The sequence below is a fragment of the Bos indicus genome, chromosome 2, assembly GCF_029378745.1.
Source record: "Bos indicus isolate NIAB-ARS_2022 breed Sahiwal x Tharparkar chromosome 2, NIAB-ARS_B.indTharparkar_mat_pri_1.0, whole genome shotgun sequence".
NCBI classification, from domain to species: Eukaryota; Metazoa; Chordata; class Mammalia; order Artiodactyla; family Bovidae; genus Bos; species Bos indicus.
Genome location: NC_091761.1, coordinates 91,992,283 through 92,064,371, shown reverse-complemented (window position 1 = coordinate 92,064,371; position 72,089 = coordinate 91,992,283). Strand labels below are relative to the sequence as shown.

General features: G+C 41.7%; 1 protein-coding gene across 3 annotated transcripts; it reads right to left on the bottom strand.

Annotated features, from left to right (window-relative positions):
• Window positions 1-34,317: 34,317 nt before the first annotated feature.
• Window positions 34,318-40,978, bottom strand: CTLA4 (cytotoxic T-lymphocyte associated protein 4). Of its 3 annotated transcripts, none has more exons than XM_019975542.2 (4): window positions 40,711-40,978; window positions 37,641-37,988; window positions 36,763-36,872; window positions 34,318-35,521 (listed from the first exon to the last, which is right to left on the bottom strand). In XM_019975542.2, the coding sequence occupies exons 1-4, from the start codon at window positions 40,811-40,813 to the stop codon at window positions 35,417-35,419; spliced, it is 666 nt and encodes a 221-aa protein (XP_019831101.1). In that variant the 5' UTR covers window positions 40,814-40,978; the 3' UTR covers window positions 34,318-35,416. The 3 variants fall into 3 exon arrangements, with proteins under 3 accessions (XP_019831101.1, XP_070626540.1, XP_070626547.1); XM_070770439.1 differs by lacking the exon at window positions 40,711-40,978 and adding an exon at window positions 38,483-40,704; XM_070770446.1 differs by lacking the exon at window positions 40,711-40,978 and adding an exon at window positions 38,230-38,466.
• Between the last annotated feature and the right edge of the window lie 31,111 nt (window positions 40,979-72,089).

Genomic DNA, 72,089 nt, shown 5'->3' with positions numbered 1-72,089 from the left:
GAAGTCAGAACCCTAAAAACCTAGGACAAAAAATAAAACTGGCAATGTACTTCCACCTGATTTTCCCAGATTCTCAAATTTCACAAAGTAAATTTTCAAAATAAAAAGGGGAGGACCTTGTTTGCTTTTTACCTTTTCAAGTCATGGCATTTAGTAAATAAAATTTGAAAAACAATAAAGTTCCTAGTATAAACTGACATGACAAATTCATTGAAAGGACATACCTGAAACCAAAAAAACCGGGAAGTAAACAGTCTTCAGATAATGACAATTCTTTGAATGGAATCAAAAGTGTACTGTATCAATCACATTTTTCTCATTTTACTACAGACAAGTGAAAGTTTATCAAAGAAAAATACTCCTCCTACTAGGTCTGGCATCTGAAAACCTCCCAACTTCTCCATCATGAGAATGAAATTAAAAAGAAGAGCCCAAGATGCAGCAGGCAGGGGATGGTTTCACAGTGCTGCCGAGGGAACATCTGGCATGTGAAACTATACAGAGTTCTTAGTTTGAACCTCCATCAGAAAGTGATTGTATTATCCAAAAGAAGCAAACCACTAACCTTCACCATGCTTAAGATACAACTGTTGATCTTGCCTCCTGCAACCTTGCTGACTTTGTGTATTAGTGCTGAAAGTTTTTTGGTGAACTATTTAGGTTGTTCTATGTATATGATCATTTCATACACAAATGAGAGAGTTGTATTTCTTGTTTTCCAACCTGGGGGGTTCTATTTCTTTTTTGTGCTTAATTTCCCTAGCTAAAACCTCCACTACAGTGTTGATTAGAAGTGGTAAAAAGAGACAGCCCTGTCTTATTCCCCTTCTCAGAGGAAAAGCTTTCAGTTTTTCACTAGTAAGTATGATGTTAGCTGGGCTTCCCTGGTGGCTCAGAGGTAAAGAATCTGGCTTCAGGAGACATAGGAGAGCAGGTTCAATCCCTGGGTCAGGAGGACCCCTGGAGGAGGGAATGGCAACCCACTCCAGTATTCTTGCCTGGAGAATCCCATGGACAGAGGAGCCTGGCAGGCTACAGTCCATAGCGTTGCAAAAAATCAGACACTCACACAGAGAGATGCTAGTCAAAAAAGGACAAACTTCTAGTTATAAGATAAATAAATTCTGAGTTTCTAATATACAGTAGGGTGTTTATAGTTAATAATACTGTATTATAATACTTGAAAGATGCTAAAAGAACAGATCTTAAACACTCTTACCACAAAAAAAGAAATGGTGATTATACAACATGATGGTGGTAGATGCCAGATACAAGCTTATTTTCAGAAAATAAGATTCTTACACAATTGATAGATGCAAGATACAAGCTAAACAAGATACATTGTAGCACAAAAATGACCAGCATGACCTGATAGCTAATTCTTAAGGGGCAAAACTTAAGTTTAATATTAAATTATTCACTGATCATAATTATGATTGAGCTAACTGTACAGGAAAATAGCATTTATAAAGTTTCAGTCCATAACCACAGTTTGCTGCTGCTGCTAAGTCGCTTCAGTCATGTCCAACTCTGTGCGACCCCATAGACGGCAGCCCACCAGGCTCCCCAGTCCCTGGGATTCTCCAGGCAAGAATACTGGAGTGGGTTGCCATTTCCTTCTCCAGTGCATGAAAGTGAAAAGTTAAAGAAGTCGCTCAGTTGTGTCCGACTCCTAGAGACCCCATGGACTGCAGCCTACCAGGCTCCTCCATCCATGGGATTTTCCAGGCAAGAGTACTGGAGTGGGGTGCCATTGCCTTCTCCTAACCACAGTTTAGTTGTTTTCAATTAATCTTTGTGGCAGACATTGCTAATTGTCCCCCAGTATCTTGTCCTTTTTTCTTTTTTCATAATAGAAAATTTTAGCTGGATACATAACTCCACCACCAAAGCTGACATCTTTCAGCCACCTTTTCACCTAGATGTATCATGTGACCAGGTTTTGACCAAAAGGAAACGAGAGAAAGTGATGTGCAATTTATAGGTCATACCCTTAAAAATACAGGGACGTCTTCTTCCCCCTTCCTTATTCCTGTTCACTGGAATGTAAAAGTCATGGTGGAAGTTAGAGAATCCTTCACAGATCACAATATGGAAGTCATGAGTTGAGCACAACAGAGAATCCCCACCATCCCTTGGTCTTCTTGAATTGTTCCATTCAGACCATTAAGTAAGAGAGAAATGAATTTCCATCTTATTTGACCCACTGCTATTTTGGCCTTTGTTACAGAAGCCAAATTAGTATCCTAAGTCATACAATCTTTGCCTAAAATTTCAGGTTTAAAATAAAAAACCTCAAGATATTGCTAGACATATTTTTATCTAACTGGCTGCAGCTTTCAATTTTAATCACAATTTTGGTATTACAAAATAAATGAACAAAAAGACCAGATAAATAATATCCTTTACAGAACATTATCTTAATAGGGCTTCTCCTCAAGCCATTTGTTTCTTTCTTTTCACTCTCTCTTGAACACAATTCAGTTAAGTTCTTTCTCCTTCTCCTCCACCAAAATCACTTGGTGAGCGATTGGAATCAACAATGACCTCCACATAATGAAATTCTATGCTTAATTCTCAGCATCAGAATATCAGTACATATTTCCCTCTTTGAAAGACTTCACTGAGTTTACAGAACAGCTCACTCCCCTGGACTTCCCCCAACCTCACCAGCTGCTCTGTGTCAGTCTTATTTTCATTGCTCTTCAGTTCGGTTCAGTCGCTCAGTTGTGCCCGACTCTTTGCGGCCGCATGAATCACAGCATGCCAGGCCTCCCTATCCATCACCAACTCCCGGAGTTCACTCAGACTCACGTCCATGGAATCAGTGATGCCATCCAGCCATCTCATCCTCTGTCGTCCCCTTCTCCTCCTGCCCCCAATCCCGCCCAGCATCAGAGTCTTTTCCAATGAGTCAAGTCTTCCCATGAGATGGCCAAAGTACTGGAGTTTCAGCTTTAGCATCATTCCTTCCAAAGAAATCCCAGGGCTGATCTCCTTCAGAATGGACTGGTTGGATCTCCTTGCAGTCCAAGGGACTCTCAAGAGTCTTCTCCAACACCACAGTTCAAAAGCATCAATTCTTTGGCGCTCAGCTCTCTTCACAGTCCAACCCTCACCTCATATTATTAGAGTGCTCCTCAGTCCTCAGAAATCTCTTTTCTATCTACATTCACTTCCTTGGTGATCTTATCTAATCTCATAACTTTGTTGTTGTTCAGTAATTAAGTCATGTCTGACTCTTTGTAACCCCATGAACTGTAGCACACCAGGCTTCCCTGTCCTTCACTATCTCCTGGAGTTTGCTCAAACTCATGTCTGTTGAGTCAGTGATACCATCCAATCATGTCATCTTCTGTCATCCCCTTCTCCACTTGCCCTCAGTCTTTCCCAGCATCAGGGTCTTTTCCAATGAGTCAATTCTTTGCATCAGGTGGCCAAAGGACTGGAGCTTCAGCTTCAGTCCTTCCAATGACTATTCAGGGTTGATTTCCTTTAGAATGGACTAGTTTGATCTCTTTGTAGTTCAAGGGACTCTCAAGAGTCCTCCAACACCACAGTTGAAAAGCATCAATCCTTCAGTCCTCAGCCATCTTTATAGTCCAACTCTCACATCCATACATGACTACTGGAAAAACCACAGCTTTCACTATATGGACCTTTGCAGGCAAAATTATGTCTCTGCTCTTTAATACACTGTCTAGGTTTGTCATAGCTATTCTTCCAAGGAGCAAGTGTCTTTTAATTTCATGGCTGCAGTCACCATCCATAGTGATTTTGAAGCCCAAGAAAATGAAATTCCAGAGTTTCCACCTTTTCCCCATCTATTTGCCATGAAGTGATAGGACCAGATGCCATGATCTTAGCTTTTTGAATGCTGAGTTTTAAACCGTCTTTTTCACTCTCCTCTTTCACCTTAATCAAGAGGCTCTTTAGATCCACTTCACTTTCTGCCATTAAAGTGGTATCATCTGCATATCTGAGGTTATTTATATTTCACCTGGCAATCTTGATTCCAGCTAGTGCTTCAACCAGCCCAATAGTTCATGTGACGTACTCTGCATATAAGTTAAATAAGCGGGATGGCAATATACAACCTTGACATACTTCTTTCCCAGTTTTGAACCAATCCATTGTTCCATGTCAAGTTCTAACTGTTGCTTCTTGTCCTGCATACGGGTTTCTCAGGAGGCAGGTAATGTGATGTGGTAGTCCTGTTCCATTAAGTATATTCCACAGTTTGTTGTGATCCACACAGTCAAAGTTAAACTTATAACTTTAAAACCATATAGATATTGCAACTCCTAAACTCTCTTTCCAGCCTATAAGCCCTACGATGTCAGGAATTCTTGTCTGCTTCTTTCCTGGTGCCTCTTCAGAGCCTAGAACTGGACCAGGCTCATATCAGTGCACCAAATACATAGTTGTTGAGTGAATAAATAAATAACTGGAAGCTTCTTTGCTTTATCAAAGATCTCTTTAAAGCACTTACATTTATTTTCACATTGAAAGTCTTAGTAGAGGGCCAAGAAAACCCTACCCTAACTCATCATACTGAGCATATGCAGAATAAAGTTCAACTATGAATTTTCTGGTGGCACAGCCAGGCTCTTTCACCCTCACTGTTCTTGGCCAGCTATATAGAGGTTGTAATGACAGTGTCCTCAGTTGGCCCTAAGAATTTATAGCACTGCAGAACATGAGCTGATATGACAAAGTCAATAATAGGCTTAAAGAAAATGAGTGCTCATTAGTATTCAGCTCTTCATGTCTGTGAATGCTAGTCCCCAGTACAAACTCTTCTAGGGTCATAAACAATGCTCAAAGACCAGAACTTTCAAATGGTGCTTACAGGGTTCTCTTGGCTTCTGTGTATATTTAACAACCAATTACACTCAGTGGGATTCTTGGGCAATCAGAAAAGAGCACCCATGTCTAATTAGAAATATCAGTTATATACAGGCTCACTTAGTCCCAATATGACCTGTGTTTATCCAAAACTGAATTAGGAATTGCAATTAGCTTTCTCTTAAAAAAATCATCCTATCGGTGTTGCTGTTGTTCAATTCCTAAGTTGTGTCCAACTCTTTGTGACCCCATGAACTGCAGCATGCAAGGTTTCCCTGTCCTTCACCATCTCCTGGAGTTTGTTCAAACTCATGTTCACTGAGTTGGTGATGCCATCCAACCATCTCATCCCCTATTGCCTCCTTCTCTTCCTGCCTTCTATCTTTCCCAGCATCAGGGTCTTTTCCAATGAGTCATCTCTTCACATCAGGCGGCCAAAGTATTGGAGCTTGAGCCTCAGCACCAGTCCTTCCAATGAATATTCTAGGTTGATTTCCTTTCAGATTGACTGATTTGATCTCCTTGCTGTCCAAGGGACGCTCAAGAGTCTTCTCCAGCACCATAATTTGAAAGCATCAATTCTGTACATGTTTAACTTCCTGGATGTTTGTTGAATGTCCTCCAAGTGAGCATCTCAAGGTGGGTGTCTCTATGTATGTCTTTCTGTGTGTGAGTATGTATCTGAGACTACATGTCTGTCTATGGTCTGAAAATACTCTGTGCAGATCTCAGGAGGAAGAAGAAGAGCTGACTATTACCTGAAAATCAGTTGCTAAACAGAACATTCAGGAGAGAAAATACTTTCCATCTAGGAACCTAGATGGGCTTCCCTGATAGCTCATTTGGTAAAGAATCTGCCTGTAATGCAGGAGACCCTGGTTTGATTCCTGGGTTGGGAAAATCTCCTGGAGAAGGCATAGGCTACCCACTTCAGTATTCTGGCCCAGAGAATTCCATGGACTGTATAGTCCAGGGGTTGTAAAGAGTCAGACATGACTGAGTGACTTTCACTTAATTTCACTTCAAGAACCTAGATTGGAACCTAAATTCTCTTCAGAGAATTGAGCAAACTTTTATTATAAGAGCTAGGTAGTAAATATTTTAGGGGTTCAGCTACATAAATGTCTGTCACATAGTCTTTGGTTTTTGGTTTTGTTTTTTAAAACTCTTTACAAATGTAAAAACCTTTTTTTAGGTCATGCGTCATTCAAACATAGGCTGCAGGCTGGATTTGACTCATAGACTATAGTTTGCCAGCTCCTGTCTAGCCTGTCATAATAGCTTCATTCCCCTTGCCATTCACTGCTTTAGAAGAGGACGTGTGACCCAATTCTAGCCAATGAGATATATGGGAAAATCTGTTGAAGACTCTGGAGAGATGCCTCCTCATCTCTCTGGCTCCCCAGAAACTACTGCAGCCATTTTGCCATGTGGATCGACACAAAGAGGGAGCAGAGCCAGAAGGGTCACAGGGAAGTGAAACCAGACCCTTAATTACACCCTGCCTAAAGCCCATCGTGCCTCTGGACTTATTGCTATACATGATAACGACTTCCATCACCACTGAGCTCATCTGAATCAGTATTTTCAGCTACTATAACCCAAAGTCCAAATTCTAATTGATCCAGATGGTAATGCGTTCAGAGCAGATGATAGGAGGGAAAAGAATAGTTGGGAATATAAGATGGCAGAAGATGTTTTCTCAGTTCCCTGAATACCCTGTCCTTCCCTTGATCCTCTTCAACTCCCTCTCTGATTTCAAATATAAAGATGTCTGAATGAGTATTAAGAACTATTTCAGTTTTAAAAACCCTAGGATTTTAGAGAAAAAAGAGACATTAGGGATAATCTACCATAACTCCTTCATTCAGTGGATGAGAACATGGAGCTCAGAGAGAAGGAATTTGTCCCTAATTACACAGCTACTTGGCAGTAGGGATGGAATTAGACATGGGTCTCAAAACCAGGTCTACATACTGAAACAAGTAACCCAAAGTCTACACACCAGGATACAGGGTCTCCCAATGGTGCTTATCATGAAAACCCAGAAATCAAGATTTCCCTTTGAACATAAAGAAATTTTGTTATATCCAGGCATATAATCATTATATCTGTGTATTAGTCAGTGTTCTTCAGATAAATATAAGCAATAGGCTGAGAGAGAAAGATTCTGAGGCTGAAGCTCCAATCCCTTGGCCACCTGATGTATAGCCAATTCATTAGAAAAGACCCTGATGCTGGGAAAGACTGAAGGCAGGAGGAGAAGGGGATGACAGAGGATGAGATGGTTGGATGGCATCACCGACTCGATGGACATGAGTTTGAGCAAGCTCTGGGAGCTGATGAAGGACAGGGAAGCCTGGCATGCTGGAACCCATGGAGTCACAAAGGATCAGACACGACTGAGCGACTAAACAGCAACAATAGCACGGAGGCTGACGAGTCCCAAGGTCTGCCATCAGCAAGCTGTAGATGCATAAGAGTCAGTGTGTGATTCCAGCCCAAATATGGGCAGGCTCGAGACCCAGGAAGAACCAGTATTTCATTTCGAGTCTGAAGGTGGGAAAAAAGCCAACAATTGAGTTCAAAGACAATTAAGCGGAAGTAGTTACTCCTTCTTCATGGGAGGGTCAGCCTTTTATTAAAGTCTTCAATGATTGAATGAGGCCCATCCACATTAGAGAGGGAAATATGCTTTACTCAGATTACCAATTTCTTTTTTTTTTTTTTTTCCTCTTTCTCTTCTTTTTTCTTTTTTTTTCAGCCAAATCACATGGCATGTGAGATCTTAGTTCCCAAACCAGGGATTGAACCCCTGCTTCCTACATTGGAAGTGCAGAGTCTTAACCACTGGACCACCAGCGAAGTCCTGAGCCTACTAATTTAAAAGTTAGTTACTCCCAGAAACACCCTCACATACACCCAGAGTAATGTTTGACCAAATAACTGAGCACAGCAAGGCCCAGTCAAATTGACACAAAAATTAACCATCATGATCTGTAAGCACTGGATTTCTGGGTCTGGGTAAAAGGGAGGCAGAGTTGTACATACAGCCCCCAACACATCTATCTTTGACAAGTCCCTGGCTTCGAAGCTGTGGAGAACTGTGGTGCCAGGAGAAGAAGAGGTACCAAGGCCTCCTGTCTGAGCCCATTCTTTTGGATTTGCAGCAAAGAGTGGATAAACTACAGCTAAAATAACCCTATGTACACTAGAATTTGAAATGTCAATCCTGACATTTAAGAATAAAGTGGAAAAAAGAATAAAAGGTATGAGTATCTTAGAGAAATTTACTCAAATAGAGGGGATTTTGGAAAGGCAGAGAGTTTTATAAGAATAGCTTTGTCTCTGTGGTTTTTCTAGAAAGCCAGGGGTCCCCCAGTTTTGATAAGAAGATCCATTTATCATTCTTTCAGTCTTGTGCTCATGAGTGCAGTGTTGCAGGGAGGGAAAAAAGCCATAATAGAAAACACAGTAGAGGAAGGGGCTCTCCCTTACTGATTGGAATTTTGGTCAACTACAGAGCTCTCTGTAGTTGTTAATACAAAGATCTTGGGGCCCCATTAAGAAAAGATTAAAAGCTTCTGATTGGGGTTAATTAGCATTGACACCTAACACCCTGTAAATGTTCAAAAATCAAAATAACAGGAAGAAAAAATAAGAAGGCGCTCTATAGAAGCCACATAGAGTAATAAGTTTACAAAAAATTGGAAGCAATGTCAGCAGTTTCTAATGGGAAGTGAAAGACAGATGAAGAACTTAACTATTTAAAGAAATCAAGAGAGGCCCCATGAAAATGAAGATTCTATTCATGGCCTTCAGTAAAATTTCCTCTGAACCTTTTGAGTGATGAAAAGGAATTATTTTTAGGTAAAGTACATTTGCAGTTTCATTGCTTGGGCTGCATATTTGGTGGGTTTTCAGGCCATCAAATAGATTACACAGCATAGAGAGTCCAGAGGCAGGAAGGAGACTTGGCCATTGTTGAAGGATGTAATGCTATGGCTTGTGCCACAACTGGTGTTCGGGAGAACACCCAGTAAGACCACAAGTGCCACACAGCTGACAGCAATATCCTGTTTTTAAAAAATTAAAGAGAGGTTGGTTAATTACCATACTTTGGAGATCAAATCTGGTTATATCCTTCTAGACTGACAATCTTCTTCCTACCGAAATAAATGCACCTGGAAACTTCCCCAAAATGTGCTTGTAACCCTATCCCACCTGAAAATTTATCTCTTCATCTTCTAAGGGTATCTGATTTTCAAGGCCCTAGAAACGGCCTCTTTTTTCCCTGACCTCCTTCAGAACCATGGCAAAGGGTCAAAGATTGGAAGCAGCATATCTGGAACAGGGCTAGAAATGAAATGATCCTGAATATTCATTAGAAGGACTGAAGTTGAAACTCCAATACTTTGGCCACCTGATGCGAAAAGCTGAGTCATTGGAAAAGACCCTGATGCTGGGAAAGATTGAGGGCAAGAGAAGAAAGGCGACAGAGGATGAGATGGTTGGATGGCATCACTAACTCAATGGACATGAGTCTGAGCAAACTCTAGGACACAGTGAAGGGCAGGCTCCCCTGGCATGCTGCAGTCCATGGGGCAGCAAAGAGCCCAGCACAACATAGTGATGGAACAACAACAATACATTAAATGAAAGAGACAGAAGTAAAAATGTCCAGTGTCTGCTCACTGTCCAGGAACGGAGTTATTATCAGCTGAGCAGAGTTAACCTCTAAAGATTCCCTCCTCCGGAGCAATCTCACCAACACCTTGACTGGCACATTCCTCCTGAACCCACAGGAGTGGGCCACAGGCCCTAAGTAAAGAGAAGAGAATGGTGGGAGGCAGCACAGAAGAAATCGTGGCTGATGGTTTTTAATCCAGATTGTTCCATTAAAATAGACATACTATATATTTAACCTCAAGGAATAAGGAGGTTTTTTTTCCCTTTCTTTTTTTCAACAAGAATTAAATGCTGTGGTGTTTGGAGACATAATTGTATAAATTGTGAGGAAAGAAAAAATCTCTTGTTGTGTTCAAACTGCTTAAAATACTTTAAACTATGAACAAGGCCAAAGACATTACTACATGGAAACCTCAGACACAAAAAAAGTGAGACACAAAGAAATGAATCAAACTATGAAGCAGTAAGTTCGAGACCTGATTTGGAGGTAAGGTTGGCCTTCTGACTCCAGAGGATTCATCCCTTCCAGTTACCATGTCTTCAGAATTGAGACAGGGGACAGGAGTGGGAGAAAAGAATATAGGACACTTAAAGAGACACTTGTTTCTTTTCTTTTATTCCTACAGTTTTTTAAATCTCCTAGACACTAAGAAAGTGCCATTTTGGAAGATAATGTGCACATTTGTAAGCAATCTTGTGCTAATGATATCCTACATTTTTTTTTAAACCCTTAAAATAGCTGCTGATCTATCAAGCTTCCCCCCCCCCAAGATAAAAAGTACAGAGAAAATAAAGTCATAGTCCTCTTTGTTTTGCTAAAAAAGTGTTGGCCCCAAATCCCTGGGTTTTCACGGTAGCCTGGGAGAGACGGTCTGATGAGGAAAGATTCATAGAGGAGGCTGAGTCCGTAGCCCTTTGCAGGAAGGGCGTTATGTACTGTCCCTGCCTTGGACTGTCTATGTCCAGGATGTTCGGTTCCTGAGTCCACGCCAGTTCTGAAAGGGACAAGAGGAGGTGTCTGATTCTTGAGCAGCGAAGTTCAGATGACGGGTGACTGTATGGGGTTTTCTCTCAGAAGGGCAAACTAATGGTAATCAACAAGGGTGGCCAAGAGGATCTCGAGTCATAGGGTATTTGAAGGGATATGGGCAAAGACTGTTCAGGAAAAGGAAATCGAAGGTGGTTAAGTCCCTGTGTCCACATGAAACGGAGATGCGCACTTCCCACAGTCAACGTCCTCATGTCTCATGGTTCGGAACACAAAGCATTCTGGCCAGTAGGGAGAGTATAACCATTGCTCTCGGGCTTCTCCTCTTGGCAGATCACTCTCATTTTAGGGAACTTGCTTATACCAGAAAGATGGAGGCTTTCTGACCACATTCTTCAGAAATGGTTGCAAGAAGGGTGGATCACATCCTCAGCTAAGCTGGAGTCCTGAGCAGAAAAGAGGTGTCCTCTGGAGAGAAGAGACCAGAATGCAATATAAGAGTCCCCATCCTCAGTGACTCAGAGTAAAGACACAGGGGCTCAAAGGCTCACTTGGCTCCAAAGTGACTCACCGTGCCCATCCCCATTCTTGCTAAGTAATCTTCAAGCTCCTGAGTCTTCCTGATTCATAATCATCACCATTTCCCTGGCCAATATGCTTGCTTTCTTTGCCTGGATTTCCTCTGACTTCTAAGTGTTCATTCCTTTATTCTTAGCATCCCTTTCAGGATGACTCCTATTTATAAAGCCTATTAAACCAGAACTTAGGCTTCCCTGGTGGCTCAGAGGATAAAGCGTCTGTCTACAATGCAGGAGACCCGGGTTCGATCCCTGGGTTGGGAAGATCCCCTGGAGAAGGAAATGGCAACTCACTCCAGTATTCTTGCCTGGAGAATCCCATGGACAGAGGAGCCTGGCAGGTTACAGTCCACGGGGTCACAAAGAGTCAGACATGACTGAGCGACTTCACCCACCCACCCACATTAAACCAGAACAGTGGTGCTCCCACTTGATCCCATCACATCACAACAGACCTCTGGAAGAATTCTTTATGTTCAGAGTTTCTGGTGCCATGAAATGAGATTATTGTCTTCCTCAGACATCCAAGTTCACATTTGAAAATGAATTCCTTTAAGAGAAATTCTGGAAATAGGAGGGAAAAGCACAGAAGTATTTCCCTGCCCTAGCTCTAGTCCATCGGAGAAGGCGATGGCACCCCACTCCAGTACTCTTGCCTGGCAAATCCCATGGATGGAGGAGCCTGGTAGGCTGCAGTCCATGGGGTCGCTACGAGTCGGACGCGACTGAGCGACTTCACTTTCATGCATTGGAGAAGGAAATGGCAACCCACTCCAGTGTTCTTGCCTGGAGAATCCCAGGGATGGGGGAGCCTGGTGGGCTGCCATCTATGGGGTTGCACAGAGTCGGACACAACTGAAGCGACTTAGCAGCAGCAGCAGCTCTAGTCCATAATTGGCCATGATAAGTAACACTCAGTTGTATACAGTGACTTGTTCTGATTGATCTTCTTGTGGTTCGCAACCCTGGCTACACATTAAAATCACCTGGGGGGAGTTTTTAATCAACAAATGCCAGTGTCCCAGCCCTTGTGGTTCTGATTCAGATGGTCTGAGTTGGAACCCAGGCAACAGTAGTTTTTGATTCTTTGTAGAGTATTTTTAATTTCAGTAATTGTGTTGTTTGTCTCTGTATGTTTATTCTTTAATTCTTCTAGGCCTTTGTTATTCTCACATCTTCTCCATTTTGTTTTTGAGGTTTTTGATCATCTTTACTATCATTATTCTGTATTCTTTTTCAGGTAGTTTACCTCTTTCCTCTTCATTTATTGGACTTCTGTGTTTCTAGTTTGTTCCTTCATTTGTATAGTATTTCTCCGCCTTTTCACTATTGTTTTTAACCTATTGTGTTTGAGGTCTCTTTTTCCCAGGCTTCAGGGTTGAATTCCTTCTTCTTTTTGGCTTCTGCCCTCCTAAGGTTGGTCCAGTGGCTTATGTAATCTTCTTATAGGGTGAGATTTGTGCTGAGTTTTTGTTTGTTTGTTTGTTTGTTTTTCTGAGAAAACATGAAAAGAGGATGATTCTCTGATATGTTCACACACAATTATAGTCACTGTGACAACTCCTGATGAAATAAAACCTGTTTTTGATGGAATTTCTTAGGCTGGTGAAATATTGGTGAAAGTGATGTGTGTCATTCTCAGGCAGAAATGTCCAGAGTCAGCACATGGTTTGCCACATTCTCCGTTTTTCTTCTGCCACTAGATCAAGCAATGTTCCAGACAGAGGCTGTTCTGTTTGCCTAGCTGAGCTCCGGGCGCCAGAACTCCTCAACAGCCATTTTTAAAAGATCCCCTGAGATGATGATTACAATGAACAGCTCAAGCTGAGAACCACTGCTAACTTCATAAAGAGTGTCTGACTATATCCATTTTCTACAGGTCAGAATTCTATGTTCCTCTCAGAGGCAAGTGGCTCAGAGGAGATATTTCCTTGATTCATGAGTTGCTCTTGCCTGTCACGTACATTTTCTTCATAATTGACTTAGACATGCTATGACTCATTTCAAAAGTCAAAAAAGCCCAAATTCCATTTTAGGTAGGTCTGAACAACTGCAACAGTCTTCGTGCTCTCACATTTGAAAAGTGCATTCTACTCTACAGATCACTGTCTTGACGCAGTATCTCACTCCATCCTCACCACAGTCCTAGGGTAAAAAGGTCAGATGTTATTCTCCCATTTTAAAGAAGAGAAAACCAATACCTAAAGAGAGAGAGCGTGATTACCCCAGAATCACACCAAAGGAAAATGGAAGAATGGTGTCTAGAACAAGGTCTCATATCTCAATCTAGTCTTCTTCACATCCCTAAGTCTGCCTACAGTCTAATTTGCAACCCAAGCCTATTGGCCCCGTATTATGACCTGCCCTTATTTGTCACTTAAAGGGCTTCTCATTCCCAAGGTGCCTGCGAATCACCTGAGGATCTTGTTAAAAATGCAGAATCTGAGTCACTGGGTTCAGGGTGGGGACTAGGATTTTGTGTTTCTAATCTGCTCTTTGTGGGCACCAGTTCTGCTGGGGACCATACATACTTTGAGTAGCAAAGTCATCACAAAATCATGACAGACATCCCTTCAAATAATACTGAAGAAAAAAATTAAACTGAGCTTCACTCCTCTACTGGATGCTCATGAGACAAGACACATTTGTTGAAGCACATCATCCTGATCCTTGGCAGTTCTTTCTCTGGCTAGAATATGTCTTACTCTTTTGGCAGCCAAGTCAACATCGTGCTCATGTCTGGAACCAGATCAATAGCTGGAGTTACAGCAGCCATTGGCTATAATTTCTCCCCTCTCCCTGACTCTCCAACCCTGCTTCTAGTTCTCAGACCAGCAGGATAGGCCCACTGGGGCCAGAGAGCCATCTGGCCATGCAGCTGGCCTGGGCTTCTGAATCCGAGAACACAATGGTGATTCACTGTGTACAGTCTAAGTCCTCAGATGACATCTTCCGTTCCTGGAAATAAACTACCAGAAACAGTTAAGTTGACAAAGGGTTTTGTCTTGAAATCCATTCAAGTAATGTCATATTGGCATGTTCTTTTTCAGTGTGTTCTTATCTTTAAAATAACTTAATAGTTACATACCTTAGCGATATGTAAGAAGGTCCTGGAAAGCACAAAGAACAAGGACCCAGAGATGTAGGATTATTCCTGCCATGGACTTGGAGCAAATGTGATTAGCATTTCATTCTTTAGAAAATTAAATGATTTTTACATAAGCTCTCCAACAATCTTTCTTAGCCTTAATATTTTCTGAGACAGTGGTTCTATCTTCATGTAGTAGTACAAGAAAAGATTTTAGAGAAATTTTCTCTCTTCTTTCTACTTAGTCATTCCCCTCTCCCAAAGTTATCCTACACTTCAATTGCCACACAGGCCATTTGATTGTTGTCTGCTATACCATAGAGTCATCCCATATTAAACAATCATTATTAAGGACTACCCGTTGTATGTCATCCATACCATTGTGTATCATCCAGTTTTAAAAGGCATACATGGAGAGAGTAACATGGAAACCTACATTACCATATGTAAAATAGATAGCCAAAGGGAATTTGCTATATGACTCAGGGAACTCAAACAGGGGTGCTGTATCACCCTAGATGGGGTGGGATGGGGAGGGAAATAGAGGGAGGTTCAAGAGGTAGGGGGCAAATGTATACCTATAGCTCGTTGTTGATGATCTATACCTATAGATTCTTGTTGATGTTTGATAGGAAACAGCAAAATTCTGTAAAGCAACTGTTCTTCAATTAAAGAAATGAATAGATTTTTAAAAATTAAAATAAAAAACATTAAAAAAAAAGCACCATTGAGTGTGTGCAGCTATGTCTTAACACACAGATACCTCCCCTCAGTCCCCTGTGAGTTGGATTATTTTTTCCTAGCCCCCTTTGTCTCTCCTTTTAATCCCCTGCAATTTGATGATTGTAAATTTACATTCATAGAGTTGCTAAAGAATAGTATTTTGAAATAATAATCATTTATTCCCTTTTACTTCTCTCTACTCTCTCCATGCCCCACCCCCATGTTCTCAGAATTTACCTCTGCTCTTCTTGGCCTCAAGGAAAGAATGTGCTAAAGAAAAAGAGCTACTCCTATTGGTCTTTCTGCCTTTTCTTTAACAAAAGTCCCCAAGGTAAGCGAGGCTCTCAAAGAAGCTGAACTGAGGATTTCTCTCAGCCCCTAAAGAGACTCCACCAAAGTTCCTGGGGGCAGAGAGAGAGGTCAGGGAGCAGAGGGTACCTATGCCTCTCTCCCTGGTGACACCACCTGGTGTCAAGACATCAAGACCACAGAGAAAGAAGGGAATGGCTGTAGGGTACATATAGGCCAATGAGACCAGAGATAATGTCTCTCAAGAACCCCCTACCCAAACAGAGCATGGGTGTGGCTGAAACCTTCTGTACCTGAAGGATGAAAAAGACAAAAAGAAAAAAAAGGAAACTGGACAGGTGTGAGAAGACCTGATATCAGACTACCTCAATATCTTAAAATTGCACAAGATCCAGAAGTATGACACAATCCTGGGGAGAAATGGGGAAACCCCAGGAAGGACTGAGGTTAAGATATCTTTCCACTAGCCTAGCGGAATGAAGCTTGCAGTCAGAAATCAAAATCTGAAACTGAGTTACTAAAATGAAGACAATGAACTGAAATATACATTATCCCTTTCCTAAAATTCATAACTGCTCTCCATCCATAGGATGCTGTATTGCATTGCCTTGTGTGATCAACTCTGGTAGGAATCAACACTTCAGAATACTAGGGAATCCAAGATACTATTCATTAAGTATTTCTTGCTAGCTAAGCATCCTTGAAGTACCTGGATCAGATCAGATCAGTCGCTCAGTCGTGTCCGACTCTTTGCGACCCCATGAATCGCAGCATGCCAGGCCTCCCTATCCATCACCAACTCCCGGAGTTCACTCAGACTCACGTCCATCGAGTCAGTGATCCCACAACACATATATAGCAGTCTCCGTGAATACTGTTTGCTGGCTGACTGGTTGTCTGAGCAACCCACATATTTAATGAAACACTGAAATGACTCCCTTCCTTTATCTTAGCATGCCAGTTTGATACAGACAGAAAGCTATTTGAATTGGTAAAATGTCAGCAGAGACTGGGCCCTTAATAATAGCTTTTACCAGATTCATTTCCTCAGATTATTCCAAAGCTTTAGCCTGCAAGAATTCCATCCTTTTCACCAGGGAGCTGACCTTGGAAGGCAGACAGCTGCTGTAAGTGTTTTTACAAGAACTGTAAAGGCGTTAACAGTATTGAAGCTCCGGGAGCATTGTGAAATTTGGGATGCTATGTTCTGAAGTGTGACATTCACCTTTGGCAGCTGTGCTGTAACCAGACATAGCCAGGTTTTAACTGAAATTGAAAATAGCCTTTCAACAGTCCTAGGTCCTCATTATTTTTAACATCATTGTTCATGTTGCTAAAAATATTCCTAAATCTCTCCCTATGGATAATTTGGAAGGGGAGGTATTATATTAAGAAATAGATGGATAATAACCCCTCCCTACTGGAAGTTCAGAATAAACGCCAGTGAAGGCATCAAGATCCCTCTGAGGGGCGGCCATGTTGGATTCTGTCCGTTGCTGCAGAGGCTAAGACACACTTCAAACAACAGTTTCTGCATCTCTTCTCATCTGAAAGTGACAGGATTTCACATTTCACTTTAACAGTCACTGTTCAAAAGTACTAACTTACCACCCACGAATCCTGTTTTGTTGCTTTCTTTTCCTTAAAAAGATTTTTTTTTTTTTAAGTGGGGCTTAGTATTTAAGTATTTAAGCAAGGAAACAGGGAAGAGGTATGATTTTTAAAACCCCATCGCAAATGTCAGGGTTGTGATCCTGGGTCTTATTTCATTGTCAAACCTATGCCTGCTAAGAATGCTTTCTTTACTGACATTTTCAGTCATAGCTATGTTTAGTTCACTGTCCAAGTGATTTTACTGGGTATTCTAGACATTCAACCCAAAGCAAAAAGGATAAACAGGTAAGATTAATCTTCTACTATCCACACCTAGAAGAATGCCAAGGACTCTCTGCAGACACTACAAAACTGACAAGAATCTCTTGTCTCTAAGTTTTCAAGATAGCAGCTATAAAAGGAAAAGCCACGGACCCAAGATATTCTAAAAAGTTAGAAATCTGAAGTTAGGTTATAGACAAGGATAGAAACATTCTCAGCCTATCTAGCTGTAGAGGTACAGCAATTAGTCAAGATGGCAGTGGTCAAGCTCCCTCACCCCACATTCTGCAAACGATGACTTTGCATGGTTACGTAACAGCGGAGATAATTTATAGCAATGCACATGCTTTTCCATATGGCACCTTTGTTCTGTATACCTGTATAAGCACCACCTGAGACAGCCCTTGCGACTGCATCAGCCATGAGAAAATAAAGCATTTTTGCCTTGCTGCTGTATCAGCTACTGGGAATAAAGCATGTCTGCAGTTGCTACGGCTCCTCACATTTTCTTCCACCTTCTCTGCTTGTGCCTTGCCTACACTGTTCAGCGATCAGCGAGACACTACCCTAGATACTCTTCCACAAGTTTAGTTAGGTCACTTGAAATACTCCTCTTTCCCTGAACACCATACAGTCACGCATGTCTTCACTGTCTGTGTGATGTCTGCTCCCCAATTCTAATCTTACAGATGAATGTAATAATAATAATAGTTCCTAACTCATCTCAGGAAGAAAAACTAAATAATTCAATTTTAAGGGTTTAAAACAGAGTACATGGCCAGCACCACATATTTGTGATTATTACCCCTCAGGGTATGTGCATACACAGGTTTGTGTATGTAAATACACAAAGTTATCACTTATCAATGTTACAGAAATACTATTTTCAATGGATTTGTCATGATTATTCTAAAACCTGCAGGTTAATTACATATTCTTTGTTAGCGTCTTCCCTTACAGTGCTGAGTCCACAATCATTTTACCTGAAATTCCTTGGACAGGGCATCCTTTAGGATCACCCACCTCACTTAGAGTTTCCTTATCACACAATCAATATGACACTCAGAGGCATCTCAGTTAAATCAAAACTTAGCCCCATTGATTGACCCAGAAGCCATCCCTCCATTCTCTGTCTGAGAAAGTACTTTCTGCCAACCTACCAACAATGGGAGAGAATGTTGAGCCTGTAGCTGGACAAAGACAGCTCGAGGTTCTTCAACTATGTGCATAATCAAGGAGAAAGTGGCTGAACAAGATTTTTCAAGTGTGGCTCTGTTAGAGAAGCCACCCCACGGAATCTTAGAGCATGGCTATATCTCAACAACACTGACCAGCTAATCTCCTGTCCTTCGTCTTTGCCCTTTTCCCTAGTATGAGGGCTGAGACCAAACGGACTACCAAGGCTTATGACAGCAGTACATTTCTATAGCAAGGAGGCTATAATTCCCAGTCAAAAGTAGTTGTTAGGACAAATAGAAAATCTGTAAAGTTGAGGCGGATATCACAGCTCCAGAGTGGCTACAAAAGCAAGCTTGTCCCTCTTCAAAGATGGTGGCCAAGACATTGACAGGACCCCCTCATAGGTTCCCAATCCAGTTTTTCATAGGCTTCCAAGGGTTCCAACCAATGGGCAGCCCAATTCATTTCCAACAAATGTTCAATAGTATTCGTTTTGTGTAACATATCCCTCAGCCTTTCCTGATCTGGAAATGATAGCAGTTCACCTTATAGCTCTGGACTTGGACTAGATACACTACTACAGAGCTGAAAACACTTACTTAATTTTGACTTCTTAAATAGCCACAATTACCAAATGATCTCTTCCTGCTCACTCCCCTCAATAGTCCTCACCCACCAGCCCACATCTTCATTCTTTCTTCCATCTCACAAAATCTCAGGCCTCTATCTTTCCCAATCCCAAACCTGTCTTAACTTACTGGCTATGTGGAAATAAATGATCATATTCTGTGCAAGATTCTTAAGCAAGAGATGCTACCAAGAATATGTTTGTGCAATGTGTTCTTATTAAGCATGATTCATTCTTGCTCTAGTAACATTGCATAGGAGATGCAGCAGAAATTTAAGGCACAGACTTTATCTCAGGAAGCAGATAATTATTAACCTCTTCTAATGAACAACATCTCCCACTCTGCTAGACTCTAAGAAAATGGTTAGTAAATTCCATGTGTAGAAAATAATGTTATGGCATAATATAATGACAGTAAATGGATGCTAAATAAATTCCCCATTTTCTCAACCCCAGCCCAGCAAAAGCCTTAAATATCTCCAATAATAAGTGAGTCTTTGAATGAGAAAAGCCATCAAATCATGTGATGAAATCATCAAAGGCATGTGTATACACAAATGAATTAATGGCTTTTCTCTAAACAGTGAATCTGAAGTCATTTGCTAATTCTTGATAAAGTTGGCCAAGTTCAGGCTATGTGTTCTTTTTTAAAAACTCACATCTGTTTCTTGTAATTCATTAAGTGGCAAAACACCACTCTCCTGATTCTGTGCACCTATTGTTTAACTTGGCTCTGTTTCCAGTGGTCTGAATGGTGTTCTCCCAGGTGGACAATGTGTTTATTCATTTAGCTATAGCTGTTCTGTTATTATAAGTGTGTCTTTGAAACAGACTTATAATGTCTGGAAGGAAGAAAAACACCTAGAAGAAAGCAATCAAGTGTATCATTTTTTTTCTTAATGTTCTTTTCCCCCTACCTAAATATTAAGCACATCCTACTCCTCAGAACATCTTTCTGAAAGATGTAGTTACCTAAAAGGTAGTAGACTATCCTGACATTGAATCTAAGTAGATTAGCTTCTATTCCCTATTGTTCAAACATTAATAGGCCTTGTCAGGATGCCTTGGCCCTCATGAAAGTGCTTCTGCTTATTGTATGATTCTAAAAATGGCCCCAAAAACCCATCTAGCTCAAATAAAATGAATCTTTAGTATCATAATTTTTAGTAAAACAAATTACTCAAGGCACCATTTTGTGGTGCAGGGAGCCTAAGATTTTGAATGGCAGTATGAAAAGGATTTCCTGGTGGAATATGTCAACAAAAATGAAAAGAAAGACTATGGTATCCACTTGATAAGGGTTAAACATGCAAAAACTGAAAGCTTGCTCTTGGGAGAAGAGCCTTTATGACTTCTTGAGTCCCTCCAAGCTCTAGGGTTGAATGATTCCATAATAATAATGTGACTGCTTTGTAAAATATTGAGATAATGAGATTGGCCAAGGAGATAACCTGAAGGAAAATCTGAGTAAAGAGTGACGCCGTCTGTCAATCATAAAGGAATTCAATAGGTGAAACAGAAAGAGGTCTCTTGAGAAATGGTTGGCCACAGGGTGCAACACCTCATCACATTTCTTGCTGGTAAAACCCTCTTGCTTTGCTTAGAAGGGCTCATTTGCTGAGCTTTCACAAATGTAGAAATATGGACTCAGCAGTTTACAAAGCCAATTGGCAGTTTCAATCGTGTCACTTACAAGAAGAATTTGATAACCAATTCAGAAATGAATTGTGCTCCTTTCCTCTCTTGATTACCAAACCCATTCTGACTGTTCCAAGTATGTGGTCTCAAGTCTAATTTGTTGTGGGGCTTATGTACTGAGTTATTTCCAGAAAGCAAAGATCTGAGGTTTAGGGGAGGGTGGGGAGGGAGGAGAGAAGGATATCTATTAAAAAAATCACATGACTTTCTTTTCATTCAACAATAAATGTGTTCTAGCAAGAAGGAACTAGGAACACAGTCCATGTTGAATAAATTTTACCTGCTCATTTTAAAACTTATAGGACAATAACTATATTAACTTTATGTTCCTTATCACATACATCATAGAGTCAGTACCACAATAAAATAAAGCTGAAAATGATAGATCAAGTAAACACATCCTATAAGATCTTGGGTAATATGACCTTGTTTCTGAGTCAAGTTAATTAACAACCCTAAACTTTGACCTTCTCGTTTATGAGAAGCTTGGCACTGCCTACTTCTTAGGACAGTGGGGATGATCAAAGGAACTACCATTTCCTTTGACTACTTACATTTCAGCAATGTACATGAAAGTGCTTTTAAAACAGAAATATGTTCCTCAAATGAAATGTATTGAGAAAATTCAAGCCCAGAAAAGTTGTGTGCTGTGTGAAACTGGGAGTTAATTAGCTATGGGTCTGGGACACAGAGCTAGTTGTCTTTATTTACAATCCAGCAGTATTTCCTCGGGAGACTCTGTCATCTTTCCAATTTCTCCTTGCGAACCAACTTGGAGACCAAAATAACAATTTGAAAAGACATGCTTTAGAAATAAGCACTACACTGAGGCCTTTACCACCCAGAAGGAATGAAAAGAGTTTAACATCAAAATGTGGAACAGATCTATTTGAAAGGTCCTCTTTTAACTAAAATGACTCAATATTCTGCTTTGAAACTAACGCTTGGGAAACTTATGGATACAGTCCTAGGTGGTCCTTCTCTGGGTGACACACTCTTTCCCAAATCATCCACCAAGAAGGCATATGAATTTATACCTGCTACCAAGTTCTTCTCTGGCATTGACCACAAGCTAGGTCTGCTTCCAGCCACTAAAGGAACTCCATTAATGAAGTCTTATGCTTGAGATTTGTTCTGAAAATGTGCAGAATTCTAGATTACAACTTATCTTGTATCATTTCCTGGGGAGTAGGTTGCAGGTCTACATCCGGTAAGTAAAGGCCCTACAAGCCTTCGAGGTTTCTCCTTATGTTGTTCTTAATTTCATTCAACAGTGACCATAGCCCCTTTTTCATATTCAATCAGGCATTCATTCTACTCAACATGTTTACTGAAAACCTACTCTGTTCCAATCACTGCTCAGTGTCCAAGCCATTAAAGTGGAAAAAATGGGAAGAGGGAAAAGAATACATTTTCCAGACCCTGACACCATCAATGACAACATATCAATACCTATCCACTGTGTTTTATGTCCAGGATCACACTCATAACTGGCCAAGATTCAACTTACTCAACACGTCAAGTCCCTGTTCATTTCCAAGACACAGGAATATGAGATGTCCCTTCCTACAAATGAGGACTGCTCCTTGATTCTAGCTCCAAGCTCTTAACAAAGGGAGGAAGGGAGGAAGGAAAGAAGAAAGTGATCTTAGTAGAACTCATTTTCCATTTTCAATCTAATATGTTTCTTTTCTCTTAAGTTCCCTACTTCTAAGTTACTCAGCCAAATCAAATCCTAACACCCTGGACTAGTATATGCGGTGACAAGCAACTCCAGGGGAGAGATGGCTTTGTAGTAATACTTCCTGCAAATCACACTCTGTGTCTATCCCCCAGATTTACTCAATTTGAGCAGGATCAGCACAGCTTACTCATCCCTGACCTTTTTTTTTTTTTTTTTTTTGCTAATATACTTGCACACAGCTAGGCATTTATCACCTGAAATTTCTATAGTTTTGTTTTTCTTCCCCAAGCACAGCCCTCTACAATTGTTCTTAATTGAAATTCATCTTGATAATATCTGAAAATCTCTACAGCTTCTCAAGGTTGCTCTGAACTCTAATGAAAGCTCTGTAGGCTTTCAGACCTAGAAGAAATCTTGGATGTGGCGAGTCTGATCACTCCGCTTCTGCTATAGAGAAGGCAATGGGGATCCAGGGACATAGAGGACATTTTCAAGAATGTATGATTTACATTCAGCACAAAACAGAGTTCATCTCAGATGGTTCAACTGAAGAAACTTGAATAAAGGGACTTTTTACAGAAGTGTGGACAGGATTAAGAGTAAACAGTGAGTGATGAGATCCCCAGCAACAGAAATTCTTTGCTTTCCCTAGAGTTTAAGGAGAAGTGGAAAGATACAGTGAGCAGAGCTCAGTGGGGTTGGAAATGAGAAAAAGCCCTCAACCAGGGCTATACTCAGGGAAGAACACAACTACCATTCTGGATGTTGTGTCAAAGCAGTGATGATTGGAGAAAATACCCTGATCACTGACTCCCCACACCCATGTCAGTCTGGTGTTTTCCATCCACCATGATTGCCGGAGACCAAGGAAGGCAGATGTGTGGTTCATTCAGGCCAGCTTTTCCCACAGAGAGCAGAGCAGCAGAGCCAGGAGAGCAGACTGGGAGGAGAATAACTACAGTGGGCTTCCCTGGTAGCTCAGAGGGTAAAGCATCTGCCTGCAATCAGGAGACCTAGGTTTGATCCATGGGTCGGGAAGATCCCCTGGAGAAGGAAATGGCAATCCACTCTGGTACTCTTGCCTGGAAAATCCCATGGACGGAGAAGCCTGGTAGGTTACAGTCCATGGGGTTGCAAAGAGACAGACACAACTGAGCAACTTCACTTTCTTACTTTCTTCCTTTCTCTCTTTCTTTCTTACAGTGAATTCAATCACCCAGCTTTAATGCACATATCCATTTTAACCAGCATCAGTCTTATTTCAGGGCTTCCCAGGTGGCTAGTAATTAAGAACCCACCTGCCAATTCAGGAGACATAGGAGACACAGGTTTGATCCCTGGGATGGGAAGATCCCCTGGAGGTATGGCAACCCACTCCAGTATTCTTGCCTGGAGACTCCCACAGACAGAGAAACCTGGAGAGCTACAGTCCATAGGGTCCCAAAGAGTCAGACACAACTGTAGCAACTTAGCATGCACACAGTCTTATTTCAAAGGCCCTATTTGCCTAGCAAATATTTGCTAAAGAGAAAATGAAGGAAAAGTGAAAGAAAGGAAGGCAAACAGGAAAAATGTAGACCTGACCTGTGCCAGGCCCTGGGCCAAGTGCTATAAAGAGTCATGAAGAAATAACACAAGTATTTTAGTAATATAGTTACTATATTTAGTAACTACTTAGTAACTACTAAACTATATTTTAGTAATATGGTTACTGGGTGAATTACTACATGACATAGTGTTCAGCCCCTGCCAGGCCCATGCTGAGCACTTTAGAAACACCAACTCATTCAATTTGCAACCTCACCCATCAGAGGAGGAAACAGAAGCATTGAGTATGGAGTAGAATTAGTTCCCAGCTGCCTGCAGCAGAGGTCATGCTGTAGCTATTACTCCCCTCTGCCTCCACAAAGGGAAAGTGCCTTGGGGAATTCATTACGTATTTGGGATCCCAGTAATATGAATGGGCTTCCCAGGTGGCACTAGTGGTAAAGAACCCGCCTGCCAATGCAGGAGATGCAAGAGAAACAGGTTTGATCCCTAGGCTAGAAGATTCCCTGGAGGAGGGTACAGCAACCCACTCCAGTATTCTTGCTGGAGAATTCTATGGACAAAGGAGCCTGGCAGGCTAGAGTCCATAGGGTCTCACAGAGTCAGACACGACTGAAGCAACTTAGCACACAATATTAATGCATGGGTACTTAGTTATGAGCATTAAACAATAACAAATTATATCAGTACAAGACAGCGTAAGGAGGAGTTCAGGAATGAGAGTTCAGTGGGGCTGGAACCGTAAACAAACAGACCAGGGTGGCTCTTAAAAGGTGTGCAACCCAGAAATGGCTTCAGGAGACTGCAAACTTGCTGAGGCAGAGCCAAGAGCAGAGCCAGGTTGCCGGGCTCCAAACAGGGATTCCCCATCCCTTTGTCCTTGAAAATTCACTTTCAGGGCTCCATAGACGTTTCCTTGGAGACAGCGTTTCAAAGGATAAATCTAGTACTTCCCTCCACAGGAACTTAGGGTCTCGCCTTGGCCAGCCTCCTGCCCTCAGGCCAGGAAATACTGATACGCTTCTTTGTCAAATGGAGCAATTCTTCTGCATTCATTTTCTTGATTCTGTGGGAAAGCCAGTGACCAGTATTTTTAAAAAACTGAACACAGGCTTATAAATATATGCACAGGAAAACATTTAAACAATGGAATATAAGCAAAGTAAGACTAACCTTGTCCATCACACATTAGTCTCTATTATCGCCAGTTTTAAATATAATTTAGGCTCAAGAAGATGCTCCATTTGCTTTCTTAACCATCTCTTAGACACATGAAGTATTTAATAAGAATATTAACTAAGGTCTTTTGTTCAAGGACAAAGCATGCAATTTTCTTTTCATTTGCACATGTATTTTGACCTTGAAGGGACTAGACATCACATTTGGTTTTATGTTATTGCTGTGTGATTTTCCAATTAGGTTTCTGTTATGTTCTGCAAACAAAAAAACCAGCCTGTATCTAATTTAATACCTATAAATTTCCACAGATGGTCGCAGAATATTGTAGAGTCTAGTGGATAAAGATTTTGCCACATGTTTTCAATTCGTGACTTAAATTTGTGTTTCTACCACATTCTTTATTAAAAATTTCCATCAACGATTTGGTTTCCGGAGAGTATGATTATAAAATAATTCTCTCCGTTTCACTAGGCATAGTGACATCTGATTTGAAAAAAAAAAAATTGTAGATTAGGCAGCCAAGTTAGACAGCAACAGTTCAGCTGTGACTGATGAAGGCAAAAAATGTTAGCACAGTGGTTAAAAGTCAGATTCACCCAGACTAGCTTGATCCCAGTGTGTATAAAGCACCACAGAAAAGGAAAGTTTCTGAGGGTGGAGCCTAGGATTCCACGAGCAGCCATAAAATTCCTTACACATCTGTCAATGCTGACAAGTTCAGCCTATCCTCCTTTTCGCTGAACCCAGGCCAACAGCTGAGGGGCTCGTCATTGAGTGCAGAGTTTAAGAGAAGAACACAAGAGTTTGATATCAGGCCAGCTTGAACCCAAATCTATCTATGTGTAGATGGTCCCATGATGAGACTGTGTGCAAGTTATTTAACAAAAGTAGAATAATATCTTCCCATGTAGTGGCTGGAGTGACAAATTCAAGAAGGACTCCCCATTTCCCTGCAGTGAGTTCTCTCTAGAGAAGGTATTAAGCTATCCACAAACTTTGACACAGCAGAGGGGGTAAGAAGGACCAAGGGCAGTGGAGTAACCACGTGTGAGGGTTTAGGAAGGTTTACAGAGGAGGGACGTTTGAGCTGGGGCTTGGAAAAGAAAGGAAGTGACTACTTTCCTGGGGTTATCAATGACATCTTGAATACTATCTATGATAACTATCTTTGATTCATAGAGACCTGTGTTGGAAAAGGTTCTAAGGTTGTGTCCAGGATTTTCAGTGGCCTTGTGGTCAATCTCAGACCCAGTGTATGGCAATATCTCCAGGCAAGCTCTCCAGGAGAATGTATTCTTCCCCAGTTTAGGGAGTGAACTGGACTGTGGCCTCAGTTCCTTGTCCAGCAGGCCAGTCCTCATGGATACCCTTCCTAGCCTCTCTGTAAGTGGGACATACTATTCTCTGTATCCTCAAATATCTGTGAGTGTCCTACCAGCTGACCCACCAGAACACCAATGGCCATCTAGTTTGGGGTATTTCTTACCATTGCATTTCCTGCTGTGGTGCCCACCTGCCACATTAGACAGTGCTGCCCACCTGAATGGAGCCTGAACCCATCACAAGTCTCCAATGCAGCCCACAGGAGTGCTGCCCACCCAGAAGGAGCCAGTCCTTCAATCAGGTCCTTTTCCCAGCCTCTATCCCACCTGATCCCTTGCTTCTTTTCCTTCCCCACCAGCTGATGTTGATGAGGATCCAGCAGGCCTGCCCCAAACCAACATGCACTGTGACCCACAGTGATGCATTCTCCCTGGCTCCAAATCCACCTCTACATGTAGGAAGGAAAACCGTGCCAACCCTCCTTCCTATCGTGTGCTCCCTGGAACACTCAGGCTGGTGCTCCAGGAAGCCCCCAGAGCAAATCTAGTTCCTCTTTCATCTGGCAGCTCTCCACATCTTGAACACAGTTTTCATGTCCTTCTTGAATGATCTCAGTTCAGTTCACTTCAGTTGCTCAGTCATGTCCGACTCTTTTCGACCCCGTGGACTGCAGCACGCCAGGCCTCCCTGACCATCACCAACTCCCGGAGTTTACTCAAACCCATATCCACTGAGTCAGTGATACCTTCCAACTATCTCATCTTTGAATGATCTACTCAAGCACAAATGACAAACACCACAAACACTCAGATGGGCACAAGCACAGTGCACGCTGCTCAGCTTCACACAGGCTTAAGGTTCTCCATTCAGCAGTTCTTTCATGATGCTCCCCCATCATCAGCTCTCAGCCCTGCACGGTGCCTTCCCCTGCACCACACACACACCTCCTCCAACACCATCCATCCAGAATGGAGCCATTACCTTTCATGTACATTCCGGCAGAGTAGGTTGGTTTTTTCTACTTTACCCCCAGTTGGTCCCACACTTTGACTTCTGGTAGACTTACTTCTTTATGGCTATCTCCATCACAGTCTCAAAAGGATGGTCCCCCACTTCTCACCTGGACTTCTCTCAGTCTTCTATGTGGCCTGTGGCATTGGGTCTTGCTTGACAATTTTTTTTTTCCACAGAGTGCTGGTCTACTTCATTTGCCATTTGGGGTGGGGGGAACTTCAGGCTTCAGTCTTTTGCTTCATTCTTTTTTTTTTTCTCTTCAAAGAGACTCATTGCTGTTTTCTACCACCCCTCAACCCCAGCTTAAAGGCTCTCCCTTCTCTTTACCCCCATCTCCCAAGCTCACCTTCTATTCCAAGCTGATTATTATCCTTTTAGAAACTAGCCCCATTCCAGGGGTCACAGGTATACTCGCAAGGTCACTCACACTGACTTCCAACAGTCATTACTTTCTTTTACCTCCAGCCTGTTTTGAATGGGATTTGACCCCAGGTATAAAGGGAGCATGCTATGGTTATGTGAAAATCATATCTTCCCACTGGGCTGTATTAATGGTTTCCATTTGCCCATCTCTGAGTGACAAGTTCTAATACCCCAGGCCAGCCAGCAATGCAGACACTTCAGCTCCAGTGACTGGGAAAGTAGATACTACTTAAATTGTGTATAAAACACGTAGTCTATGCTTAAATGTCTTCAACTTCCTGTTTTCTTTGCTCTCTAGGGACAATTCTCAGCTGTTGGAGCTAGTCTCATCACACCTTCCAAAAGCCTCTTAAAACATTTGTTTTGAAACAGTTATTCAAAGTAAGAATATTTGCTTATTCCACAACCCATGTGTAACTCTCAGAAACACACTTTGCTTCTCTAGCACTTCGATCTCCACTCACTTTCCATTTTCCCTTTTCCTTTTTCAGGTAGACCCTCAGAATTCAGATATGATCATTTGAAAAGAGAGTGGACTTTGGAATTCCACATAGGTTCTAATCCTGACTCTGCCTCTTACGAGCTGTGTGGCATTGGGCAAGAAATAAATCCCCCTGAAACCTCAGTTTCCTCATCTGTAAAATATGGCTGATGTCAGTATCTCTTCTGCAGGGATCTTGTGAGAATGACTTTAGCTAATTTATACCTCTGTGGTGTTGAACGCTTCAGATTGGTTTCTTTCCTCTCTTCATTCCAAATAAGGAACTCATGAGCTGCATCCAGTATGACGGCTTCCTCAACAGGAAAGCAACCAGAGGACATTGGTCTTCATTCCCAGATCCAACCTTTCTGTCCTTAAAGTCATAGTTAATGACAACTCTGATGTTCCAGGACCAAACAGATGCTCACAGGAGACCAAAGACTATTACAGAATTGCAAGTTAACTACAAGGAAGGAAAGCAAGGCTCATTTTCAACTCATTGAATAAAATATTGGGATGGCCAAAGAGGTTGCTCTGGTTTTTCCATACGATGTTACAGAAAACTCTCTTTGGACAACCCAATAAGGTAATAATGGGATGCCTGCCACAAGAACGAAAACGAAGTCAAGATGAAGCCAGAAGAGAAAAGGTAACATCCTCATAAAAGTATAGTTTGTGCTGCTTTCTAAAATTTGAAGTTGCCTCCTGAAATATATTCCTTACAGTTTTTCCCAGAGAGATCCTCTTCTTTTTGTTCAAAAAGACAATATCACCTTGGGGGACTAATATCATGTTTTTAAATCACAGTTGGTTGCCATGGTAACCTGATGGCATGTGATTAAAAAAAAAAAAAAAAGCATTTCATTTCACTGGGTTGTTCTATGACTTCCAGCAGAATTGAGAAGCTTTCTCAGAGCCCTGGAGACCTTTCTGAAACACTGCTGACAACGGTTGTTTGGCCTTCTCTTCTGCTGCATCCGTCTGCTGGATTGCTGAGGATCACCCAAGACCCTCTTGCTAGGGCCCTGGAAGGTTAAGGGAGAGAAAGAAAAATGGAGCCAACATCAGGCAGGAAAGAGTGATAACGGTCACATTGAGGCTCAGAAGAGCAGCTGGGGTAGAGGTGAGAGGACAAACAGGCTTTCTGGAAAAAGTCTGGGGTGGTGGCAGTGACATTACTAAAGCAGCCTAAAAAGGACAGTTCCTGGGCAGAAAGGTTCAAAGTGTCACCCACAGCAGAGCCCTGATGTGAAAATCTATAGACCTGTCTTTCAGACTGTGACCTTGGCCAAATTTCCTAATGTCTCTGAGTCTAACTTTCTTCCAATGCATGCTCAGTTTCTCAGTCATGTCTGATTCTTTGCAGTTCTGTGGACTGAAGCCCAGCAGGCTCCTCTGTCTATGGATTTTTCCAGGCAAGAATACTGGAGCGGGTTGCCATTTCCTCCTCCACGGAATATTCCTGAGTCAGGGATTGAACCTATGTCTCCTGCATCTCTTTCGTCGCCTGCATTGGCAGGTGGATTCTTTACCACTAAGCCACTTGGGAAGCCCTAATTTTCTTCTAAAATGTGAAAATAATTTCCAAGGTCCCTTCTCTAAGTCCTAACCATCTGTGATGGTAGGATGCTGACCTAGACCAGGGCATCTGAAAGTAAGATCGCAAAGACTCACTGAAGAATGAAAAAAACCCAAACCCTGCCTCAGACCTTATAAATGAGAAGCTCTGAGTCTATGGCACCTTGATCTACATTTTTCCCAAACATTTCAGTTAATTATTGTGCACAATCAATGTAAGAACAGCTGTGACAAGTCCACCACAAAAGCAAAGATTTCCAAGAAGGGTCTGAACGTCAGACTCCGCACCATACAGAACAAATGGAGGTGACCTCTAAAAAAAAAACTTTAGAAGATAAAGAACTGCCCCGTTTGCAGGATCCGTTAGCCTCCAGCGAAACTGAGCATCATCCAACATGTGCCCGGGAGTGAGAACAGGAGATCGTGTTAGTTCTGAAACAGCAGTCATGGTCTCAGGCTCTTCCTGCCCACAAACTCCTGGGGAGGGGTCAGCAAAACACTTTTTATTCACACCACATTAAGGTACAAACTTTCCTGCTGATAGGGTTGTTAGATCAAACACAGGGCATCCTGTTTTTTGGGTTTTGAGGGTTTTTGTTGTTTGGTTTTTTTTTTTCCTTTTGGCTGAATCTGGCAAACCTACTTACAAACTCCTACCCCAGGCTGTCAACAAGGACACGCAAGAGAGGAAGGAAAGAACGTTTCCTCCCTCTCCACCATTAGGTCATGTCATCCTTCTAGTCTGAACAGAGAAAACTGACCTGTGCTGAGGAAAACAAATGTGTCCAATAAAACAAGGCCTCTACAGCACCTGAGACATGGCTCTAACCAGGTGCAAAAGAGAAGTCAAACAACAGAGTAGCTTTCCTGAGAAAACCAAGTTCTCCTTACCTTTGAGACCTCCCCCAGGCAATAACTTAAATGTATAAATTCTCCACCTTCCTAATTGGCTTTTCTCCAATTAACAGCACAGTGACATCAACGATTTGCAAGTTTGTTGTTCAGTCACTAAGTTGTGTCCTACTTTTTGACCCCATGGACTGTAGCACAGCAGGCTCCTCTGTCCTCCACTATCTCCTGGATCTGCTCACATGCATGTTCGTTGAGTCGGTGATACTATCTAACCATCTCATTGTCTGTCACTCCGTTCTCCTTTTGCCTTCAATCATTCCCAGAATCAGGGTCTTTTCCAAAGAGTCAGCTCTTCGCATCAAGTGGTGAAAGCATTGGAGCTTCAGCTTCAGCATCAGTCCTTCCAATGAATATTTAGGATTCATTTCCTTTAGGATTGACTGGTTTGATCTCCTTGCAGTCCAAGGGACTCTCAAGAGTCTTATCCAGCACCACGATTCAAAAGCATCGATTCTTCAGTGTTCAGCCTTTATGGTCCAACTCTCACATCCATACATGACTGCTGGAAAAACCACAGCTTTGACTATATGGACCTTTGTCAGCAAAGTGATGTCCCTGGATTTTAATATGCCTCCTAGGCTGGTCATAGCTTTCCTTCCAAGGAGCAAGTATCTTTTAATTTCATGGCTCCAGTTACTGCCTGCAGTGATTTTGGAGCCCAAGAAAATAAAATCTGTCACTGCTTCCACTTTTTCCTCTTCTGTTTACCACAAAGTGATGGGACCAGATGCCATGATTTTCTTATTTTGAATGCTGAGTTTAAACAGCTTTTCCACTCTCCCCTTTTACCCTCATCAGGAAGCTTTTAGTTTCTCTTCAATTTCTGATGTTAGCGTGGTATCATCTGCATATCAGAGGCTGTTGATATTTCTCCCAGAAATCTTGATTCCAGCTTGTGCTTCATCCAGCCCAGAATTTTACATGATGTACTCTGCAAGTTTGCTAAGTTTGGATCCCAAGTAAATTAAATGTGTATTAACTGTGGATATAGAAGAGGGTTCAGACTCTGTGTAAAAATATAGTCAATTTTAGCAGCAATTTTGAACCCACAGTTCAAAAAATAGAGACTGAAATTGAGAATTCATCTTCCCCTTCCCCCCATACACACCAAAAAACATTGGACGATTAGATTGAGATAAAAGTAGAATATGTGGGGCAGAGAAGCCAGCAGGGGCTCACATTGCAAGCCTTAAAGGTTTAAACCGAGAAATATTATTAGATTGACCTACACATAATTCTGTTGGTCAAAGAGGAAACAGATTATGCTGAAGCCACCTTCAGAAGCACAGCCAGGTTCCACATAGAAGATATGTCCCTCTCATCATCCCAGCTGTCCTCAACTCTCCAGTACATTTATTTGAGCATCTACTGTGTGCCTGAGGCTGTGATGATGCCTATTTTGGAGAAGTTCCCACCCAGGAAAGACATTCACATTTGAAATGATTAGAGATGACTGAGTGTAGCTACAAAACGGAAGGGGAAAAAATTCACGTACGCTTGAAGTGTCAGCACAGCTGATGGAGGGAGCAGAATCTGAGATGAATCTTTATAGATGCAAAAATGAGGGATAGAGATATTTAGGGGTGAGCAATTGGAGAAGGAAATGGCAACCCACTCCAGTGTTCTTGCCTGGAGAATCCCAGGGACGGAGGAGCGTGGTAGGCTGACGTCTCTGGGGTCGCACAGAGTCGGACACGACTGAAGCGACTTAGCAATAGGGAAATGGGAAATGGCAGAAATGAGAGTACCATGTTGGAAGAAGGGAGATGAGCAGAGGTATGTGCTAGGAGCTGGTAAGAGTTGGGGTTGACCCAGGCAACCCCTGGTAGCTGTATCCTGTTCCCCTCATCTCCAGATTCCTACCTGAGACGAGTGGTTCCAGGAGGAGAGGCACAGTGCCCAGGCTCTCCCTCCATGGTGGACCGAGTCTCAATGGGATGAGTGGAGTCTTTGGGCTTCCCCAGGACCTTGATCCTTTTCTTGCCCATTTCTTCTGTCACAGGAGAAACTTTTTTAAGTTAAAGAGTATTTTATCTCTTCAAAATTGAGACTGAGTGAAAAAAGCAATTCTTAACTCAATAGTAGAATTTCAGACAATAGTAGAGGAGATATTAGGATATTCTTGTGTAAAGAAGATATTAGGCTTATGTCTGAAAAATGCCTGAGACATCTCTGAAGACCCTCTCTGTCATTTAGATCTTCTGTCAACTATGGAGAAAAATGATCTCTCTAAAGACTTGGAGGAGCAAAAATGGTAATAAACTATTCACTGGCACTCCTAAACTGTGTGTTTCTTCATGGCTTCCAACCAAAGATCAAGAAATAAAAAGGAACAGTCTACTACAAAGTAGGAGCTTACTCTGTGTGTACTTTGCTTGGTCAATTCAGTCGTGTCCAACTCTGTGAGCCTATGCATTGTAACTGCCAGGCTTCTCAGTCCATGGGGGTCTCCAGGCAAGAATACTGGAGTGGGTTGCCATGCCCTTCTCCCAGGGATCTTCCTGCCCCAGGGATAGAACCCATATTTCCTGCATTATAGGTGGATTCTTTACCAACTGAGCCACCAGAGAAGCCCTAGGAGTTTACTCTAGGTGTTATTACCATATTTGGAAGACCTATTCCTTTTTATTTAGCAAATCTTTCTGACATGCTCACTATGTGCTCATTCATTTGTATGTTACACTTGTTTGGAAAAAAAGAGCACATAGTGAGCAAGAGGAGCCTGGAGGGGTACAGCTCATGGGATCACAGAGTCAGACATGACTGAGCAACTAAGCACGTAGTGAGCGAGCAAGCGAGAGAGAGCTGCCTGAACAGCAATCCTCAAAACGTGATGGATCTGAGAAGCACTGGGGAGTTTGTTGGGAGAGCAAACCTCTGGTCCCACAGCCTGAAGATTCTGATTCAGTATATCTGAGGTTAAGCACTTGAATCAGCATTTTTTGAAAGTGACCCGGTTGATTCAATTATAGGTGGTCCCTGGCCACTTTGAGAGTCATTACAGAAAGCAACAACAGGATGTGGAAGTCAAGAATGAGAAACCTTAAGTGGAAACCAAGCAGGCTGAGATGACATACTGGTTAACCAAGAATCACAGAGGGGCTGTGTCCCTCACATTTTGAACGAGTCCATCTGGAAGCCACAAGGGAAAGATCATTTACCGCAGAGGCAGAGCAAAATGGCTGCAGGGTTGACGACAGTGGAGTTGCCATGGCAACTGTAATCTGTGTTTCAGTTGAGTTGAGAAAGGTCTGGGTAAGAAAGAGGTGAGAAACCTGTGCTAAAGAGAACGCTGTGTGATTTATCAAGGGCTGCTGGAACTGTTTGTAGTAGCTGCTTCATATCCCAAACAGTGAGGAAGAAATCAAAAAGATCAAGGATGAATTCCTTTCAAGAGGGGCTTGCAGGTGAAGTGTTGGTGGACAGCTGATTCGTGAAGCATGATTTGCCCTTTGGGTTTTTTTTTTTTTAATTTGTTCCCGGTCTTCCTAATATTGACGAGTCAACCAGGTGCTGAATGAATCAATCAAAAATAAACACAATACTCACATCTAAGGAAGGTTAAAAACAACTCTGGAAAACAACCATCATGGATTTTTATTTTAATTAAAAATATTATACATGTTGTTGCATTTTCATGGAAAATATCAAGTTAAAAAACACTAACAGTGTTAGTTTTCAGAGACCTTTGCACCCTGTTTTGCCATTTGCTGCTTTTTCCTGTCTGTGGCATTAACCATGTGTAAGGAATTGGGGCCCAGTGGAATTGGAGCTTCCTTGAGGTTCATACCCACAGGACTCCTGAAATGAGCAGTTTTCTCCATGACGATGACATGCCATCAAATTAACTCAGATACCACCTGCTTTGGCTTCCTTGTTAAAGAAAGGGAGAGGAGCTGGCATACAAGCCCAAAGCACATGTCGCCATCAATGCAGCCCACATGTCTGCAAGGATCAGCTATGACCGTATCTGGTTTCCAAGCCAGTTGGCACGTGACCTTGTATTCTACCCAGTGTATTAGTGTCCTGAGTCTCAACCATAAAACTTCCCCTGAATCCATGATGGGAAGACACTGCCATATAGTGTTTCTATTCAGACAATCAGCAAATACACAAAAGCACATGTGGTCCCCATGCACAATACTATCAAATAAAAAAATACATATTGTTACAATACAACCTTTGGAATCACTGACTAAAATATAGCCATGTGAGTATTTTTTAAGTCTTCACATAATTATATATTTGTTAAGAAAAATAACACAGCATAAGTATTTTACTTAAAGACATTTCAGCTAAAAACTTCCAATGGGTAAATACAAGATGTATACAATACCATCCTCTCCCCTCCTTCTTTCATTGTTTTCTTGGGATGGTACTATTCCCTAACTTTTGTCCCTGAACCTACGTCGTAATGCTGCTTCTCTATAACGCTCTCACGTGATGCTTCTTCTAAAACTGGATCAGATGTGATAGAGCCAGCCTGGCTCTGTTCTTCTGCTCCTTTCCTTTAAATTGTAGTACGCTGAATTGGGGTTCTGCATCCTGCTTTATGTCAGAGATGAATCCCCCCATAAACACAAACAAACAAAAATAGCTGGATAGCAAAAAGTTAGAATTGCCTCAGCTCTTACAAATTAGAAAATAGTCCTTTCTCTTCAGTATGGTCTCTCAATTGATGGGAATAAAATAAGGCTGAAATTGCTTTTCACATTCTGGCTCTGTTGGGGGCATTTTCACATAGACCCCTGTAGTAAGAGGGCTTCTTTTCTTTAGCTGCCAAACATAAAAAGAAACAATCATTAGCACTGAGGAATACAGAAGCCACTTCTAACTGTAATAGGATTCGACAAATATTGGGTCCCTACCCCACTGAAAAATAGATGTTCACAACATGCAAAATTGGAGATTTTCTTGATTCAGCTATTAAAATTCATTTTGTGTAAAAAAACCCTGTGCTATTGACATAAAATAGAAATCATTTTCCCTGACAGGGAGACAGGAGGAAGAAACTCTGAAAAAGCTTTAGAAAGAACTTCCAAAATGCCTATGATAATTGACTGGATCTTGTTTGTCAGGTGATGAGCTTGATAAGATAATAAACTTCAATTATTCTCTTTGAGAGCTGTATTCCTCATCTCTACTCCTCATATACTTTTGATTCGTTTTTTTCTCTGTCCACACTGATTTCCAGTTTTTATCACCTCAGTAAACTGAGGTCTAATCTACTAGTCTGCATGGCAGTTTGTAGCAAATGAGGTAGAAAGAAGCTACTGCCACAGAACAGATTATAGAGGATCTGGGAATAGAATGTGGAGGTGAGGGAGGGAAACAGGGAGAGGAGGGGAAGGTTTGTGATGGCAAAGCCAGCCATAGGCAAAGGAGGCTGAAAGTGACTATCAGAGAGAAATGGTGACAGGAGCACTGATTCCATACCTCTGTCTCTTCTACAACAACTGCAGTAAATAAAAACTGGGTTCTCTTCTACTGTGCTGGAAAGGAGGGTCAGGTTTGCCAGTCAAGCAGACTGGGTAACAGGGAGCCCTGGGCAGGGGTTACGTGGACACCTACAGCTTAGACAAGGAGGGCTCAAGTAATGGGGCACAGAGAGATGGCTTCCAGGTGAAGTGAGGGACACTAACCACCCAGGTGATCTTCTCCAGCAACATTTTGCCCAACCTCATTTCGGGTTTCAAGGTTATGATAACTCAAGTACAATTGTCATGGAGATAAAGAGCAAAACAGCTGCCCCGTGTTATTCACACAGTTACTCAAACTGAAACCTTGTGCAAAAGCACACAAACATTCAATGCCAAACACACTCATCTAAAATATTAGTCATCCTGAAACCTCAAAGGCCAGTGCCACGGGTTCTAGTGTGTTCTTTACCACTGTCCTTGCTCTTCTTCATTTATTGCTTCATCTCAAGAGAACTCGACTCAACAGTGTCCCTTGGTCATTTATCATCACCAAAGGCATCCAGACCAAGGATGGTGCATTGCCCGCACTGCACTCACCATTTTGCTCAAAGAAACAGCTGTGATGAGGAAGCTGTAGAAAAACAACCCTGAACTAACTGCTGCCAGGATCCAGAGGAGAAAATCAGAATCCGGGCATGGTTCTGGATCTGCAATAGAGAACAAAGCAGAGCTTCCCTGAGATGCTTTCTAAATTCTAGCGCCTTACTCCCCTGACTGGTGAGAAAAGGAATAAGTTCAAGCTGCCAAACCTTGATGTCCACCCGTAAATAGAATCGCTGGCCCCCAGATAAGTCTGTCTCTTGGGGCTACTTGGCTGGGAATTTCAGATCAAAGGCCAAGGCCAAATTTCATGCTGGCCATCACTCCAGAATGAGTGCCCCTACCTGCTGGGAGGAAAAACACCTTCCTCGACTCATTTTATAGTCAGAATGCTGTTGTCTCACCATCCATACTAAGCAGGACTACCACATGTTATGCCAGAGAAGTCTGTTTTTCATTAACTTTTGTTGGAGTAGAGTTGCTTTACAATGTTGTGTTAGTTCCAACTGTAGAGCAAAGTGAATCAGCGCTATGTATACATATATCCCTTTTTTTTTTTAATTTCCTTCCCATTTTGGTCACCACAGAGCACTGAGTGGAGTTCCCCAAGCTATACAGTAGGTTCTCATTAGTTGTCTATTTTATACATAATATCCACAGAGCATATATGTCGATCTCAATCTCCCAATTCATCCTACCACCCGCCTCTTTCCCCTCTTGGTGTCCATATATTTGTTCTCTATGTCTGTACCAGAAAACTCTTAAAGAGAATTCCCACAATCCTAAACATGAAGGACCCAAAAAATAAGGGGCCAATTTGTTTGCATGGCAAAGAAGAGACAGCGGTGCAAAAAGTGTCGGTCAGTGACGCTCACCAATGACGTAAATCTGGGTTCCATTGCCGATGCCCACGTAGTAGGGCGGCGGGTACATGAGCTCCACTTTGCAGACATAGAGCCCAGTGTCCATGGCCCTCAGCCCTTGGATGGTGAGGTTCACTTTGTTTCCTCTGGAGGTGCCAATGCAAGTGGAATCATCCAGGAAGGTTAGCTCATCCTCCACCATGTAGGTCCCAGCACAGACTTCGGTCACCTGGCTGCCTGCCTCCCGCAGCACTGTCACCCGGACCTCGTCAGCTTTGCCTGAAGACTCATATTCACATGAGAAGCTGGCAACACCCCGGCTGCTAGCCAGCACCACTGGAGGCTGGGTCACATTCATCCCTAATGTGGGAAAACCAAAGGGAAATCAATGAACTCAAGCTCACTCACCACCAGGTCCAGGCAAACCCTTGGGCAGGGTGGTTGATCTCTGATGGCCCCGTCCAACTTCACCTGTCAACCCTTCTCTCCCCCCATCAACAAACCCATCACCCTCACCACCCCTCCCCTCTTCCATCCACCCCAATGCCCCCTCCATCTCTTGCTGCCTTCTGGCTTCTCTTCCATAAAGGTGCTTCCTTACTGGAAAACAGTTTTTGGAAGGCAGTTGGTTGTGGCAGTGAGAACACTGATGTGACAAACAAAAGGGCTGGCTATACCATGAAATAGATGGTTTGGGGAAAGCTGTGCCTCCCTCATAGCCTTCATTTTCCCTCCCATGCAAAAGAGGGGTTTAGCTCAGATGACATCACAGTGCCTCCCAACTCTGGTATTCTAAAGTTATAATAGAGCAGTAGGGGAAATTTTGGAGGCTGAGGTAGAGAATCTTGCCTTACCTCTCAAAGTACACCTTTATTACCTCTGCTTACTTTGACCTGGCCCTGGATCTTGATTGCCCACAGGGAGCCGAGCCTTGGCTAATGTGCTGGCCACCCCCCTTCCCTGCGTTATTACCACAGAGGGAAGGATGCTGCTTGATGGAGGAAGCCGCAGAGGGAGGGCACCGGGTCGCTTCCTCTGTAGGCTGAGGCAACCCTGCCATTCACTTCTATGGGCTTCCCCTGCCACTGCCATCACCCCTTCCTCCACCCTCTCTCCTTCACTTGAACACCTTGTATTCCTCTGTCCTTTGTCTTCTAGCTTCTACAGGAGAAGGGAGCCCAGCTTTCCATACAAAAGGACTCACATCATATAAAAAATGATGGCTTCGTGACAAATTACCTTCCTATAAGTAACTCAGCCCCTTTCTAGTCCACCCATCATACAAGTGACACTCAAAACTTGGATGGAACCGTGTAACTCATTCTCTTCAAACCTTTTCATGCCTTATACACTTGGTTGTTGTTGCTGAGTCACGTCTGACTCTTTGCAACCCCACACACTGTAGTCCTTTGGGCTCCTCTAGCCATAGGATTTCCCAGGCAAGAATACTGGAGTAGGTTGCCATTTCCTCCTCCAGGAAATGGCAAAAGACTCTCCTCCTGGGTCTTCCTGACCCGGGGACCAAACCCATGTCTCCTGCATTGGCTGGCGGATTCTTTGACCACTGAGCCATTGACTGCAAAATCAAAGTAAATAATACTCACTGTCTCTATAACCTGATCCTAACCTACTACTCCAGTCTGAGTTTCCAGGACACCTCTTCCTTTATACTGAAAGCACTAGTCTTTCCCCCAAGCACCTGTATGGACACCCAGAAGAGAGAATAATATGGCAGCAGCCATTGCCATGGTTAATGAAGCAACCCTGGTTGGCTAGACAACAGTTTTCTTTCTCAGCCCTCATTTCTGTCTACCAGAGATGCCCTCCGAGCATCCTCTGTACTATTACAACTCCACCATAGTACTTAAATTCTGCCCTGTATTAAAGGATTTTTTTGTGCATCATTGTATGCTGCCCATTTGTTGTGTTGACTCTAAACCTAAAGGAGACCAAGTTTCCTGCCCTCCCCCAAGGCAAGCTTCCAATTATCACCACTAAATCTGGTCACACTTCATTTTCCAATATCCACCAGGAGCGGATCCCAGATACAGATTGAGAAATTTTCTTAAAAGTAAATTTGATTGTTTCTCTGGGCATTTAACCTTTGCATATTTAAAACATGTAAAATAAGAAAATACGTGTGAATATTTCTTATACAGGAAAAATTAAATAAACAAATATTTTTTGAGCCCCTACTTTGTACAAACCACATAGTTTTTCAACAGAGGTCTAGAGAGATAGAAGGCAGAAATGTATTAGAAAAGATCACCATTGTACACCACGTAACAAACCTAGTATCAGCCTTTACAGGGCTTTATTTCAGCTGAAAACTGGGGGACCTGCCCCTAAAGTTCAGAGATAAGTCAGGCAACAATTAAGTATCTTATGCCAAACAGACCGATGGCCCTTTCTTTTGTTCATTCTTTTATTCTTTCGTTTTTTATTTCTTTCATTCTTTCTTCCCCCCGCCTTTTTTTTTGTTTTACTACTTCAAACTGCTTAATTTTAAAAATAATTACTAGCTAACTAGTTTATAGAGTTGACTAAGTGGATCTTAAAACCTTGCATTGAGTAAAGAAGGCCGCAATGTTAAACAAGCAGGCTCATTTGTTTATAAAAACGAATCAGAAGACCTTAAAACCTTGATTGATAAGAAAGAAATATCTCATAATTTTATTCAATCAATGTTTTTTAAAAAGGAAACCTTGAGCTAACCCTTATTCCAAGCCCAGATGGATTTAGGATGGTCTCTCTTCTCTCTTACATCACTTACCTTTACAGTATTTTCTTCCAGTCTTATAGAAGTGTCTGAAATTTCTCCTGTCTCCCAGACCAACTCACATGTACTCACTAAGCTTCCACTCCATGCCCAGTAAGCTGTTACTAGCTGTGTCTCTGCTGTTTTGCTCCTTCCAGCTGTCCCTTGCCTGCCTTGGAATACAGAGCTGCCCAAACCAGGAGACTGGAGTCTCACCTTTAGCTTCTGGCTTTGCTGTAAATCTCTGCCCTTGACTGAGAAAAGAAATGAAACCCAGTGGGAGAAACACCTCCTCCACCTTCATGCTCCAAAAGCCTCACTCACCTTTAGAGAAAACAGGAATGAAGACAAGAAAAAATAGGGCAGTGCAGGGCCAGGTCCTAGATGTCCACCAAGTCCCATGACTCTGGAATCCAGAGCAAGCCATGGCTTTATGGGAGCGGTTGTTCAGGTCTTCAGGAAGCAGAGCAAAAACTTTCAGGATCCTGAAGCTTTGAAATGTGTTTGAACCCACACAGAATCAAGGACTTTATATAGCTGGCTTTGATCCCAGGTATATACTACACATGTGCACACACAGAAGGCACATGAATTTCTAGCCTTTTTGTTTTGGTTTTACGAGAAAGGAAGACGTGGGTTTAGCTGCTACGTCGAAGAGATAACCTCAAACACTCAAAGTAAAACTGAACAAAACAAGCCAATCCATGGATGGAAAATGCACTCAACTTGAAACTGAAGCTTCTTGTTCACTTTGAGGATAAGTGGAGACTTGGAGAATTTCCTGGAGCGCAGGAGTCCCCCTAAGTCCCAGTTTTATCCGATCGTCTAGGCATCTTTTGCCACCCAGTATTTCATTGACACCCCCAGAACTGCTTAAGCTGCTGGCCCTCTGAGCCCTTGTGTTAAAGACAGAATGAGTCTATTGTGCTGTTCTTAGTTGCTCAGTTGTGTCCAGCTCTTTCCAACCCCATGGACTGTAGTCCACCAGGCTCCTCTGTCCATGGGAATTCTCCAGGCAAGAATACTGGAAGTTTTGCCATGCCCTCCTCAAGGGGATCTTCCCAACCCAGGAATCAAACCCAAGTCTTGTTTTGTTTTACAGATGGATTACAGATGGAATCCATTACAGATGGATTCTTTACGGTCTGAGCCACCAGGGAAGCCCAAGAACACTGGAGTGGGTAGCCTATCCCTTCTCAAGGGGATCTTCCTGAGTCTTCCAGAGACTCAAGAATCTCCTGCACTGCAGGCAGATTCTTTACCAACTAAGCTACCAGGGAAGCCTCCCAAATGAGTCTGGACACCATTCATAAAAGCTTTCCACCTGTGAGACACCATCCTTGGCATGCTTTGCAAAGCAGAGTTTATTTCTCCTAGCTCCATTTAGCATTCTGTTAAGAGAAAATATCCAAATTACAAGAAATAAATTGATCTGCCTCTAGTTTTGAAGATTAAGAAAAAATTCATGCATTCTTAAGAGATCTAACTCCACAAAGACAAAACAGAGTTGGATAAGGTCCAGAAAAAGTCAATGATCCAAGATATTCGAACCTTCCATCAGAGGATAGGTTTTTTTTTTCCTCTAATGGGAACTTCTCAAGCAGAAAATGAGGAACTGAAGTTAAATATGACTGAAGTGCTTAAATTTATGAAAGCTGTAAAGAGCATAAATGTTCATCCTCTAAGAAAATGCTAAGCATTGGGGACTATATCACTCTTAAAACTGAGGAGTTTTCATGTATTTCAATGACGAAAGAAACATTTATTGAGAGGCTTTGAGATGCCAGAAATTGTGTGCGAATAGAATTGAATGACGAGCAGACAAAAACATAGCACCTTAAAGGACTTCTGGAAGACTGACCCACAGCAGACGGTGTGGTGCTGGCCTCCTGCAGTCCTCTGTGGTTTCGCGTGGCCAGGCTCCTCAGCCCTGCGGAGGGCGCTCTGTGGAATACAGGCCTGACGCGTCTCATCTTAGCCTATCTTTCAGCATTCCCTCACGTGTCCCTTTCCTCTGATTGTCCTCTCTCCAGCACACCTCTTTCAAGTTTCATCACCTTTGCCAAAACTGTTCCTCCTGGCTTCTTCCTCCCATTACTTTGTTTTATCCTCCTCCTCATCCTCCAGGAGGTGACATCACCTCCTCCCGGAAATCTCTCCTGACCTAGCTCTTTTCTATCCTCCACAAGCTCCTTACAGAAGCCCTCAAACCACAGCTAAAATGCCAGCAGGTGATACCAACCTAATGGTCACTTATCAAGGGTCAGATCCCAGTCTGGGCACTGGAGATACAAAAGTGAAAAATGTATGATCCTAATCTTGAGAGGAAGCCAAGGCAGTCACAAGGCAGATGATTAAACCCATGATCGGGAAATTGGGAATAAGTGCAGGAATTGAAGTATTGCACAGAGGAGCAGAAGCCATTGGTTCAGCCTGTGGAAGTCAGAAAGGACTTCTCAGAGGAAGTAAGCCCTGAACTTATTGTTAAGGACAAGGGGCAAGAGACAGATATTCAAACAAAAGGAACAGCCCATGCCAGGCTGGAAAGAGCACAAAGTATTAATATTCATTACAGCCAGAGAACAAGATGAGTATGGGAATGACTGGTAGGTAGAAGACTAGGTTCTTAGTCTTCAATGCACCGTAAGGAGCAAATAGGCATAATTAAGTTCACATTTAAGGAAATTCCCCCAACACAGGAGGATGGATGGGTAAGATGAGTTCAAGGAGGAATAAGATATAACCAGGAAAACCCAGAAGGACACTATTGCAACACCCAGGTAACCAGGTATTGGCAAGCTTTTTCTATAGAGGGTCAAACGGGCTTCACAGGCCACACAAAATGGTCTCTGTTGCTACTACTCAACTTTCCTGTTGTAAGGTTTAAGCAACCACAAAGAACTCATAAATGAATGGGCATAGCTGTGTTCCAATAAAATATTTTTTTAATGTCCATCATACCTCAGTGAAAAACAAAATTTACAAAAATAGGAGGAAGTTGGATTTGATCTACAAGACATTGTTTGTCATCTCCTGGTCTAAACTAAGGCAATGGCAGCAGTGGTGATGTGGTTCCCTAAGGAGACGAATCCACAAGCAGTGACGTTTAAGATAACACCAGATTTATGACTTGCTGCTGCCAGAAATTGTCCAAATGTTTGTCAAGTTTTATCACATTCAAGTCTTAAAACAACCCTACCAGGCAGGGATTACTGGCTTTCCCAATTTATAAAGGAGAAAACCAAAGCACTGAGAGTTAAGGAGTGTGAAGTAAAAGTCGCTTGGTCGTGTCTTAGCCTTTGCAACCCCATGGTCTGTCCATGAAATTTTCTAGGATTAAGGAGACTTATCCAATCCCCTGTCATTGGTAGGAGAGTCAGGATTTGAAGCCAAATGATGCTGTTAATCACTATACTAAAGCAAAGGATTTAAAGTCAAAGAGAGCTGGGTTTGAATTCTAGTACAATGACTTGCTACCTGTCAACCTGGGGCTATGACTTTCAGAAAATAGCCTCAATGCTATGGCAAGGATTAAATGAGATAATGTATGTCAGGTATGTTAAAGACCTATTATGGTGGCTGGCTACTCAGTAAATGTGTGCTGTGCTTAGTCGCTCAGTCATGTCTGACTCTTTGCCACCCCATGGACTATAGCCTGCCAGGCTCCTCCGTCCATGGGGATTCTCCAGGCGAGAATACTGGAGTGGGTTGCCATGCCCTCCTCCAGGGAATCTTCCCAACCGGGGGATCAAACCCATGTCTTCTGCATTGCAGGTGGATTTTTTACCATCTGAGTTACAGAGTCACTGAGAAAACAGAAGTATAATTCATTGGAATAGAAAATATAAGAAAAGCAGACCAGAAAGTGATGATGGTGAGTTTCATTCAGGCATGTTGAGTTTAAGGTATCCATAGATGGTAAGGTGAAGGCACTCAAAAGCAATTGCCATGTGGATCTAGAGCTCAGGAGAAGGAGCTGAGCTAAAGATATTAACTTAGTCAGCTATGAAGCCACAGGTGAAAATTCCACAGGCCCAAGGCACATGATGAACACATTATGACTATTTTAATAGATAAATCAATGAAAACAGTTTAACATAAAAAGAGATGAGAATCACAGTAGAAACTTGTAAAGGACTCTTACCAAGTCCCCTAAATACACTTTTATGAAACTATTTCTGCCAAATAACAGCTGTAAAGGCCACTGCATGAAAGAATGTTGGTGAAAAAGATATGTTCACATTTATCATCTGGTAGATGACTTGATATTTACAAAGAGAGAAAATAATCAATAAATCTAGCAGACACTGCTTTAACCAAGTGATCAAACTGAAGATCATCTATGATGGGCCGGCCATTCTGACATCATGTCCAGATGCAATACACTAAGAAGAACATGCCTTTGTAGCATTACTGCCAAAATTGCTTAAACTGAATCAAATTATGAAAAAACAACTAGAAAAATTCATAGTGGGAGCATTCTGCAAAGCAATTGGCCTTCAAAACTGGCCTTTGATTCCTCAAATATGTTAATATTATGAAAGATTAAAAAATAAACAACCTGAAAAAACTGTTGTAGATTAAATGCAATTAAGGAGGCATGGCAACAAAATCCAATGTGCAAGCCTTGATTGAAAAAATCAACTATGAAGTGTATTATTGATATACTTGAACAAATTTGGAATATAGACTACAGCTGATGATAAAATTGCATTAATTTTAAATTTGCCAAGTATTGTTTTATTGGGGTTATATAGGGAAACATCTTTGTTTTGGAGTGATATTTGCTTAAATGTTTAGGAATAAAGTTGGTAAATAACTCTCAAATGGTTCAGCAAAGATATATGTATATGTTTGTATTAGTAGACAGAATAATACTAATAAGACAGCAATGACAAAATGTTAACAACTGGAGAATCTAAGGTAAAGACTATACCGGTGTGCTCATGGTACTATTCTTATAAATTCTTTTTTATTTTTAATTGGAGGATAATTGCTTTATAATATTTATTGGTGGTGTGCTGCAATTCATGGGGTCGCAAAGAGTCGGACACGACTGAGCGACTGAACAGACTGACTGACTGATACACCAACGTGAATCAGCCATAAGCATGCATATTTCCCCTCCCAAGCACCCCTTCAACCCCACCTCCATCCCACCCTTCTAGGTCATCACAGACCGCCAAGCTAGGCTCCCTGTGTTATACAGCAAAGTTGCAAAGTAAAATGTTGAAAGTAGAAATTATAAGACCACTATTAATATAGTAGATACACAGATAAGCAAACTGAAATTTAGAGAGAGGAATGGCTCATTTAAGGTTATTCTCCATCCCCTTTCCTCACATCTGTTCCCTACCTAGGAGACAGATCCTGTAGAGGACTTGATTCTCAGGCAGGTTGGCCTCTGGGAGGAATCAGCTGATTTAAGGCACTGGCATAAGGTCAGAGGGCATGAAGATGGAGGTCAGAGTATTTCTTCCCTGCTTTCTCCCAGATTCAGGCCCTGCCTCTGGCAGAAACAGTAGCTCTGAACAGCTATAGCTCCTGCGGTATACCCCGACACTTCTATAATGCCAATTCTCAGCTATAGCTCCTGCGGTATACCCCGACACTTCTATAATGCCAATTCTCATTGCTTCTTCCTCTGCTCCTTTCAGTCCTGGAAGTGGTATCAGCTTCTACTGTTGCTAGTGTCTGAGTGCTTTAATGTCTTCTGCCCCTTACCCTCCTTAATACCTCTAAAAAACAGTTGGCCCTTGAACAATACGAGTTTGAAGTGCATGGTGTGTGTATATGTGGTTTTTTTCCCAGTGGTGCTACAGTACCACACCAAGCTTAGCTGATTCAATCAACAGAAGCAGAACCAGAGTTATGGAGGAATCACGGATACCAAACGTTGACTCTCAATTATGTGTAGATCTTCCTTAACTCCCGCATTGTTCAAGGGTCAGTTGTAGTTCTTTCACTGAGTCTCTTATTTGAATCACCTGTTTCCTGTAGAGTCTCTCATTCACCAAGTCCTAAAGCTAGTATGTGGTGAAAACTGGCTTTAAATCCTGGCCTCATCCTACCCTATTCTTTCCCCCTATTATCTCATGAGCAATAATAGTAAGTCCTATCATGTAAGTTTGTATTTATTACAGTTGTGTACAATTCTGTCTCCCTATTTCAAATTCTATCTTGCACCCTCATCCCTGGGAAAGCTTGAGGGAAGGAGGAGAAAGGGGCTACAGAGGATGACTTGGTTGGATGGCATCACTGACTCAGTGGACATGAGTTTGAGCAAATTCTGGGAGATAGTGAAGGACAGAGAAGCCTGGCATGCTGCAGTCCATGGGGTCGCAAAGAGTCAGACATGACTTGGTGACTAAACAACAGCAACATCCTCACTTCACTTAGATGCAAAGTTCTTAGCATCTAAGAACTTTGTATAAAATAGGCAATGGGGAATTCTGCATTTTGATTTCATTCTCAACATTTTTATTGCTCTTGCACCTCATTTCCAGCTCTAGGGAAGGTACTAATAAGTAAGGATTCCATCAGAGGACTGATAAGCACCAGTGAGCCCAGCACAGTGGTTAAGAGTATGGCTGGAGTCAGACAGACATGAGTTCAAATCCTGCCTGCACTGCTTACTAGATGTATCCTGGGTGAGGTTTTCAAACTTCTCTGATTCTCAGCTTCATCATCTATAAAATATGGCTAGTTATGGTAGCCAATAATCTTATAGGGTTATTGTAATGATACAATGGTTATTGACATTCAACTATGCCAATAAAATGTTGAAAGCTGTGCTTAGCATATTGTAGTGCATGCCCAGTAAATGTTAACTCATCAATTAAATACAGAGAAAAGTATGGATTTCAAACCTCAGTTGTTTCATATATAAACCTTTCTTTTATTATCACCACTCTGAAGGGCGTGGCAACTACTGCAGTATTCTTGCCTGAAAATTCCCATGGACAAGAGCAGCCTTGTAGCCTAGGCGGGCTACAGGTCCTAGGGTCACCAAGAGTCAGACAGGACTGAAGCAAAATAATTGAGCACACACACATTATCATTACTAGTGACTGGATGGTACATTAGACTAATATCAGGTTCTTACTTTTCTAACACTCACACATGTATTCAATTTTTGCTGTTTTCAATGTCATCAGTATCTGGAATCAAATGACTGAGTCTGAAAAGTGTCTCCCTGGTGGTTCAGACAGTGAAGAGTCTGCCTGCAATGCAGGAGATCTGGGTTTGATCCCTGAGTCGGGAAGATCCCCTGGAGAAGGAAATGGCAACCCACTTCAGTACTCTTGCCTGGAAAATCCCAATGACAGAGGAGCCTGGCAGGCTACAGTCCATGGGGTTGCAAATAGTTGGATACGACTGGGCAACTTCACTTTCTTTCTTTTTCTGAGTCTGAAAACTCAACTCTAGACATAATCAAAGATTTCTGTATTGTGAGCTCTCAAATATTCAGTGGTTGAATATTCAAATGTCTGAGGGTATCACATCCTTGGATGTTTTCATTTCAGGGTAGGAAAGGGAAAATCAATTTTGTTATTTACTTTTACCACTCTAATATTTTTTTTAAAAAAAAGGTTGGTGGTAAAGGAAATGAAAATAATTGGCTAAAATTAGGGTTCGGGGATTCACTGTGATTTCATTTCCTCACCATCTTCCTATATCCTACTAATTTGAGTAAACCCCAGACTGGTTTTGTAGTACTCTTAGTGGTTACTGGATTTGAAAGATCTCTCAATTTGCATAACTCACAGTGAAGCCTACAGTGAAGTGCCTTCAGAATTCCAGATGAGATACGGGTTGGGTAGGGTAACTGGGTTGTTATTACTTAATTGTAAAACTCCTCTGAATTTGTAAAGCTCATCCTGAGCTTAGCTGAACTTGTAAAGGTTTTTTTTCTAAACCTCCTATAATCCTTTCCCCAACTAGTACACCACCCCTCAAAAAAAGTCTTTTGTTGAAAAATTTGCACCTGGCATTGACTGTGGTACATACTGCAAAACATCCTTTACTTGATGGTTTCAGATGTAACGGGAAGAATGAAAAGTCTAATATTTGCATAGCGTGCAGTTTCAGGACATCCCATTACGTTGAGCCTATAATCATGCCTAATTAAGGTTATATACTGTGTTTTTATGCTAATTAGCTCATCACAGTACAACTCCTTTCAAAATCGACTTCAAAGGAAAAAGAAAATCATCTACCAAAGTGATTGCTAAAGAAGGATCTATCAATCATCTCACTGAGAAAGAGCTAAAGAGAAAGGAAATGACATGCAAAGTGACTGGAAAGAAATTTTAGCTTCATTACCATGAAAGGGTGAAAATATGGGCTGGCCAAGAACTTACTTAAATAAACGTGGTACGTGAATTTTCAGGCCCTAGGAAACTAATCTACATCATAAAGTCAGGTAAAAATGGACGGTTCTGGGCTGTGGACTTCCTGCCCATCCCCTAGTGGGGAAATAGAGTAGGTCCTGCTGACTTTTTAGTCTACAGGGTCCTCTCACTGGGGGAGCGAAGAATGGGGTGGGGGGATGTGGAAATTGTTGCCAGAGAAGCAAAGTTTTATCTACTAGTCTTAGTGACAAAATGAAATGCAGAGGCTGCTTCAGCTGAAGATTAATTCTCACCTATCAGAGCTTTATTTACGCCGAGGCAAAGACAAATACTTTTGAATGAATAAATGATAAAGTCAACTGTGACTACTAAAGTCAACTGTGACTACAATTGTCACAAAGTAATTTGAAGGGGGGATCTATGTTCTAATTATTCAAGCTGCTTACTATATATGATTGAGTGCTTTTGAATGTTTTATCTCCATTTATGGATAACGGTCTCATATTTCCGGTTTTAGCCATTATCATCTCTGATTATCTCTCAGTCGTCTTAGCATTTCACACCTAAAAGTACAATTAAGTTAGATTGTGTTTTATTCTTAATCCTTCACCCTTGTTGCAACACTGCCAGCCATGAATAGTTTAGGTCAGTGACTTTATCCAAAACCAAGAATAGATATTTTCAAAATAGATGACCCTTTTATTTTATAAATTGGATAACTGATTTGCTGAGAAGAAAATTGGCTTGCCCAGGATCACACATCTAGATCTTATTCCTTAATCATCGAGCAGAAATAGAAAGAGAAGAGTAAATAGTCGATATTTAATCTATCATGCACCCCAGCTCTCTCCACCTGAAAGGTACTCACAGCCTGCCTGATTGTCATTTAGGACAAGTTGAGATTGGCCTAGTATCATTTTCATTTTACTAAAGACGAAACAGGACCAGACACTGTTTACCTACCTTAGTGAAAGGAGTAAGAAAACCTTGGAGCACAAGTCAAAATTGTCTTTGATACTGAATAATCCACTCCACCTCTAAAAAGTTGCTAGCTAGCTATAAATAGTGGGCATTGGAAATGTCAAAGATTTAATGGAACCCATTTCTCCCATGTTATTTGTGGCTAGGTAATCTCAGCCTGAAGCATTTATTTCAGATTCTTGGTGGCAGAGACAATCACTGTTTCCATATTTTGAGCTACGTTATTTCAAGCCCTGCTGCTATTGCAACATTTGAATGATTTCAGGCCATGATCTCCTCCACACCTCCAGTTTAAAGGAAACTCTTATGTTCACACCTTGCACATAGAAAAGGAGCATCTTTACTCCTTTGTAGTTTAAGTGATAGCAGCTGTGATGGTGCAGAAAGTTGTGTTAGATGATGAGGAACACAGGGCAATTGCACAGTCTGCTGCAGACACTGAATCCTAAAAGAAATGTGAGTTCTGCCTTCCCATTTTACAGAAAGTAAACAAAGCCCCTGTGAGGTGAACTGATCTACCCAAAATTATATGCATAAACTGTTAGTGGCAGAACTAAGATGAGAGCTCAAAAGTCCATAAAAAGTGAAAGAAAAAAAAAAAACCAGTGAAGTCGCTCAGTCGTGTCCGACTCTTTTCGACCCCATGGACACCAGACTCCTCCATCCACGGGATTTTCTAGGCAAGAGTACTGGAGTGGGTTGCCTTTAATGTCATTCACCGTCTTCCCAAGGGCTTCTGACTCTAATTTCCTGCTAGTTTGCAACTTGAAATACAGCCCCACCAAACTTCCTGGTGGGTCTTGGGTCTCTGAGAAGACAAATCAGCAAATCAAAAAAAAAAAAAAGAAAACTTGGTCTTATAGCAGTACTAATCACAATAGTCAAAAGATGGAAACAACCCAAGTGTTCATCAAGTGATGAATGGATAAAGAAAAAGTGGTATATGCATGTGTATGTGTGTGTGCTCAGTTGCACAGTCAAGTCTCTCTACAACCCCATGTACTGTAGCCTACCAGGCTTCTCTGTCCATGGGATTTTCCCAGCAAGAATACTGGAGAGGATTGCCACTTCCTCCTCCAGGAGATCTTCCCATCCCAGGGATCAAACCTACGTCTCCTGTGTCTCCTGCATTGGCAGGCAGATTCTTTACCACTGAGCCACCTGGGAAACCTTTCATATTCAGCCATAAAGAGGAATAAGGTACTGATGCATGCTACAACATAGATGAACCTTGAAAACAGTACCCTGAAAGAAATAATGCACAAAAGGTCCCATATCATATAACTCCATTTGTATGAAATATCCAGAACAGACCAATCCATAAAGATAGAAAGCAATCTGTGGATGACCAGAGATTGCGGGGGGGGCGGGGGGGGGGGGAGATCAGGAAATGGAGAATGACTGCCTGATGGACATGGGATTTATTTTGGATGATGAAAATGTTCTCGAACTAGATATTAGTGATGGTTGTGCAACATAGTACATGTGAATATATCCTGAATCATACACTTTAATATGTTTAGTAAATTTCATGTTATGTTTAGGTTTACTATACACACACACAAATATATGGTCATGCCAATGCATTTGGTTGGCATTCACCACCTTAAAAAGCATATCACTGATCTTACAGTATGTATTGGCCATACATTTTTCCTCTTCTCTGAGTGTAATCTAGATGAAACACATAGTCAGTTTTCCTTCTTTCCTAGAGTAAAAGGAATGAACTTGCAACTGGTTGAGGCAAAGAGGAAAAGTTCTGATTATTCCTCATCACCTACAATTGTGACCACAAGTCACACTGAACCCTCACCAGCCAGAATCTAAGATATGGATCACTTGGCTCTGTCTTCTCCTGGGCACAATTTTCTAATAGGTTACTTATGGTTGTAGAATAATTAAATGAGATGGAGCTAGGCTGTGGCAAGAAACTTTGGCTCAAAGAACTGTATTATTCACACATGCTTTAGGAGAATATAATTTAGAAACAGCTGGTTACATTTAGCAGCTTTCCTTTACAGGCTCTATTTATGGATTATGCTCCAAGAGAAAACTCTCTGGCCCAGAGTTTCATCCATGAGTAGGAAGCTAAATGATTGCACTTACATGGTCACATCAGGACCCACTGAAGGCAGCAAAGATGATACACTATGATGAAAACACAGGGTCTTTAGGTTTTGTCTGGCACAGGTATGGAGCCTAGTTTCTGTATTCATCTAAGAGCATCATTACAGCAAAGAAGTTGCCTTTAAAACTCTAAGGAGATAATTTCTTATATTTTTGTTACTTCTCAGCATTACTTAAATTTACTCTGATCACATAAAGTTCTTGCCACATGCAAACTTTGTCGTCTCTGGTCATTTCTTTACATTGGTTAAGAAATGCTAACAATTAGAAAATACCAGAAACATTTTTTCCCTGTCCTCCCTCAAAATATGCAGGTCAAGAAGCATTGGTCAACCATCTCCCCTGCTTTTCACCCTCTGATAAAAGAGACAAGTGTGTGCTTAAGAACAAATGAAGTTGTTAGGAATTTTTGACTCACAGTATAAAAAAGAGCTAAAGGAAGTTATGATTTATAAAAATTAAATCTTTGCTACTGGAGTTTATTATCTTGATTTATATGCTAAATTCAGTAACCAAGGTTATGGTGATAAATATTGTTGAGTAAATGCAATTTTTTCTCATCATTTGAAATCGCTATTTTCACTTGAGAAAATAAATCACTTCCCAATTCTCTGGCTCCCTTCCTAGAAATCCAGGCCTTTTTAAAATTAGCATTATAAAATGTCTGTGTACGTGAATGCCATTTGTATAATCTGAATATATTGATTAATTTCAATATCTCTTATAATAAAGAAAAACTGGGGGAAACAACCTCAAGATTTTTAAGAGAATGGAAATAAAGAGGAAAATGAAAAGAAAGAAGACAAACATAAATGGAGACGAGGAAGACAAAACAGAAACTTTAAACGAAGGATAATTTGCATATATTCAAAAAAGTATCAATTCTGACCTACCTGACAGAATTAATCAACGATCACAGATCATTGGTTTTGATTGTGGGTGGAACTTTGGTAAAATTCCAGAAAGCTCTCAATATCACAAAACCCCAAAAAAGATGCTCTGTTAGATGTTTTTATAGAAAGAATGTACAGATAATGTCACTCTAGTGCTAAATTTAGCAAATAAATTTGATAGTAATTGATGATTATAGAACCTTTTTTTAGATTCTGTAACTCAAATTACCACAACATAAATAGTAATTTTTTTTAACTCACTAGTTTAAAAGTCAGGAAACTCTTACTTAGATTTAACCACATTTCTATTGACACTGACTTAAATAAGAATGTTTTAAGATTTATAGCAGTTTGGGATGTACCAAGATTTAATGCCAAAAAAAACGATTGTTCTGTCCTCAGTTTCAAGCTTTAAAGATCAAAAACCAATCAATGAAATTCACAAATTATTCTCTACAAAATATTTTAAATAAATTCTGAGTTAATCGATCATTCCCACAGTGTTTCCCAGCAAATATTCAGCCAAGATACAATACATTAGAGGAAGATAAAGACTTTCTTGTGCTCTGTAATTCCAATTTATTGAGTCGGAATTTAGTTATATAGTATTAGTATATAAGGGATAAAATGCGTAAAATGGTGGTGTGGGATTTAAGAGATTGGAGTTACAGATGTGGCTTTCAGTTCAGTTCAAATAAGTTCAGTCACTCAGTCATGTCCGACTCTTCGCCACCCCATGAACTGCAGCATGCCAGGCCTCCCTGTCCATCACCAACTCCCAGAGTCCACCCAAACCCATGTCCATCGAGTCGATGATGCCATCCAACCATCTCATCCTCTGTCGTCCCCTTCTCCTCCTGTCCTCAATCTTTCCCAGCATCACCATCTTTTCTAATGAGTCATCTCTTCGCATCAGGTGGCCAAAGTACTGGAGTTTCAGCTTCAACATCAGTCCTTCCAATGAACACCCAGGACTGATGTTTAGGATGGACTGGTTGGATCTCCTTGCAGTCCAAGGGACTCTCAAGAGTCTTCTCCAACACCACAGTTCAAAAGCATCAATTCTTCGGCGCTCAGCTTTCTTTATAGTCCAACTCTCACATCCATACATGACCACTGGAAAAACCACAGCCTTGACTAGACGGACCTTTGTTGGCAAAGTAATGTCTCTGCTTTTGAATATGCTATCTAGGTTGATCATAACTTTCCTTCCAAGAAGTAAGCGTCTTTTAATTTTATATCTGCAATCACCATCTGCAGTGATTTGGAGCTCAAAAAATTAAAGTCAGCCACTGTTTCCACCGTTTCCCCGTCTCTCTGCCATGAAGTGATGGGACCAGATGCCATGATCTTCGTTTTCTGAATGTTGAGCTTTAAGCCAACTTTTTCACTCTCCTCTTTCACTTTCATCAACAGGCTCTTTAGTTCTTCTTCACTTTTTACCATAAGGGTGGTGTCATCTGCATATCTGAGGTTATTGATATTTCTCCCGGCAATCTTGATTCCAGCTTATGCTTCCTCCAGCCCAGTGTTTCTCATGATGTTCTCTGCATATAAGTTAAATAAGCAGGGTGACAATATATAGCTTTGACATACTCCTTTACCAATTTGGAACCAGTCTGCTATTCCATGTCTAGTTCTAACTGTTGCTTTCTGACCTGCATACATGTTTCTCAAGAGGCAGGTCAGGTGGTCTGGTATGCCCATCTCTTTCAGAATTTTCCACAGTTTATTGTGATCCACACAGTCAAAGGCTTTGGCATAGTCAATAAAGCAGAAATATATGTTTTTCTGGAACTCTCTTGCTTTGCTGCTACCTAAATAGGAATTACTTTAGCCATATAATTTTATTAGAGTTTAACTGTCTCATCTATGAAAATGAGGAGACTCAATTAGGAAAATCTCTTTCAATTCTAAATAATTTCTAATTAAAAGTATATTTTCCCTTCATGACATGTAAGTGGAAAAACAAGTTAGAATATTATATTTAGCATATGATCCATTTTGTAAAAATAAAGTGAAAATACATGCAGACTTTTACATAGCAACATGCTAACAGTGATTACATAGAATTTTTATTTTCTTATTTCACCCACCTATATATTCCATTTTTATGAATGTACATGTATTATCTGTGGTCAGAAAAACAGATACTACAAGCAATAAAAATTAAAAGTCTTTCTAATGTTTATAGTGCACTAAGTGTATGCCAGGCTATCAGAACTTTTCTGCTTTTGTAAAAGGTTTAAAGGAGATAAGATATGGATATAGCTTCCTCCTCATGCAGAAATTTGAATTCAAGATGAGTCTATTCAGGAACTTCAGTTTCTGAAATATCAACCAAAGAATTTCTTCAGCACAACATATTATGCTATCAGATACGCATCAGTATCACAATCATTTAAAAGTATTTCTCGTGTTAATTTTCCTAGAATACTATGAAAAATACTGTGCACATTAAGAAATACATTCTTTTTCCCAAAGATAAACGATGTTTATTTTTTGTTGTTTTGTTTAGTCGCTAAGTCATGTCCAACTCTTTTGAGACTCCATGGACCATAGCCCTCCAGGTTCCTCTGTCCATGGGATTCCCCAGGCAAGAATATGGAGTGGCTTGCCATTTCCTTCTCCAGGGATTCGTCCTAACCCAGGGATCAAACCCAAATCTCCTGCATTACAGGTGGATTCTTTACTGCTGAGCCATGGGCATGGTTAATTAGACATGTAAATAAATACGTAATGTGACCAACATAGGAGACAGACATTAGTGGGCTAAGTTTACTAGAGAATGTTTGTTAAATGTAGTCTGAGCTCCTCAGGTTTTAATTCATTGAGACCTTGAACGTAGGAATCATAAGTTTAACGTCCATCTCTTACTGGTTGTGACAAGGAGAAACTGACCCACACGGGCAAATAGGTAAGCCTGGCTTCACATTCCGCTTCAGACTTTCCATTCTCTGAATACATGTCCTTGGTTTCTAACTTCATAGAAACTACACAAGATACACAGGCAGGTCATTCAAACAGATGACCTTCAGTTTAATGTGGAATGCAGGCATCAAGGGGATACAATGTCAGAATCAGATATCAGAATTTCTAGAAATTCCCATGTTCAGGGATATAAAAATTAGGCATGACCTTAAGCATACCAAGGACAGAAAATTAAGGGACCAATCCTAAGCAATTTTAGAAATTCTCTGGCCAATTTCTCTATGTCAAAATTGTATTCCTACTTAAAGGTACTTTTTTCATTATGGTATGAGAATATAGTCTAAGGCCCTCAACCATGCCAGCCTCTTCTCTGGCAGAAGGAGGCAAGGGAAAAATGAGAGACCCAGCTTTCTTTAGCACATGGAGCCCTGTTAGTTATTCATGCTTAGGTTATACTGTAACATTAGAGGAGACATGGCACAGTGTCACAAGGAGAATCTCAAGGAAATATAAAGATGACTGGCACCCCACAGCTCATTATAGCTGGAAAATTTAAAAAAAAAACCCTCTAAGTGATGAAAAATTCAATTGCTTCATCTTCATCTGGAGGTGAGCATAAAACCACAAATCCAGATGATGGCAGCCCATCAAATATGTCATCTTGGAAGACTGTATATTTCCAGTGATGCTGTCATTGATCAAGACATCTCTGAGATGCTTCTTTTGAAATTATTTTCACTTTTATGGAGGAGAAAAAAATTCAGTGTCTTGTTACTGTACAATTACATCTTGGTTTTGATACAACATTGGAAACACCTGGTTTGGTCACCAAAGTCCCTCAGTTAATGAAGAAATCATTGAGAGAAATCACCAAATTCAGAAAACAAATAAGTGCTGCCTTGGAAAATGTTGGAAGGATCATGCTACAGGGCTCTGAATAACAAGAACATTTTCAGTAATGGTAGCATCACTAGAGCAAAGGATGAGCTAATACATCTGGAGAGTGAGCAGGAGATAGGACCCTGCCACCCAAAGCACATGGAGATGGAGAGGGAGCCTGATTCTCTCATTGCCTATCACTGGTGCTGGATTGCAGACAAGCTTCAGACCCCTGGAGGATCAGATGGTTTGGAATAATGGTGGTATTCCAAACCATCGCAAGGCACAATCCAAGTAGCAATACAGGAGCCAAACAAAAAGAGATTATATAAACTGAGTAGAAAATAAAAAATAGGAATCCAGGTAGATGGTAACTGGATAGTTCATTCAGAAGGTTTCTCCCCAGACTGAGGAGCCCCAGGCCCCAAGATAGAAAGTTTCTGGCCTCAGGAAAAGGGCAAGACAGAAGAAGACAGTCAAAAGACTCAAAGTAGAAACTCAGTCCTCTGAGATTCAGACAAAAGGACTTGGAGGGAAAATGAGATTTACATGAGTATGGAGAGAGCCCAGTGGCTATTTCCCAAGATTACAGAGCCCAGTTATCAAAGCTTCTTTGGATCCAAGTCTTGGATAGTTACAAATGCAAAGCCTCATTCAGTGAAGGACTAAGAATTTTAGAAGAGAGGTAAAACAGAGCCTGTAGGTGAGGGTAGGTACATGAGAACACAGATGAAAGAAACTGGTCAAGATAGAGGTAAGAGATATAGATAATGGCTGATTGGATGTCCAAGGTCACTTTCTAGAGAGACCAGGATTCTGGTACATTTATTTTACCAGATATAAATCTAATCCATTTATTTTAGAGTATCTATCACTTATTGATAAACCTAACAAGAAAAATAACATTTGCCTCTGGGATATCATTCCTTGAAGGGTGCTTCTGTATTCCATTTGTTGATGGGATTTTCCAGTCATTATTTTTTTCAATTAAAGTATCCAAGTTTAGCTGGGTTGAAACCAGACCGTGGTTTTCAAAGAGTAGACAAATTGAGACCAGACTATATTCTAAACTCCCCCATGTTCTGGTTTCATTACGTTCTTGAAACCCAGATCAATTTTATGAAAAAGTTGATTAAACTGGGCTTGATTCTTAACAAACCTGACCCAGTTAGAACTTGAGGCTGAAATGAATTCAATTTTAATTTGGGGGTGCAGTGCTCACAGTAGAAGTGAAACTAAACCGAAGAGGAGGAAAAAATTATTAAGTGATAAAATTATTAACCCAAATTTCAGAACAATGAGTGGACAATAACTGGTAAGAAAATATTTCCAAATCTAAAAACCCAGCAATTACTCTAAGATGATAATTCTAAAGTAACTTTTCTGATTAAGTTCAAACTTTCCAAGAACATTCACCCTTTATCTGAAACTGAACAATGAGAAAATTCAAACTAAAAGTCATTGGTAACTGCTTGCATGAGAGTTGCGTTTTCAGGATGGAACTATCGAGTAATCATTGTTATTGTCTAACTACAATATTGAGGTAAAAGACAAAAAGTCAGTGAGGCCAGAAAAGAGAAAGAAGGGAAAGAGAGAGTGAGAAGGTGTGAAGGGAGTGGAAGAGAGAGAGAAAATGAAGGAATGTGGAAGAGAGGGAAGGAAGGAGGATGGAAGAAAGGGAGAGATGAGATGGAGGGAGGAAGGAGAGAAAGAAGGTGGAGAGGTAAGGAGGGAGAAAGGAAAGAAGGCACACAAGCAGACAAGGATTATTGTCCATGTGTTCTCAGAGTGACTCAGTTCTGACCAAATCCCCCAGGAACAGAATACTGTTAGTCTTATCCTGACTGTTCCCCTGTGTGCTTTGTTCCTCAGTCATGTCTGACTCTCTGAGACCCCATGGACTGTAGCCTGCCGGACTCCCCTGTCCATGGAGAAACATCATTTTCCTTGGTGCAGAATGTACCATCTGGACCAATCTCTGAGAGTTCTATCTCCAGGAAATCACAAAGTAATTGAGCCAATATCAATACCCAACTCCCACTATTATTATCTCTCTAAGTCAGCGTTTCTCAGCTTCAGGACTATACACATTGGGAGCCAAAATGGGATTAAACCTGTAAGGGTTTTGTTAAGAAGTATCCATGACTAGAAAATAAGGAGGGAGGCAGGGATTGCTGGGAGAAACATCAGATCATGATGTAAATCTGACCCCCGGAGGGAAGGAAAGAGGGCAGGAAGTTTGGGTGGAAGTGTTCTAGACCCCTGTGCAGTCTAAGAAAGGTTTGGCCAGACTGTCAAGGTCCTTGAGCCAAGGTGGACCATCTGGAACAAACTTGCTTTACAATCCCTGCCACGCACTGTGGGAGGCAAGACTTCAGCCTAAACAGGGCAGTGATTGTCAGAGCCCTTGGCCATTACGCTCCTTACATTACAATGGGGTGTTGGGAGGTGTCTGTGAGGCTCATTCTCAAGGATGCCATAGTCTACCCCTTGTGCCATGTGGATCCACTTCACACAGGTTTGGTAGCTCCTGTCTCACAGTTCCTTGGGCCTTTCTTCCTGAGGGAAAACTCAAAAGAGGAAGATTAATGAATAAACCACCACCCTTAACCCTGCAATTGATCTCAAGGCCACAACTAGTCTTTCCCTCTCCCCCCTCCACTCTAAATTTCTTCCCCACATCCTCACCTATTACCTACAGGTCTCGGGGCCTTCCCTGGTGGTGTGACCCAAACCTGTGTTTCTGAGGGGTCTTAGCCTTGATAATCATGCCCTTCACAGTTTGTGGTTGCTACACATATCTGTTCATAGTTACAAAGTGGCAAGACCCAGGAAGTGGATCATCTGTGTTCCATCTGTGTTCCTCTGTCCCACTGTATACAGCATCCCTACCTCCTCCTCTGACCAGGGTCAATTATCTCTACCAATATGTTGACTCTCCTTCCTGCCCACTGGTCCCAGGACACAGGATTTCAAGGTATCCTCCTGGCAGCTGAGATCCTTGCTGTGTCTTCTAGCAAGAATGTGCTCCCTTTGAGTGGCAGAAACATGAAGCACAGAATCCCCCAGTGGGTCATTTATGGGGAATGATGGTAAATGGGCCCACTTTTTCTTCTACCTTTTCATCCTTGGATTCATGTTCCCTTCCTACAGGGGACACAGCACCATATAGGAGTCTCTGACTTAATAAATACATTGCATCCTAAAGGATGATACCCCATCCTTCCAGAGTATTTCCTCCAAGCTGGCATTTCAGCTGCTCCTTTCAAGGGACATTGCAGCAACACCATATGAGGCAGACTGCCTCCAGGAACGTTAAATGATACAACCAGTGGATATGAACCCATTCCAACACCACCTTCAAGGTGAAATACATCCCTTGGTCAGATGACCTTCAGAATGGTATTCTCTGCCTGTGGATTCAACGTTCTACAATGGATAGTAGTGTTGGTATGGGTCTCTGCAGGCAGAAGAAGCAAATATCTGTCCCCAGAATAGGTTATCTGTCCCTGTGTGGATGAACCACTGGGCTTTCCAAGGATGGAGAGGTCTCAATGTGGTCAAATTTTTACTAAGTGGCCTGTTGATCTCCCCAAGGAATAGTGCCATATGGGATACTCAGTATTGCTAACAATGTGGACATTCATAGACCGCATTCACTAGATCTTCCTTGGTAAGTAGAATCCATACTATCAGACCAATATGTCCTGTCTCTCTCTCTCACTCTATTTGTATGTCCGCTTGACCAGTTCTGGAGCAATCAGTGATGAAGTCTGGCTAATGTCAACTGGCCAAGTCATTTTGTCCACTTGGTTGTTCTGTGCTTCTTCCTTGGTGAGTGTTTTCTGATGCACATTAATGTATGAAACACAAATCTTTGTACCCGGTGCTCTTTTCCATATGTGTAGCCTCAAGACTACATTGAGGTCTGCCTCAGACCTTCTCTCCAGTCTTCTAGTTTTTCTCTTTCTTGATCAGGTGACCATGCCATTGACCACATTCCAGGATCTATATTTTCATTTCATATCACTTCTCTTTCCACACAAAGTGGGTGGCTGGGAGCACAGCACACAGACCTGTCCACTGGAAGGACTGTTCCTCCTCGCTGTCTTTCAGGGCTACTCCTGAATATGATTCTAATGCAGCCACTGTCAACATTCAGCTTGCAGTCAAATACAAAGCAGAGCCACTTATAAACAAAACTCTGGCTGTTCCCCCCGCTTTCAACTGGTCATTCTGGAATACCCATTTGGTCATAGGTGTAAACTGGGGAGGGGCACTGGAACAACTGAGGTAGATGGCAAGGGCTCTGGGCCATCTGCTCATGCAGCTTATTCATGCTCTCTAGTTCTTCTAGAGCTCAGTCCCAGATATACCATTTACAACTTATGATTGACTATTTTGGTGCCATATGACTTTGATGACTTGGTAAATCTAACAGACCCAGCTCATAAAGGGCAGTTCCAAATACATAGTCTCTTGGAGTTTTACAGTCAAGTTCTCTACCTCTGTTGGTATTCAGTAACAAATCAAGAGCTGTTTCTTAGAAAGTAGTGTTGCAGTGGCATGGCCTTGCTCCAGAATCCCAGAGGCCCTCATTATACTTCTCCCACTACAGCTTGCGATACTATTGATACCTTCTGTCCACAAGGTCTGCTGGATCACATGACCCAAGTGGCAGGACTAATTGTACTATATCCTGTACCTCTACAGTGTCTTTTTCTGCTTTGAACTGAATGCAAAGCTGGCAGCCTTTCTTGTCTCCCACTACAGGGGAAGGAGCAATGTTTCTAGATGTGGATGTGTGGCCTCTAGAACTCAAAGAGGTCTACCAGATGTCATTTCTCTTCTTTTTTTGTTTTGTGCATATTTGTGTGTGTGTGTGTTTGTCTTCTACTTTGGAGGGGATACTTCAGCATGGACCTAAACACTGGACTCTAAAATCTGGCCCTGACTTCCCACCCACTAGAGCATATATGGTTTACCAAGGCCCTGAATACCAGTCATCTTTTGCTTAACCTGTTCAATCATCATGATGTCATTGATGAAATAGATCAATGTGGTCTTCTGTGGGATGTCCAGGTGGTCCAGGTCTCTTCAGACTATTCAATGACAGAGGATGTAAGAGAGGTGGACCTGAGACAAAATCTTAAGTGAATATTGTTGTCCATCCAATGTGAATATTGTTTCTGATCCTCTTTTATAATTGGAATAAGAAAAAGCGTTTGCCAAGACGCTAGCTACATGTCTTAAGTCTGAGTCTTTACTTATCTGCTCTAGGAATGATTTGTCATCTGGTACAGCAGCTGCATGTGAGGCTGCTACTACTATTGTAATCTGCAGAAATATTAGGATCCATCCATATTCTAGAAGGGACTATCCTGGGAAATTAAAATGGAGATTTGGTAGCAACTACCATTCCTGTGTCTTTTAGGTCTTTAATGATGGCACTCATCCCCACTATCACCTCTCCCCAAGATATGACACTGGTGGCTGGGAGGAGTCTATTATCTTGGATACGGAAGAAAGGGTGTTGGGAAATTTCAAAGGTTTCCACTTGGTCTTCCCCTGTATGATAACCCTTATTCCACAGACCAGGAAACCTGTATGAACTTACTCCAACTTCCAAATATATCAACTTCTATTTTGTAATCCTCAAGGATTCCATTTATTACTTGGCCCCCATAGGCTTCCCTGGTGGCTCAGATGGTAAAGAATCCACGTGCAATTCAGGAGACCTGGGTTCGATCCCTGAGTCAGGAAGATTGCCTGAAGAAGGGAATGGCAACCCGCTCCAGTATTATTGCCTGGAAAATCCCATGGACAGAGGAGCCTGGCAGGCTAGAGTCCTTGGGGTTGCAGCTGAGCAACTAACAACACATGGGCTCTAATTCTAACAAAGGGTACCATGATGACACTTGGGGACTCCAAGAATTGATGTTATATTAGACCCTATATCCATTAACCTTCAATATATCTGGTTATTCCCCTTTCCCTCATCTGAGTAAGTGGTCATAAGTCCCTTGGGAGAAAGACTCAGGTAACTGTCACAATATATTCTTACCACAGTGCTGAAGGGTCCTTCTTCCTAGGCACCTGGTCACCTCTTCAGTCAATGGATTCTAGATCTGAAAATTGGCTCAGGTCAAGGAATTGAGAAAGGGATTTTGACTTTTATTTGGGTGATTGTCCTCAGACTCCTGATTCTCCACTCTTGCTTCATTTTTCTTGTAGTCTCATGGCTTTCCAGAGCTCTGTCATCCCCATGGATGTTAATAAGCCCAGACCTGTGATGGCTTGTCCTTGTCCTACCATAATCCCTCCATACAGAGGAGGCAACTACTGCATTGCTGATGTCCCTCTCCCCAGCACATTCTCTATGACCTTGGTGAATGATTTGTCCATGCCCACTTCATCAGGCTCTTTGTTCCTTCCTTTACCATCTTCAAGGGCAACTCAAGCATTTCCATTTCATTAGTAGTGGCCTTTGCTTTATCCAGCCTCTAGGTGAGTTTGACCCATCCCCTAATTTCACTATGGTGTTAAATCCCGTATCTCAAGAAAGTACTCTTAAGTCAACTAATCCATAAAACTGCACGTTAACAGATTAAAGAAAAATAGCGATCTGAGCTGTTGTTGCCTGGGAAATGTTTAATAATCTTCCACAGAATGGCCAGGAGAAGATGGAGATCCAACTTCTCTGGAAGTTGCTGCCTGTCTCTTGAATCATCCACAGTCCCACACCTGCTTTTTTTGTAGATCAATCCACTTAACCTATCAGTCTCTTTGAAACTTATTTTGTACATGTAACTCCTTCTGCCTGGGCTGCCTTATCTTTTCATTAGCCTGGTAAATGCCTACTCTTTCTGTGAATTCTTTTCTTCTCCTTCATCTCCATCCCAACAGATTTACCACTCTTTCTTCTGCCATGACCTTATCAGCATCTTTTGTTAATTTGTAGGTCTCCTCATTATATTCTATTCCTTGAAGACAGGGACCACATCACTTTCATCTTCATGTCATCATTTTGAACAGTAAGTGTGCACATAATAAATAAAATGCTTGAAGATTATCTCCCAGAGGAGATGAGAACATGTAGCATAACTTGACATTCATATTTTGTTTTAATCTGCCCTCTTTGCATTTCTTTTCTTTGGTCAGTCATCACACTCATCTATCCATTATCAGACTACCTCCCGCTATGGTGGCTTCTGAAAGGCAATAAGAAAACTTTTCCATAAGTGCCAACAGTCTGAGTTTACATGTTTGGAGGTTCCAGGCAGGTGTCAAAAATCACAATGAATATTCCAACAGTCAGACACTGAGACTTTTAAAATATCTAGATGTGGAATGTTCAATTGAAAAACACGTGGAAGCCAAATCAGAGCTTTCCATTTTAATCTGGACATAGCCCTACTTTTACTAGGAACCTGGAATCAGTTTCCTAATAAAGGAATCTCAGGCGGCTCATATGAATTTGCAACTTCCCAATTGCCTTAGAGTTCATAGCACTTGTTGAGCCTCCAACATGCACAAGAATGAGGTCCTAAATAGTTTCCAGGTGTCTATGGAAAGACCTATTCAATGGCTTTGGGCTAAGAAAAGAATAATAAAATGATATTCTTAAGATTCCTGCATCACAAACTCTTCACAAGTTGCTTTAAAGCAAACTTGAAGTGAAGTTATAACTGTCAATACACACACACACACACACAACCCAGGACCCACACAGCAAACATCTCAGCGATGTTCTATCATTCCCAGAATAGTAATAGCTTAACAGTGAGCATGGAGTGTGGGAGGGAGGCTCCAAGAAATCTCCCACCCTACTTCTCATCTACATTCTCCCACAGTTTTCAGCCTAAGCCTCACTCACACTGGTCCAGAAGAAACATAAGGCTTATCATATGCTTGACTGCAAGCCATAACTTAACATTAGAAATGTACGAGGAACTGGGTGTGCTGGAAGGAAATCAAGCAAAAGCATCTGTAAGCTGAAAATATGTTGAAAACATGTTACAACATGATAACCTAAAGTTTCAGTGGCTTTGCTAAGCCAGAAAGAAGGAAAAAAGGAAAGAAAACACATTTTTCACTTCTTGAGTTGCCTCATTTAAGGTAACCAAATAGTTGTCCAGTAGACTTCCTCAGGTCTCAGGCTCCAAAAAAGTTGAATTTAAAAGATGTTGTACCTGTTCAGTCTTCCTATAGCCTATAAAATTCAGGAGTTTTGAAACAATGCCTAAAAAATGAAAGAAAGTCTTTAAAAAGTCTAATGAGGAGGGAAGGGAAGACAGATAGGCTGCCCTGACACAATTCCAGCTTTTCCTTTTTCACTCAATAGCCCCTCCTTCAGCCAGTACAGAGAGTTCAAGGTGCTTCCTTGTTAAAGTCATTTGACTCTGTTTAGTTCACGTCCAGTCTTGTTTGGTCCTGGAAAAGGGATTAGTTAGAACTGGACATGAAATCTCAGGGAGTACTCCCATACTACGGACCGACATGAATGAAATACACTGAGATGGCCTGCCACTGACTCCTGTCTCCCTTACCAGGAATTATTACTCATTTGTGTATCATGTAGTCTGAACCAGAAAAAAAGCACCAGAGTGGAGAGAAAACAACAGGAAAGATGTCATGAGCAATACTTATGCAGCCAGATATTGATATACCCATACATGGTATTGACATATGGGTAATAAGCGAAATGAACTTGATTTTTCTCCACACAGAGTTGGTGGAATATGACTGATGATTTGAATATAGAAAAGAAAGGATAAACCATGATCAACAGAATCCAGTACAAAAGAAGATAAGGGCAGAAAAGCACTCTGTTAATGTACCAGCAAAGAACATGATTCATAATATCTAAGGCATGTCCTGTTTGAGGAAAGTGTTTATATTCATTTTTTACTATTTTTACTATATAAGGAACATGGTAGCTATGTACAAGTTGGAAAATTCATAAAGGCAATAGAAATTTCTATATCCATAAATAGTGTGCTAACACAATTTTCTATGTGTACTTACTAGACTGTGGACAAAGGACTGTAGCAGTCTTGTTCACCACTGTTAATGAATAGTCTTGGGCTGCATAATTGAGCAATTTATATATATGTGTGTATATATAAGTGGAATTATCCCATACACAGTATTTTGCATTTGACAGTATATCATTGATATATTTTCATGTCAATATATATCCGTCTACAGCATTTGTTTGCTATATTTTATGATCATTGTTTGTAGCATACATAAGTGATTTACATAAGTGATTCTTTTTCCATCTGAACCCTTTGTAGGAGGCCTTTCCTCCCTTATCTTCCTTTATCAGAGCTGTTCCTTGTTTCTTTGTCTTCCTTTTCCTTGTGTTTTATAGAAGTATTCTCATACATTTATGAGCATGATGGCTGCCTGAAGAACTGGTTAACGATTCTGACTCTGGACCCCAGCCCCTAGAAATCCAAATTCATTTGATTGAAGCCAGTCATAAGAACCTGTACACTGTAAAAAGATCCCAGGTGATTCATCTGTGGTGGAGGTGGGCAGACACTCTGAGAATCACCTTTTTGCCAAAGTACAGAATCCTGCAAATGTGTTTTCACTCTTTCTCAATACTTTCAGTCTTCCATCCTCTGGAATCCCTGGCCCTGTTTTGAGAGGAACATAAAAGATCTGCTTCTAGATCCCAAAATCCAGAGAAAAGGACTTGGTGCTTACAGATTCTTAGCTATAGGATGAGCCAGAACATATAGTCAGTCAGAGACTGATTTATCAGTCAGGCCTAATCAGTTCTGCTGGTTCTGAAAACAGCAAAGGATTTGAGACAAAACAGTGACAGCAGGACCCTCCCCTAAGGTCCTCTGATACAATTTTAACCTAACTCCAATTTTACAGATGCCTTTGAATGCGTATGTGTGTGTGCATGTGTGTGTTCCGTCATACTGTACCACCAATTAGCCTATAAAAAGTCCAACAAAGTCAAAAACATCCTGGGAAGTTCCTGCATTGTCTGCTTTGACTGCCCTCCACCACTGTCTCTCATCCCTGTCTTTGGTGAGGTGCTGGGAAGAGGCTGGCACAGGAAAGAAGATGAAGAAAAGTCACTTACAGAGCCTTTGAGTCAACTTCTCTTCCACAGACAAGCTTGGAGCCCCATGACTTACTGGAAATCAAATAACAATAAACTGACCTTGCAGTCTGTGACCAAACAGCATGTTAGTCACTTAGTCTTGCCTGACTCTTTGCCACCCCATGGACTATAGCCCACCAAGCTCCCCTGGCCATGGAATTTTCTAGGCAAGAATACTGGAGTGAGTAACCATTCTCTTCTCCAGGGGATCTTCCTGATTCAGGGATCAAACCTGAGGCTCATACATTGCAGGCAGATTCTTTACCATCTGAGACACCAGGGAAGTCGAGTTACTGGATAGTAAGCTAAATAACAATAAACTGACCATGCATTCCATGGCCAAACAACCTCTGTCTTAATTTCCTCTTTCAAGGATGGGGTGGGAACCACAGTGGCAGTGGTCAATGAAGTGTGATCCCTAAAACAAGAATGGTGGTGGATCTGGAGTCATATGATAGGAGGAAAAGGAAGGACAGGCAGCTCTCTGGTAGCCCACCTCCCCCCTTCTCCAGAGGCTGGCACAGACCTGACTATGTGAGGTGCCTTCTGAAACCTCTTCTAAGACCATCATTATATTTCATGTTATTTTCAAACACTTGAGCATGGCTCTCCAGGACCTTCACAACCTCACCAGTGTTTTTCTCTCTCCATACTCACCCTTGCCTCTCCTCTCTCCAGCCCTTCCTCAGCACATGGACACACACCTACTACGTGCTTCAGTTGCAAGCACACTCCATTCAGATCCCCAGAGTCACTACTCCCTCTGACTTCCTCCAGTTGGAACATTTTGGATCACTCTGGGCACCTCTCCTCTTGAAGAATTTCTATGTAGCTCTTACATCTCCATTTGGACACTGTTTCCTCTAGGAAGCCTGCCTTCATCCTTCCCCCTCCATACCAAGTTGAATAAAGGACACCCAAAGACATCATTTCTTAATCCCTGGAATTTCCTTATTTACAAGAAGGGTCTTTGCAGATGTAATTAAGAATCTTATGATGATAATAACATTATGCTGGATTTTCCAAGTGGGCCCTAAATACCATCACAAGTGTCCTTATAAGAAAGAAGTTAAAAGAGATAATATAAAGACACACAGAGGAAATGGCCAGGTAGGCAGGGATTGGAGTGATGTGGCCCAGAATGCCAGGGCTGCCCACAGAAGCCGGAAGAAGCAAGGAGCTTCTAGGGGGAATGCAGCCCTGAGGGATTTCTAACCTCCAGAACCGAGAGACTTAATTTCTATTGTTTTTAAGCTACCAAGTTTATGATAATTTGTTAAAATAGCCCCCAAGAAACCAACACTCTCCAAACTGAAAAGGTTCCCCTTTCCTCTTCTCCCATGGCACAACCCACAAAGCACTTAACAGCACTCAAATATTATCAACTACTTACTTGTCTTCAGACTCCATGTGATTAGGGTTAGAACCCTGTCTGGCCTGTTACCCAATGTACCCTCACAGCCTAGAACAGGGCTTTTCATATAGTAGATCTTCAGTAAACATTTGAGAACCAGTAGAGACATTACTTTGCCAACAAAGGTCCGTCTAGTCAAGGCTATGTTTTTTCCAGTGGTCATGTATGGATGTGAGAGTTGGACTGTGAAGAAAGCTGAGCGCCGAAGAATTGATGCTTTGAACTGTGGTGTTGGAGAAGACTCTTGAGAGTCCCTTGGACTGCAAGGAGATCCAACCAGTCCATTCTGAAGGAGATCAGCCCTGGGATTTCTTTGGAAGGAATGATGCTAAAGCTGAAAGTCCAATACTTTGGCCACCTCATGCGAAGAGTTGACTCATTGGAAAAGACTCTGATGCTGGGCAGGATTGGGGGCAGGAGGAGAAGGGGACGACAGAGGATGAGATGGCTGGATGGCATCACTGATTCAATGGACGTGAGTCTGAGTGAACTCTGGGAGTTGGTGATGGACAGGGAGGCTGGCATGCTGCGATTCATGGGGTCGCAAAGGGTCAGATACGACTGAGAGACTGAACTGAACTGAACTGAAGGGGATGAATACATGGATGAACAAATGAATGAACAAGAAAAGATGTTGCTAGAGAGAGAAACAGGGGCAACCAATAACAATTATTTGAAAGGCTATTATTCAAAGAGAGTGAGAGAAAATGAAAATATATTAATGTCTACTGTATCAGCTGCTATGCCAGATAGCTAATGAATGCTGCTGCTGCTAAGTCGCTTCAGTCGTGTCCGACTCTGTGTGACCTCAAAGACGGCAGCCCACCAGGCTCCCCCGTCCCTGGGATTCTCCAGGCAAGAACACTGGAGTGGGTTGCCATTTCCTTCTCCAACGCGTGAAAGTGAAGTCACTCAGTCGTGTCCGACTCTTAACGACCCCATGGACTGCAGCCCACCAGACTCCTCCATCCATGGGATTTTCCAGGCAAGAGTACTGGAGTGGGGTGCCATTGCCTTCTCTGAGCTAATGAATATTGTCTCATTAATCCTCATAAAATTCTTGAACAGTAGCTATTATTGCCCTGCTTTATAGGAGAAGTAAGGTTCAAAAAATGAAGTGATTCATGCATGATCATGCAGGAAGAAACAGACATCTGTGATCATCTAGGGTGTAATTAGGCCCAAGGGTGAATGACAGGGTGGTAGAGTTCAACTTAGAAAGCCACTCTTTGTATTAAAAGCCAGAACTATCTGGCAATGAAACAGGTTGACTCAAAAAGTAGACAGCATCACTGGGCGTGTTCGAGCAAAGACAAGATGATCACTCATCACAACACAAGCAATTAGAATTAGAGGAGGGATTGGTGTAGTTTATTAGATGACCTCTAAGGCTTGTACCAACCCAGTCTACGCTTCTAGGGTAGGCTGGGAAGCCAGTGAATGAAGAGCTTTGTTGAAGGCTTAATATACACATGAATTTGTTCTTCTGGACTATAGAATCTATCAGAGAATTAATGGGGAGGGCGTGTATCTGGCAGAACATGTAGCCCCATAGCTAAGTTTACTTATCTTGTTTTCTAATACCCCAAATGTACTATACAGTAGCTGGCTTATACAACATTTTGAGGGTAAGCTCAGAACTGTATTAACATTTTCTCAAACTATACTTGAACTTAAAGCTGTAGAGCATTACGGAATATAGTAGTAGAGCAAATAGGCGCTCCAGCTGAACCTAAGCAGAAGTCATGAATGGACATAACAGAAAATGCACTTAGCCCCAGCACAGTAAAAAGGCACAATGGGACAGAGTATGGAGGAGGGACTGGGTTCTTCTTCCCAGGCTCTTCACTCCCTACACACCAGCCACACTTAGCCAAATTTACTCCCACATGATGGCTTTAGCACAATTTGCCCCCTCTGCCTGAAATTCACTTCCCACATATCTTAGTAATTGGTTCCTTCTTATCATTCAGATTTCTACTTAAACCTCATCTCATCAATGACGTCAGTGACCACCCATCCCAATGCAGGCCCACAGGTCACTCTCTGTTTTCATCTTGGTGCTTATCATGGCCTGATGTTATTTTATTTATGATCTGTTTCTCCCTATCAACTCAATGGTTTCAGTGCCTAGAACAATGCTTCATACACAGTAAACACGCAGTAAATGTGGGCTGAATAAGTGGATGACTGAATGAATAAACACGCTCGAAAAAAAAAAAAAAAAACCTTTCTTCTTGCGGAGGCTGCTGGGGCGGGGTGGGGCTGTTACTCACGGTACTTTAAACCTAAGCCTTGACCGTAACTTAGCCTTCACATCTTTGCGGCATTGATGAGAAGGGGAAAAGCTGGAACCACCGATTTAAGGTTGTAAACACTTCTCTGTCTTGCAAGGTGGAGACTCAAACAGTAGAGACCAATCTGTGGTTCTGGGAACATCATCGGAGTAGGACTTCAGTTTATAGAACAAAGACCCTAATCGTAAATACAGGTGTCTTAGATACGACATTGCACTTGGAAAGTGAAATGCTCTTCTGAGAATGTAAAAGGTTGTCTATAGGGTGGGCAGACCATGCTTCCTTTGAAGAAATGTTTCTTTTCTAAGAATGAATTTGGATGGTGCTGCGCCTGTACGTTTGCTCTGGTTCCCATGGAGCAGGGTTTTGTATGAAGAGAGGTGTGCAGAAAATCGGCTGCTGGGACCTTGAAAATCCAGGATGTACAAACTTTATTTCACTTCACAGAAAAGTCAACTGGCCTGGGCTTGGCAGCATGCAATCAGAACACCATCATCACAGCCCAACTTGTGATGCTGTAGAAATCTGTGCCAACTCAGCTCTGAAAAAAGATTTAAATCAATCAATCAATAAGCAAGCTGCCCTTTGCTTTTGGAATTCAGAAAGGGAAAATGTAAGATCACACACACACACATAGACACACACCTCTGTATGTGAATTATCTATAACAATAGTGGCCTGTTTCATTCTGATTGTCTATAATCTATCCTGTGGACAGGAGTGATCTCCATTAGAAATAATCCAGTCTAAAAGGAGCACTGGGAAACTGGACCTTGGAATGAGTCGGTAAGGAAAAGTCTCCCACTGTTTGGGACTCACTGTTCTGAACCTGGACCCTGAAAAATTAACATCTTTTCAGAATGCTCCTTACCAATTGTTTTTCTTTACTGTGAAATAACAGTATTTGTGACAATAGCATCCTAAATTATGATAATAAACCCTTCATCCTCACAAAATAATTTGTTTCAGTCATCTGGTCATGTGATAAATATTTGTTAAACACCTACAAACTGCTCCAGTATTCCTGCCTGGAAAATTCCATCGACAGAGGAGCCTGGCAGGCTACAATCCATGGGGGTCACAGAGTCAGACACAACTGAGCACACACACGTGCCAGACATCTTGTAGACACTGAGAAAACTGTGGTGAGCAAAATAGCCATTACCCCTACCCTTGAATTGCTACTATTTAGTGGGGAAAGACACACTAGTCAAATATAACAACCCAGAAGAGAGCATGGAAGCCATGGAAAGGTTTAACCAGAGGCATCATCTAGTCTACGGAGCAGAGGAAGAGGCTCTCCCAAAGAAGTAACCATTCTCAAGCCAAGATCTCAACACTGAATAGACTACTCTAGGCAAACAGGAGGGGAAGAAAATTCCCAGCAGTACTGTGTACAAAAGCCCTGAAGGAGAAAATAAAGCGGCATATTCTAGGACTAACTGGCAAGCCCAACAAGACTTCAAAGATACCAAAGTACAGTGCAGAAGTCAGATGATGCAGGTCTGGGGGTCATGGTTGGCATCTTTTCCTCTTTGCTAAAATCTCAAGAAGATTTGGAGGGCTTTGGAAAGATCATTCTGGTGTGAAGTGGAGGTGGTTCCATGGAAGAAGGCAAGAGGCAGCCCAGGAGAAGCATTTAGGAGATGGTCATTAAGTGATGATCTCTCAGTTCAAACCCATTCTTCTATACTATGC

Bases quoted from the DNA above. Each gene is read 5' to 3' on its own strand.
- CTLA4 (XM_019975542.2), bottom strand. From the start codon at position 40,813: ATGGCTTGCTCTGGATTCCAGAGTCATGGGACTTGGTGGACATCTAGG. The intron at 36,873-37,640 runs GTGAGCGTCACT...TCTCTATTGCAG, and splicing joins AACCCAGATTTACGTCATTG to ATCCAGAACCATGCCCGGAT. The intron at 35,522-36,762 runs GTGAGTGCAGTG...TATGTTTGGCAG, and splicing joins CTGTTTCTTTGAGCAAAATG to CTAAAGAAAAGAAGCCCTCT.